General features: G+C 53.2%; 5 protein-coding genes across 5 annotated transcripts; 3 read left to right on the top strand and 2 right to left on the bottom strand.

Moving 5' to 3' along the window:
* Nucleotides 1-2,112: 2,112 nt before the first annotated feature.
* LOC144377464 (uncharacterized) lies at nt 2,113-2,862 on the bottom strand. Its single transcript, XM_078048869.1, has one exon. It carries the CDS (start codon nt 2,860-2,862, stop codon nt 2,113-2,115), a length of 750 nt encoding a protein of 249 aa, XP_077904995.1.
* An 11,438-nt stretch (nt 2,863-14,300) lies between these two features.
* LOC144376932 (uncharacterized) lies at nt 14,301-15,047 on the bottom strand. The gene has a single exon (XM_078045311.1). The coding sequence runs from the start codon at nt 15,045-15,047 to the stop codon at nt 14,301-14,303; it is 747 nt and encodes a 248-aa protein (XP_077901437.1).
* A 6,013-nt stretch (nt 15,048-21,060) lies between these two features.
* LOC144377435 (uncharacterized) lies at nt 21,061-21,954 on the top strand. Its single transcript, XM_078048851.1, has one exon. It carries the CDS (start codon nt 21,061-21,063, stop codon nt 21,952-21,954), a length of 894 nt encoding a protein of 297 aa, XP_077904977.1.
* Nucleotides 21,955-29,302: 7,348 nt separating this feature from the next.
* LOC144377434 (uncharacterized) lies at nt 29,303-30,511 on the top strand. Its single transcript, XM_078048850.1, has one exon. It carries the CDS (start codon nt 29,885-29,887, stop codon nt 30,509-30,511), a length of 627 nt encoding a protein of 208 aa, XP_077904976.1. The 5' UTR covers nt 29,303-29,884.
* Nucleotides 30,512-32,248: 1,737 nt separating this feature from the next.
* LOC144376922 (uncharacterized) lies at nt 32,249-59,124 on the top strand. Its single transcript, XM_078045198.1, has 3 exons — nt 32,249-32,343; nt 39,379-39,953; nt 59,063-59,124. Exons 1-3 carry the CDS (start codon nt 32,249-32,251, stop codon nt 59,122-59,124), a joined length of 732 nt encoding a protein of 243 aa, XP_077901324.1.
* Nucleotides 59,125-69,367: the final 10,243 nt, after the last annotated feature.

Raw genomic sequence — 69,367 nt, 5'->3', positions numbered from 1 at the left:
AAGAGGAAGAAGAGGAAGAGGAGGAGGAGGAAGAGGAGGAGAAGGAGGAGAAGAAAGAGGAGGAGTAGGAGGAGGAAGAAGAGGAAGAGGAGGAAGAGGAGGAGGAGGATCAAGAGGAGGAGGAGGACAAAGAGGAGGAGGAGAAAGAGGAGGAGGAGGAAGAGGAGGAGGAGGAGAAGAGCAGGAGGAGGAGGAAGAGGAGGAGGAGGAAGAGGAAGAAGAGGAAGAGGAGGAGGAGGAAGAGGAGGAAAAGGAGGAGAAAGAGGAGGAGTAGGAGGAGGAAGAAGAGGAAGAGGAGGAAGAGGAAGAGGAGGAAAGGAGGAGAAGAAAGAGGAGGAGTAGGAGGAGGAAGAGCAGGAAGAGGAGGAAGAGGAGGAGGAGGATGAAGAGGAGGAGGAGGACAAAGAGGAGGAGGAGAAAGAGGAGGAGGAGGAGGAAGAAGAAGAGGAGGAGGAGGAGAACAGGAAGAAAAGGAGGACAACAAGGAGGAGGAGGAGGAAGAGGAGGAGGAGGAGAAAGAGGGACAGGAAGGAAGAAGGAAAAGAGAGGGAGAAGGAGGAAGAGAGGAGGAGGAGGAGAAGAGCAGGAAGAAAGGAGGAGGAGGAAGAGGAAGAGGAGGAGGAAGAGGAAGAGGAGGAGGAAGAGGAGGAGGAGGAAGGAGAGAGGAGGAGGAGGAAGGAGAGGAGGAGGAGGAAGAAGAAGAGGAAGAGGAGGAAGAGGAGGAGGAGGAGGAGAAAGAGGAAGAGGAGGAGGAAAAGGAGCAGGAGGAAGAAGAGGAGGAGGAGGAGAACAGGAAGAAAAGGAGGACGACAAGGAGGAGAGGAGGAGGAGAAGGAAGAGGAAGAGGAGGAAGAGGAACAGGAAGGGAGGAAGGAAAAGAGAGGAGAAGGAGGAAGAGAGGAGGAGGAGGAGAAGAGCAGGAGGAGGAGGAAGAGGAAGAGGAGAGGGAGTAGGACAGGGAGGAGGGGTGGAGCCCAGGCCAGCTCTGGCAGGCGGCTCACTAGCTGGCTCCCAGGTGCTGGGTCTCTCACAGCACCACAGGGAGAGGAAGAGGAAGTGCGTCTGGACCCCAGCGCTCGGGCTGGTGACTCACATCACGTGACACTCCTTCCTCTTCCTTCCCAGGCATTGGTCCTGCTTCCTGGGCTGACCAAGGGTACGTGGGCCCTGGCCGATAAAGCCAGGACGGGTGGCCTCCTGTGAGCGGGGAGAAGCCAGGTGAGCCTGGAGCTGAAGCAGTGACCACATTGGACTGTCGTTTATTTGAGTTCACAGCACTGGTGGCCACAGGAGGCCACAAGGGTTGGCACAGGGAGGATGGCGACTTGCCTCAGCCTCCCCCATCAAGCCTGGAAAGGGACCCAGGGCAGGGAGATGCCCAGGCTCTCCTGAGTCTGGAGCTCTGGCCTGATTCATGGAGGAGCAGCGTGCCGGGAGCAGCACCCTGTGTTTCCGGAACTCTCCACAGCACAGCTGCCTTGACATCCCTACTGAGTTCTCAGTGACTTTTTAAAAACTCCTTTGTGTTGGTCCATTTCCAGCTCCCGAATGGCCTGAGACTACACCCTGATGGGACCCAGGGCAGGAGCTGGGAGGAGGATCCAGGAGAGCGGAAAGGGGCTAAAGAAATGAAGAACACCATGGAAACGGAGTGGGTGACAGACTTTATTTCAGGACATCGAGGGTACAGTTCACACCTCCACAGAGGAATCAGAGAAGTTGGCCAGAGAGGGAGGGCCCAGAGCCAGCCTGGGCTGGGCCACTGTCAGTGGACAAGGCGCTCACAGCTTGGGGGTGCCCAGGCTGCGGGGACTCCCATGTGTGCTGCATGTCCAGGTGAAGCCGGAGGCCATAGGGTCAGTGACTCAGAGGCTGGAGAACGTGGTGAGGGGGGAGAGGCATGATCCCTGGGCATTGGAAGAGGGACCTAGCCCACCAGTTAGTGGTGTCCTTCTTCCCTGGAGACCTGGGTCCTCCTTGGTCTGCAGATGCAGCTTCCAACAACTGGAAGATAAGAGCCAGGGGTGAGCCCCAGGGGCCTGGGGTGCAGCTCCTGCCTCTGTCTGGAGACTGAGGGTGCGCAGGGGCCACTGGAGTTCTGTGTCCAGAACCTCAGATCTTGCACTGACAGCAAATAGGGGCACAGCAGCTGGACTGGCAGCAGGAGGACCCACAGCCTGAGGAGCAGCAGGGCTTGCAGCAGCTGGACTGACAGCAACAGGGCTTGCAGCAGCTGTCCTGGCAGCAGCAGGGCTTGCAGCAGCTGGGCTTGCAACAGCTGTCCTGGCAGCAGCAGGGCTTGCAGCAGCTGGACTTGCAGCAGCTGTCCTGGCAGCAGCAGGGCTTGCAGCAGCTGGACTTGCAGCAGCTGTCCTGGCAGCAGCAGGGCTTGCAGCAGCTGGACTTGCAGCAGCTGTCCTGGCAGCAGCAGGGCTTGCAGCAGCTGGACTTGCAGCAGCTGTCCTGGCAGCAGCAGGGCTTGCAGCAGCTGGACTTGCAGCAGCTGTCCTGGCAGCAGCAGGGCTTGCAGCAGCTGGACTTGCAGCAGCTGTCCTGGCAGCAGCAGGGCTTGCAGCAGCTGGACTTGCAGCAGCTGGACTTGCAGCAGCTGTCCTGGCAGCAGCAGGGCTTGCAACAGCTGGACTTGCAGCAGCTGTCCTGGCAGCAGCAGGGCTTGCAGCAGCTGGACTGGCAGCAGCTGGACTTGCAACCCCCACAGGAGCCACAGCCCCCCTTGCAGCCCCCACAGGAGCCACAGCTGGAGCAGGAACAGGCTGGCACACAGCAGCACACGGGCTTGCAGCAGCACACGGGCTTGCAGCAGCTGGAGCCACAGCCCCCTGAGCAGCCACAGCAGGTCATGGTTCTGGAGGTGGAGGGTGGAGGTGAGAGGTTAGGATGGAGAGGGAGGAGTGAGGTGTGGGATCTCCTGAGCCCGGGCTTTAAGTACCTGACTGGGGTCCTGATGGCAGGCACAGTGTCTTCCTTATGTCTATTTCCACACTTTCCCTAGGGAAGTTGTGTGTTTACAACAACACAAACTGCTCCACCTGTGACACACCCACTCACCCATTGCCTTCTGTGCAGCTTCAGTGCCCGTCTCCTCTGGCTGGGGACTCTCAGAAGGAGGTGATTTGGGAATGTCTTGCCATGTCCAAATCTCCCTTCCTTCACTGCAGAGACCCAGTGGAGTGACCAATGTTTCCTTTTGTCCAAAATCATAAGAAATTCAGATTCTGGTGCAGGTGAGCCAGGTGCACCTTTAGACTCAAGACAGCTTGTTCTGTGGACTTTGCAGCTTCTACCTACCAGCCATGCAGGTTCCTATCCACACCCTTCCCCAGCTCTTTCTTTGAGGTTCAGAGTTCCCTGCAAAAGAAACTGCTTACTGTCATTGCATCGGTCCCCACGTACCTCCCCACCTTCGCCCTCTCACTGTGCAGGGTACCACTGGCTCCAGGGCTGCTGCACACTTCAGTTCTATCCCTGGGGCATAACCACGACTCTTCGTGACCTCGTGTTTAACCTCTTATTTGCCATTTCTGAAGTGCAAGAATAACATATTTAGCATAGAAAAATATCAAGAAATCCCCATAAGCTCAAACAGAACACCCACACCTGCGAATCCATCATCTTAGAGGCAAATTCTCGTTTTCCTCTCAGGATGTGTGACTGTCCAAACATTGGGAAGTGTACTCTTGTTGCTGTTTGCATTCATCCGTTATCTGTTACTGTGATGAAATATCTGAGGCTAGATACTTTATAAAGAAAACAGCGGCCGCTACCGCCCGGGAAAGCAAGGCAGTCATCGTCTTTTGGTCCGGGAGGTGAGTCCACCCTGCCTGTGGCCACAACAACCCGCAGAGCCTTTTCAGCGTGAGTCTTGTGGCCACCTGTCCGGCGATTTAACATGGAGAAGTCGAGGCCGCCGGGGGAGGCGGAGGGCAGAAGCGTGGATCCCCTGGGCCCTGCCCGCCTCCGGAGCCGCGCTCCTGCCTGTTTCCTGCTCTGGGAGGGCTGTAAGCCGGCAGGTCCAGCGGAGGAGCAGGTTAGATGAGGCTGGTCGCCTTTGCTGTCCACAGGGCTCTGCTTTGCAGCGTGTTTCACCTGGAAGCCGCGAGGAGAAATGGCTAGTCTCACCGCAGCCTTTCTCCCCCCTGAACCAGGCAGCCGGAGGGACTGTGCTGCCACTGAACTGAACCTGTCTTTGCTCCGTTGTCTCTCGCCTCAGCCTGGCTTCCTTCTCTCTGTAAATAATCGGGAGGAAAATGAGCAGATTCTGGTTGAGTACCTGAGTGTGTGTAGGACTCAGAAGTGAGTTTATTGATCCCATCCCTCCCTGACGTCCAGGCGTTCTCCTGTGGACCATGTGGACCTGTCTACAAGAGAAAGGGACTCCTGGTTCTCAGGACTTTCCATCTGTCCATTTAGTACTTGGAGCTGCTGTAAGAGACAGGCCTGTTCAGGAATCTGGCCTTCCCCGGAAGGAGCAGGAACAAACGACCAAGCTTCAGGAGCAGTGACATTCAACCATGTGGCTGGGGTCCTCACCACACAGGAGCTGGGGCTGCCAGACCTTACTCAGAGGAAGCTGGACCGAGATGTAATGGAGGAGAATTTCTAGAACCTAGTTGCTGTGGGGTAGCTTCCCTTCAAAGTGGATATGGTGTCTCAGTTGGAAGCAGAAGAGCTTTGGATGATGGAGACAGAAACCCAGAGAAGTAGGTATTTTGGCAGTACCAGTCAAAATGAGATGGAAACGCTTCAAAAATTTGCATTAAAATGCCTTTCACTGCAGAGTATCCTGCTGCCAATCTGGAAGCAGGTTGAAGTGAATAACCAGATGTCTTCAGAGGAAGGATCTCCAGTCACCACAAGGAGATCCATTCAGGTTTTTGAAAGTGAGAGCACACAAAGAACCATAAAGGAAATGGTTCCAGGTATGCTGAAAATGAAGAGTTTTCAACTTTAAGAACTCAGGACTCTTGCCAGAATGCATTCTGAGCAAGTCAGAGAATCTCAGTGGAAATAAGCTAATTGGTGTGAAAAACGTGTGTGCATTTGTGTGCAGACTTGACGAGGAGATCACCATCCAGTGAACATGTTAAAAATGAGACAGAGCAGAAGCCCTGCCGATGTGACACATGTGGCCGGAGCACTACTGATGGCTCCAACCTGCAGTCACCCTTTCAAGAGAGACCACATCCGCGTAGTTAGTGGTGGGAATGAGCTTCCATTACAGCTCAGGGCCTCACCTTCAGCAGAGGGCTCCCCCAGGGCAGAAGCCTTCAGCCAGAACACGCAGCTGCAAACCCGTCAGACTCGGCCCAGCAGGGACACTGGGCAAGGTCAGGGATCTGGCGATTGCTTCAGCCCTTTTTGTCCTCACCAGTGTAACCCAGAAGTCCTACAGCTGTGACAATGGTGGCGAGAGATCCCGTAGCAGCACAGGCTCATCACTCACTACAGGACTCACACTGGAGAGAAGCCTTACCAACGGAGGAGTGTGGCAGGGGTTCAGCCAGGCCATCAGAGAGTCCACCTGCAGAGAGACCATACTCCTGTGGTCTACGTGGTAAGGGCTGGGTCAGTGCCCGGGCCTCCAGTCCCATCCACACCGGGGAGAAGCCGGACAGAGGGCAGGTGTGAGGAAAGGTAGAGACAGTTCATGGTTCACGCCCGTCAGAGAGGACCCACTGGACAGACCTCACAGGGTGGAGTGTGGGAAGGGCTTGGGGGAGCTTGAGTCTTCGCCGTCACCAGAGGGTCCACACGGGAGAACCCCGTAAGTGTGAGGAGGGTGGTAAAGCCTTTAGCCTCCCCTCAGGTCTCGGAGCGCCTCGAGGGTTCACACCCGGGAACATGCGGAAAGGGGTCTGGTGAGAGCGCCCGCCTTCCAGCCCCCCACAGGGTCCACGCTGCAGAAAGACCTTACAGATGCAAAGTGTGTGGCAAGGACTTCAGTGCCCCGCCCGGCCTCCGTACCACCAGAAAGTGCACAGTGGCCAAAAGCTCAAGAAGTGAGGACTTTTGTCGACTTCTGCCAGAATGTACAACTCAAGCACTTTGCGTCTGTGCTGGTGACGAGACCCTGTAAAACTGCCGAGAGCGGAAGGGGTCTTCCTCAGACTCAGAACCTAACACACACCTTAGAATGATGATGCAGAACCAGAGTTACAGGACTAGGACTCCAATTCAGGGAAGAAATTGATACTCCGTCATGGTGGCAACATCCAGTTAATATAAATGACCATCTTCCTCCCCCCCCAAAATTTAGAAATTAAAAAAAAAAAAAACAGCATTGATTTATCTCACGTTTTTGGAGTCTGACGGTCTAAGCAGCAAGTGCTGGCTCTGGGGACGTCCCCTGGCCCCTGGCAGCATGGTGGGAAGGATCACATGGGGAGAAAAGAAGCCAGAGACTGGGAGGCACCAGACCCTTGAGCTCCACTGGCTTCCAGGAGAGCTCCCCCCATCCCTGTGGGGCCATGACCCCTTGGCCTCGCAGTGCCCCACTAGGCCCTGCCCCTCAAGGCCCCCCTTACCACCTCACCTCAGAGCCAGAACTGACCCCAGGAGACTGCACCCCCAGGGGGCAGAGGAACCGAGTGCTGCCCCCCACAGGCCCTCCCACCCCGTGCTTCCTTCTCCCAGGGGCAGCGACTGCTCTCCACCTGTGGCTGCTCCCTGGGGACGGCCCAGCTCTGACTGCACCCCAGCCCCGACTGCACCCCAGCCCTGACTGCACCCCAGCCCTGACTGCACCCCAGCTCTGACTGCACCCCAGCCCTGACTGCACCCCAGCTCTGACTGCACCCCAGCCCTGACTGCACCCCAGCTGACTGCACCCCAGCTCTGACTGCACCCCAGCCCTGACTGCACCCCAGCCCTGACTGCACCCCAGCCCCGACTGCACCCCAGCTCTGACTGCACCCCAGCTGACTGCACCCCAGCTCTGACTGCACCCCAGCCCTGAATGCACTCCAGCCCTGACTGCACCCCAGCCCTGACTGCACCCCAGCCATGACTGCACCCCAGCCCTGACTGCACCCCAGCCATGACTGCACCCCAGCCCTGACTGCACCCCAGCCCCGACTGCACCCCAGCCCCGACTGCACGCCAGCTCTGACTGCACCCCAGCTCTGACTGCACCCCAGCTCTGACTGCACCCCAGCCATGCCTGCACCCCAGCCCTGACTGCACCCCAGCCCTGACTGCACCCCAGCCCTGAAGCCTCCGCACAGCTCGGATCCCTGGGGCTGGGCTCCGCACTCCCGGAGGCCTTTCTGCTGGGTTGACCCCTGGTGGGAGGCCTGGGAACTGCAGCCTGTGGCTCTCCACGCACAGCACTGTCACTACTGTCACCTGGGCCACGTGGCCCTGCTCCAGGGTGGAAACCTTAGGACAGCGTGGAGGTCAGCTCACCATCTGCAGCAGGGCCATCTGCTGGCGGCTGGCGGGGCTGGGCACGTGCTCGCTGTGGCCAGGTGGAGGGCCAGGCAGGCTGGCTGCGGGGACCTGACCCACCCCTGAGGCTGGTCTGGGAGCTGGGCCCGTGGGGGTTGAACCCAGGTGCAGAGGGGCTAAGGTGTGAAGGGCAGGCGGGCGGGACGCCTCCCACACCAGGGTTGAGGAGCCGGGACCCTGCCCTGGGCTCAGAGGAGCCCTTGCCTAGGGCCAGCGCCTCCTGAACCCAGCCTTCCTCCCTCCCTGCGGTGGGGGGGTCAGGCCGGGAGCTAGGACGGGCCCCTGGCCTTCAGGAGGCTGCTCCTGGCACAGATAGAGCCAGGTTTAGGCCCTTAGTGCCCTCCAGGCTGCCCTGTGCCCCTCAAGGTAAATCTTCCTAAATCCCGTTTGCTGTCCACACCCAGGACCTGGGACCTGGCCCTCTACTGTCCCTTCAATCCCAGGCCCCCCTGGGACTCCATCACGTCTCTGTGGTGCTGAGGCTGGGACCCAGGGCCTCACACAGGCCAGGCAGGCGCTGACCACTGGGCACACCCAGCCTGGACCGCCAGTTTGGGGGTAGATCTTTCAGTGGGCAGTTCTGTGAGATTCTGTTGCCTATGAGGACTCAAGAGACCACTGCAATCGAGACGCTTAGCCCTTCCATCGTCCTGAAGAGTCCTCATCTGCCCCTCAGTCCCCTCTGACGGTCCTGGACCTGGGCTAGGACTGCCGTATGCGTGGAGGAACCGGCACGGGGTGCAACCTGCTGAGCTTGGCACTTGATAAACCTAACTGAGGTTGGGCCACGTAACAGTGCGTGTCCACAGACCACCTTCCACAGCCACATGGTGTTCCGTGGTGTGGACCCCTGGCAGTTTCTGTTTGTCCCCTGCCCCACAGAAACAGGAAGGACTGCCACTCAGAATAGAGTCTGGGTGTTGGATCAGTCTGTGCTCTGTTGCTATGACAAAACACTTGAGGCTGGATCACTGTATAAGGATAAGGGGGTTGTTTTGCTCACGGTTCTGGAGGTCCAAGAACACAGGGCTGGCATCTGCTCAGCCCTGGGGAGGACCACATGCGGATGGCATCCCAATGACGGTGTGTGTGTGTGAGAAGAGTGAGTGGTGCATGGGCTGGGAGGAGCCAGCTCCCTAACAGCCTGTTCTCACAGGAGCTGACCACCCTACAAGACCAGCATCGACCCCTTGGCTGGTGGAGCCCCAGACCTCGGCCTGCCTCTCACCCTTCCTCCTCCAGGCCCTGCACCTGGCCATCCCCATGCTGGGGATGCAGCCTGCAGCCAGGCTCTGGGAGTCGCTCACACCGTCTCCAGACGTGGTGGACATAGACTGACCATGCGGGGTGTGCGGCAGGTTCACGGCTCACATCTGGCTTCCTGGGAAAGACGCGGGTCCTGAAAATGGCTTGAAGGAGCAGGAAAGCAGGTACCAGATCCTGTGGGTGGTCGGGAGGAGGAGTGGCCTTCCTCACCGGTCATCAGAGCAGGGACAGAGGGGAGAGGGAGGTGCCCCTACACGCTGTGGCATCCACGCCAGGGTGAGCCGCGTGGCCGGCAGTCCCTTCCTCAGTGCACGGGCTGCACTCCGGCCGACCGGCCTCAGGGGGCATCAGGGGGCATCAACACCTCCAGGCGCCGAGTTTCGGGTCAGTACAGGTTTCGACTTCTCTGGGACAGACCCCACAGCGTGGCCACTGGGTCCTGTGGAGAGTGCCCGCTGAGCTTGGTGGGCCCAGGGGGTCGGGTTTCCCCAGAGGCTGGACCTCCTGTATTCCCACCAGCCCGGGTAAGAGCCGGTGGCTCCCCACCTCACCAGCACCTGGAATCTTCGGAATCTTAAAAGACCTTAGATGTTCTGATAGACGTGCAGCGACGTCCCATTGGCCTTTAATTCTGCCAATGAGATGAGGTGGGTGAGGTGGCCATACCGTCATCCCAGGCACTCAGGAGGCTGAGGCAGGAGGGTCACAAGTTCACGGCCAGCCTGGGCAGCTTAGCAAGACACTGTCTCTAAACAAAAAATGAAAAGGGCTGGGGGTGTGGCTCAGTGGTAGAGCACCCTGGGCTTGATCCCCAGACCACGTTAAAAATGAGTTTCACGGTTCCCTGGTGGCCCCTGTGCTGACCCCTATGCTGACCCCTGGTGCTGGCCCCTGTACTGACCCCTATGCTGACCCCTGGTGCTGGCCCCTGTACTGACCCCTGTACTGACCCCTGTGCTGATCCCTGTGCTGACCTCTGGTGCTTGCCTCTGTACTGACCCTAGTTGCTGTGCCATGTGCTGACCCCGGTGCTGACCCCTGGGGCTGGCCCCTATATTGACCCCTGTGCTGACCCCTGGTGCTGGCCCCTGTACTGACCCCTGTACTGACCCCTGTGCTGACCTCTGGTGCTTGCCTCTGTACTGACCCTAGTTGCTGTGCCATGTGCTGACCCCTGGGGCTGACCGGTGCTGACCGTTGTTTCATGGCCATCTCACCTCCGTCGTCCTCCTCTGTGAACTGACTCTTCAGGCCCTTCGCCCACGTTCCTGCTGGGCCATCTTCCTCACTGTGGAGTCTGGAGGGTTCTTGGCATATTTTGGGAGAAGTCGTGGGACGTGCCCCAGGTCTGGGCTTGCTGGCCCACCCCTTGCTGGAGTCTCGCTCTGGGCAAGACTTTCCAGTTCTGAGGAAGCCCGGCTTATCAGTGGTTTTCTTTTCGACGGCGTCTTTGGAGCCACGGGAGAGAGCTCCCACCTCCCTCTTGTCATGGAGATTTGCCTTCTGAATCTCTTCTGCCATCCGCTCGTGATCCGAGTTATAATAAACATGAGGTTTGGGTCAAGACAGATTTTCTCCCCCTACGAATGTCCAATTGTCCCAACTATTTGTTGACAAGAGACCGCCCTGTACCCTTGCCCCAGTGGCTGGGCTCGGTGGGAGAAACTGGGCTCGCTGCTCTGCTGGGTGGCTCTGCGAGTCTGTCCTCCCCCAACACCCCCTGTCCTGCCTTCCCCAGTGGCAAGTTTACCCTAAAGTCAGGGAGTGCTGTTCCTCTAGTCATGTTTGGTTTTTGCATTTCTTTGGTTATTCTGGTTCCTTTATCTTTCTATCTAAAGTTTTGAACAGGGTCTACATCTACAGTGTATCCTGGCAGGATTTTAATAGGAATATTTTTAAAATACAGGTTAATTTCAGAGAATTGGCATCTTAACACATGGAGCCTTGCAGTACGTGATATGGTCTGTCTCGGTTGATGTGGTCTCCTTGGATTTCTTGCATTAGCATTTCGTCGTTTTCAGCATCTACATTCTGTACTTCTTGTTAAGTTTATGCCGATATATTTGGGGAGTGATTGTGTATGATACTGTGATTCCATTTTGGTTTGTAATCCTACAGATGGGTGATGCATTTCTATGGGTCGACCTTGCAACCTGGGACCTTGCCAAACCCAGACTCATGTATTAGTTCCCAGAGGATCTTGTGTTTGTTTTCGTTTGGTTGGGTTTGGCTGGGTTTGGCTGGGTTTGGTTGGGTTTGGTTGGTTTTAGTTGGTTTTGGCTGGGTTTGGTTGGTTTTGGTTGGTTTTGATTGGTTTTGGCTGGGTTTGGTTGGTTTTGGTTGGTTTTGGCTGGGTTTGGTTGGTTTTGGTTGGTTTTGGCTGGGTTTGGTTGGTTTTGGTTGGTTTTGTCTGGGTTTGGTTGGCTTTGTCTGAGTTTGGTTGGGTTTGTCTGGGTTTGGTTGGCTTTGTCTGGGTTTGGTTGGTTTTGGTTGGTTTTGTTGGTTTTGGCTGGGTTTGGTTGAGTTTGGTTGGGTTTGGCTGGTTTTGGTTGGGTTTGGCTGAGTTTGGCTGGGATTGGCTGGGTTTGGCTGGGTTTGGCTGGGTTTGGTTGGGTTTGGTTGGGTTTGGCTGGGTTTGGCTGGGTTTATCTGGGTTTGGCTGGGTTTGGTTGGTTTTGGCTGGGTTTGGTTGGGTTTGGTTGGGTTTAGCTGGGTTTGGCTGGGTTTGGTTGGGTTTGGCTGGGTTTATCTGGGTTTGGCTGGGTTTGGTTGGGTTTGGCTGGGTTTGGCTGGGTTTGGCTGGGTTTAGCTGGGTTTGGCTGGGTTTGGTTGGGTTTGGTTGGGTTTGGTTGGGTTTGGCTGGGTTTATCTGGGTTTGGCTGGGTTTGGTTGGTTTTGGCTGGGTTTGGTTGGGATTGGTTGGGTTTGGCTGGGTTTGGCTGGGTTTGGCTGGGTTTGGCTGGGTTTGGTTGGGTTTGCCTGGGTTTGGTTGGGTTTGGTTGGGTTTGGCTGGGTTTGGCTGGGTTTGGTTGGGTTTGGCTGGGTTTGGCTGGGTTTGACTGGGTTTGGCTGGGTTTAGCTGGGTTTGGCTGGGTTTGGTTGGGTTTGGTTGGGTTTGCCTGGGTTTATCTGGGTTTGGCTGGGTTTGGTTGGGTTTGGCTGGGTTTGGCTGGGTTTGGTTGGGGTTGGTTGGGTTTGGCTGGGTTTATCTGGGTTTGGCTGGGTTTGGTTGGGTTTGGTTGGGTTTGCCTGGGTTTATCTGGGTTTGGTTGGGTTTGGCTGGGTTTGGCTGGGTTTGGTTGGTTTTGGTTGGTTTTGGTTGGGTTTGGCTGGGTTTGGCTGGGTTTGGCTGGGTTTGGTTGGGTTTGGCTGGGTTTGGCTGGGTTTGGCTGGGTTTGGTTGGGTTTGGCTGGATTTGGCTAGGTTTGGCTGGGTGGGTCTTGTAGATTCCTAGGGTCTTACATAGTCATGCCTTCGAGATGTAGAGAGTCTGGGGGTCAAGCCCTCCTGGGCTCCCAGGCCAGGCCCCTTGGGTCTCTTCACCTCCTCTCCTCCAGGTTCTGTGTTCCCAGATGTCCACCTTGGATCCCCTCTCTGTACCCCACAGTGAGTCTGATGTCATCTGACTCATTCTGTTCCATCATCCTGCTGCTCCTCCGAGCTGACAGATGCTGGGTGTGACTTCACGCTGGCCCCTCTCACCCCTCTCCTGGATACTTTCATCTGCATTCCCATGTAGGCTATGAGCATGGCCTGTCCCCGTCTCCCCAGACCTGTCTCTCCTTTTGTGACAGCGGAATTGTAGAACTAGCCCTCAAAGACCCTCTTCCTACATGGCCCTCTTGAGCATGGGAGGAGCCTGTGACTGGCAAGACTCACCCCTGTGACTGTGGGAAGTGGGCAGATGTGATTGGGGTCTGCCATGAGTTAAGCTGATCCAAAGTGAGAGACCCTGGATGGGCCAGGCCTAACCAGAGGAGCTCTGAGAAGGGGCGGGGCCTAGATGGAGAGATGCCCCTCTGCTGGCCAGGAAGGAAGCCAAAGCCTGCTAGGAATGGCCAGTGGCAGTGGTCCACCAGTTAAGGAAGCTCAAGTCACCAAAGATGGTCTCTGGATGACAACTCAAGCCTCTGATCAAAAGGAACTAACCCTTCAAGCCTCAGTGAGCATGGGCAAGGTCCCAGAGCTCCCGTAGAACCCCGCGTGGCCTGTCACCTCGACAATGGCTCCAGGACATCCTGAGGAGGGGCCCAGGTTCCCTCGGCCTGGGCTTTGGACCTACGGGAGCAGGTGAAGTATGGGTGTGGTTTTTAGCCTCTGAGTGTGCGATTTGTTATACTGCAGGAGACAGCAACACTCCTGCGGCCTCCCTCACCTCATGACCAGCAGCCTCCACCCAGTCAAACTGCACCTGGAGCTTCCTGAGCCTCACCTCCAGTGGCTTCCACCCTGAACAGGTGCTGGTCCTGTACAGCGACCAGCCATGGGACCCACGTGCTGTGCTGCACCTCTGCAGGGCCACCTTTGCAAGGGCACCCCAGTGTAGCCTCAAAACACCCAGACTCTGCAGGGCCCTGCCCGGCCTCCCCTGGTGCTCTTCAGGGTCCAGCCTGCAGCACAGCTCTGTCACACACACTCACGTGGCCCCATGAGCTGTGGCCCAGCAGTGCCCACACCCCCGCATGCCTTGTGTGTGTCCAGTGCGTGCCAGGCACTCTGCAAGATTCAGACATCTAGTCTCCATGACACGGTGGCAGATGACCTCCTTGGTGAGGAGACAGAGGTATCAAGAGGACAATTACTTGACAAACTATTAGCACAGTGTCTGGTCCTGACACCGAGCCAGAGCCCACCCACCCCCCACAAGCCCCAGCACAGCCTATGTCTGAGTCCTCTACTGTGTCCCCCCGTGGGGCCCCCACCTCAGCCAGGGCCCCATCTCCTCTCAGAGGCCACTGGTGGGTCCTGTCCCTTCCTGCCACTCTGCAGATACGGAGCCTCAAATCCCCTTCCCTCCAGAGTCAGCACCTGTCTTCCTCAGTGCCATCCCGTCTGCATGGGCCTGTCAGAGGTCACTGTCAGTGTATGGCTGCGAGAGTGGACCACAAACCCAGACGCAGGAGATGGTGACTTCACCTGTGAGCGGGGAGCTGGAAAATAGGCACCACAAGAACAGCTTTCTGAGTGGGAGAGTTATTTATTTAAGGATTCACGGTGCCCTCTTGGGGTCAGATATGTAAAGAGAAAAAGAGCGAGCATGAGGCCAGTGTTCGGTGTGGCTGAAGAGCTGAGGCGGCCAGTGGGCCACTAGCAGTGAGGGACTGAGGCTGAAGAGCTCCAAGAGGACTGTTTCAGCACAGAAGGAGGGAGAACCCAGGACGCCCCTCCAGGGCTTCCCATAAGGGACGGTGGGCACAAAGCCAGTACCTCCTCCATGGCCCAGCAATGAGTGACCAGCTCTGAAGACGGAGGAAGGGATACTTTAGAGCCTAGGATGAGGGCAGATCTGCAGAGTAGGAGGCCCACCAGACACATCTTCAGATGCTGATGGGATTTCCTGGGACTGGTCAGATCTTACACTGGCAGCACACAGGGACACAGCAGCTGGACTGGCAGCAGCAGGGTTTGCAGCAGCTGGACTGGCAGCAGCAGGGCTTGCAGCAGCTGGACTTGCAGCAGCTGTCCTGGCAGCAGCAGGGCTTGCAGCAGCTGGACTTGCAGCAGCTGTCCTGGCAGCAGCAGGGCTTGCAGCAGCTGGACTTGCAGCAGCTGGACTTGCAGCAGCTGTCCTGGCAGCAGCAGGGCTTGCAGCAGCTGGACTTGCAGCAGCTGTCCTGGCAGCAGCAGGGCTTGCAGCAGCTCGACTTGCAGCAGCTGTCCTGGCAGCAGCAGGGCTTGCAGCAGCTCGACTTGCAGCAGCTGTCTTGGCAGCAGCAGGGCTTGCAGCAGCTGGACTTGCAGCAGCTGTCCTGGCAGCAGCAGGGCTTGCAGCAGCTGGACTGGCAGCAGCAGGGCTTGCAGCAACTGTCCTGGCAGCAGCAGGGCTTGCAGCAGCTGGACTTGCAGCAGCTATCCTGGCAGCAGCAGGGCTTGCAACAGCTGGACTGGCAGCAGCAGGGCTTGCAGCAGCTGGACTTGCAGCCTCCACAGGAGCCACAGCCCCCCTTGCAGCCCCCACAGGAGCCACAGCTGGAGCAGGAACAGGCTGGCACACAGCAGCACACAGGCTTGCAGCAGCACAGGGGCTTGCAGCAGCTGGAGCCACAGCCCCCACAGCTGGAGCCACAGCCCCCTGAGCAGCCACAGCAGGTCATGGTTCTGGAGGTGGAGGGTGGAGGAGGTGAGAGCAGCAGGTGGAAAGGGAGGAGAGGAAGGTGGAGGCCTCTCCTCCGGCAGCCTTTATATACCTGCTTGCAGGTAGTCCAAGCAACACGCCCTTCCTTCTGTTTGTTTATGGTGTAGTGACAGGGAAGTCCTGTTTGCTGTCTACTTTCAAATACATGCCACAGCTCTGGCTCACCCTGGCTTCTGCCATTGCCCTCTGATCCCCTCCAGAACCTCTCTGGGTCAGAAACTGCACATTTGGGTCTGACCTGTGTCCCAACCCCCGACTCTTGGGCTCAGTTCTTTTTTTTAAGAGAGAGAGAGAGAGCGGGGGGAATTTTTAAATATTTATTTTCTAGCTTTCGGGGGACACAACATCTTTGTTTGTATGTGGTGCTGAGGATGGAACCCCGGGCCGCACACATGACAGGCGAGTGCACCACCGCTTAAGCCACATCCTCAGCCCTTGGGCTCAGTTCTGTTCAGAAACAAGCCCTTTCTGTCCCCTCCGCTGGAGCACCTGCCCTCTGTGTGATCCCACGCCTCAGTGGTCGGGGTCTACAATGCTTCTCAGAGTCTAAAGTACCCAGGGCCTCCTCAGTCGCCCCCTCCCTCCCTCCCTTCCAATTTTATTTTTGTCTGAGTCATACATAAACACCATCAAAAAATACAATAGCTCTACAAACAGGAAGAGAAAAGACCACCTACCACCCGACGCTTCCAAGTTTTTAAACTGGTATGTTTTGTCATTTACCTCAATAACTTTTCTTTAATTTTTTTTTTAAGAGAGAGCAAGAATTTTTTTTTGAGTTTTTTTTTTTAAGAGAGAGTGAGAGAGAGAGGGGGACAGGGAGAAAGAGAATTTTACATTTATTTACTTTTTCTTAGTTCTCGGCGGACACAACATCTTTGTTGGTATGTGGTGCTGAGGATCGAACCCGGGCCGCACGCATGCCAGGCGAGCGCGCTACCGCTTGAGCCACATCCCCAGCACCTCAATAACTTTTCTTTCACTTTTTTTTAATGCTATTTTGAGGAGCTGGGGTTGTGGCTCAGAGGTACAGCACTCGCCTAGCACATGTGAAGCCCTGGGTTCCATCCTCAGCACCACACAAAAATAAATTACAACTAAAAAATAAATATTTAAAAAAGTGCTGTTTTGATACCCATGGCCTCTCCAGGGTCACTGGGTGGTGATTTCAGCTCTGGGGTTGAGTCTCTGGTCCCTCCACCTAGGGCTGCTCCACCCCACCCTCACCCCGTGGGTCTCCTGGTGATTGGACGGTGGCCTCCTAGGGGCTCCTTGGGCTCCCGGGGGGGGGGGGGGGAGGTTCCTGTCCAGTTGCTCCCCACAGGTTCTTTGTCGGCCTCCGGTCCTCTGGGTCCCTGAGCAGGGTGCGCCCTCCTGGTCCTGATCCAGCTGGCCCGGGGAGCACATCTGCCGTGGTTTCCTGAGAAGCAAAGCACGGCAGACGCGCCTGTGGAGAGTCTGGGTCACAGGTCACAGGTCACTTCAGAAGGCTGAAGAAGGGGCGAAGGCGCATTCTGCCATCTTGCAGAACACAGTCCTGGCTGGCTGCCCTGGCTGCGTGCTGGGGCCAGGCCCGCGGTGGATGCTCTGCTTTCTCGACCCCAGTCCTCCCACCGCATGCTGGGTACCTCGCACTCCTCTGTGGGCCCCTCAGGTCTCTGCGGGCGTCCCCCGCTCAGCCAGGATCTGGGGCCAGCTCTCCCCGTGGGCTCTGCCCTCCCTCACCACGCCCCTGCCTTTCTTCTGAGTTCTGGGATCACTGTCAGTTCTCTCTTGCGGACTTCCGGTGGCCTCTTCACCCTGCCATCACCTTCTTAATTTGTAGAACCCTTTCTCACTCTTCCCTTCTCCACCCTGTGGGCCTTGTTGTGCTAATCTATGGGAAATGGTCTCCCATCTCTTGGGAAATGCTACTTACAAAATCTGAACTTTTCTTTGGTTCTCTGCAGAGGGTCCGCTGTTCCTGCAGAGTTCTTTTCCCTGGTCTTTATGTTTAGGAATTTCTGGAGTCTGGTCTGGCCGTGGGGCAGCCCCAGCAGGTACTGTGAGTGGCCTGTCACCCCACAGAGGCCATCGGCCAGGAGAGAGCAAGCCCCATTGAGGGTCCCTATGCCATTAACGAGACCCTTGGGGTCGCAGCTGCAAAGACCTGCAGCTCACAGCTGCACTCCCAGAGGGCCTGGCGGAAGGCTACCGTCACTGGCCCTCGAGCAGCCACCTCCTGCAAGGGCAGAGCCAGAAGAGAGCCTCGTGACAGCTCCTCACAGACTGCATGTCCCGGGGACCACAGGGCCTTCTGCCAGCACCTGGGCACAAGGCAGTTGAGTCTGGCCTGCTTGGGGCCCGAGAGACGTGCAGGGTGTCTGGGTCCCCTGACAGAGCTGCCCTCCTGTGTCACATGTCCTGGCTTGGACTCACGTTGGAAGCACTGAGGACTGCGCTGACCACCGGGATGCCCGCCCCCACATCAGGGCTGCGTGTCCTGGGGTATATGTGGGGTTCTCTCTCCAATTTCAGTCTGGCCCCCTTGGACTCTGCTGGACCTGGCACCCCGGAGTTTCTGCTGGCTCAGTGTCCTCCCGAGTGGGGAGCTGACCGGCGCCTCGCTCCTTATGGAGAATCGCATCCCTCTGCCTGACAGTATCTCCTGGGCCTGGTTGGGGAGGTGCCTGGGGTGGAGCTCCAGGCTCCACTGAAGCTGGGTGGGCTGGCTCCCTGCCTCCTGCCCAGGGGTCCCAGGGGCCCTTGTCACTCTGCAGGTGGCAGGACCCTGGCTGCCCTCTCATCCTCCTTCTCCTACTTGGGGGTTGTGCTCCTGGGTCACAGGTCACTTCAGAGGGCTGAAGAAGGGGGAAAGGTGCATTCTGTCATCTTGGGGTACGCCGGTCACCGCTCATCTTCCCTCCCAACTAGAGCCTCTGGCCGGCCAGGTGGTGCTCGCGGTTGAACAGAAGTTGGTGTGTAGGATGCGGAGGGTGTCTTCACAACCTGGGCTCTTCCTGTACGAGACCACGGCAGCGCTGACCTTTCGGCCAGTCTTTCGTCTCCACAGGAGGTTTTGTCTTCACTATTATTTTGACGTGACTTACGTACAGTGAAATTGAAGACGACTTTGACAAGTTTCAGCAAATCTGTCCCCCAATGACGGCACAGGTCTATCGTCCCAGAGGTCTCCTGGAGCCCCCTCCAGGGACGCCCACCACTCCTGGCCCACAGGTTTGGCTCTGCCTTGGGTCACTACAGACCTGTCTCTGCTAGACGGCTGAGTGGGTGGCATCAGACAGAGAGGCACTGGGACCAGTCCCTGCGAGTTCCAGCTGTCTCCCCAAGCACCACTTCCATCCACAGCTCAGCGAGGGCACTGCACGCAGGGCCCCTCTGCACGCAGGTCCCCTCTGCACGCAGGGCCCCTCTGCAGCACGCAGGGCCCCTCTGCAGCACGCAGGGCCCCTCTGCACGCAGGTCCCCTCTGCACGCAGGGCCCCTCTGCACGCAGGTCTCCTCTGCACGCAGGGCCCCTCTGCAGCACGCAGGGCCCCTCTGCAGCACGCAGGGCCCCTCTGCAGCACGCAGGGCCCCTCTGCAGCACGCAGGGCCCCTCTGCACGCAGGGCCCCTCTGCAGCACGCAGGGCCCCTCTGCACGCAGGGCCCCTCTGCACGCAGGGCCCCTCTGCACGCAGGGCCCCTCTGCACGCAGGTCTCCTCTGCACGCAGGTCCCCTCTGCCCTGCGGGCTGGACACGGGCTGCAGGCAGCCCTTCTCGTGCCGCGTGTTCTCAGACAACTGCAGGTCCGTCAAGGTGCCTGAGCTGCGCTGCCGGTCGGGGCTGGCTCCTGATCTTGGGCAGCACTGAGCCTGCCTGGTTTCTGCAGACTGGCCTTGACTCGTGGGTCACGCTATGGAACCACTCACATGTGGCCTTCCGACCGGCCTCTTCCTGAGGCGCCGTATGTTGAGGCACATGGTGTTGATGCACTATTAGAAGTCCCTCACTTCTGCTGGGCTGCCCTGTACCAGCTGATAGACATGCGGCTAGTGTGCGTCAGGCTACACCCGTGTCCCAGTCCTGCTCAGACACGCGTCCATTTCTCTCCAGCAAATGCAGGGGGCGGGCAGGAAGAGCGGATGGGTCCTCTGGAAACTCTGACCTAACTTCTTAGGAAAGCGTGACCTCCTCTCTCAGTGGGGCCACCAGCCATGCCCCGAGGCCCGTGTCTCTCCGTTCCCCGGGCCAACCCCTTTCTAGTGAGTGTCCAGGGGTATCTGGGTTTCCTTTGGAAGTGCTGGGATGGAGCCCTGGGCTGCTCACTAGGCAAGCCACGCCCAGGCCCTGGCGGTCACTTCCAGCAGTGTCTCCCCCTGTGGCCTTGGCCACCACGTTCCCCTCTGGGAGCGCCTGGGGGACTCCCTGGCTCCTGCTGGCTCCCACACTCCTTGGACTGCTTCCTGCTCTGCCTGCCTGGACAGCCGGCCTCCCGTGGACACAGCCTGCCGCTTGGCCCTTGCAGGACCCACTCCAGCTCTCCGCTCTGCTGCCTTCTGGGCCATGTCCATTTACCTATTCCTTCCTAATCTGTCTAAACAGCACTTTAATCTACATGTTGAGATTCTTAAAGTAAACTTCCCTTAAATGGCATCTGTCATGACACAGTTCGCGCCGTCAAGGTTACAGGATAACCAGTAGCGAGGAACCCCGGCCTTCCCTACGGACTAGCCTAGCCCAGAGCTCGGGCTCCGCCACCCGCCACCAACTGGCTGTTTGCTTTTTTGAGCGGCACTGTTCTTGAGAGCTGCGCCTTCCCCTAGAGAATTTCCACCGCACCCGTGACAGTGTAGGTCCTACCCTGACTCAGTGTGGGCACCCACAGGAAACCTGCTGTCCACCATACCACAGGGAGCTCATACACTGCAAGCAAAGGGGGTTCCCCCAGAGACAAGGAATCCAAATCACTGAGCTCAGAGAGGGAGGGGCCCTGCGCAGGAGAGAAGAGGCTACCGTCAGGCCTCCTGGGGAGAGACCCAGGCCGCCCTGGGCAGAGGTAGGGAGAGGCTGCTGACTGTGGGGGAGACCGTAGGGGTGCTGGACTGCTGGTCCGACAGACCAAGGTCCTAAGGTGCCCAATCCAGAGGACAGCGTGCAGCCCCTGGACCCTGCCCGTGGATCTGTGAAGAGCACGCCACACACTAGGGGTCTGTGAAGCTCCCTCGGGAGATGCATGTCAGGTGCCATCTCAGGATGTGGCAATCAGTGAGCAGAAGCAGCCCCTGGAAGCCTTCCAAGCCTTCAGGGTGACTGGGAGACACACAGAGCTGCAGGAGCAGGGGCAAGAGAGAAAGGGGAGACATCCCCAGCTCCCCAAGACCCTGGACACCCGAGACCATGACCCTCAAAAAATGACATGGACCAGTCAAGGTCACAGAGGCCACAGAAGCCAAGGGAACAAGGAGCCAGAGGAGCTGCACTCCTCAGAACATTGCCCGGCACAGAAAAATCTTTCTGGAACTTTCTCCTCCCAGACATGGTGGAGAACATGACCTTAGTCATGATAAACTTGGACCAAGAATCCAAAGAGCCCGGACATAAACATTGAACACAGAATATCAGAAAAGTTTCACAATGTCCCACCTTTGGGAGTAGCCATGGGCACCCAGCAGTAAAAGGCACTGTGCAGGGGTGGAGAAGCTCACCCCCGTCAAGGATCACCAGAGCCAGCAACAGCTGGACCCTGAGGTGTAGAAACGGAAAAGTGTAAGTAGGAAGCAAGTCACAGGGTGAAGTGGAGTTTGTGTTGCTTTACCACAGCACATGATCTCCTGGGAAAACAGAAACAGAGACAGGAAGTGACCAGTGTCCAGCTTCACACCTGACCCTGGCAGGGATATAAAGCCCTGGCTCCTCCGGAGGCCCCACACCTCACTCCTCCCTCTCCACCTGCTCCTCTCACCTCCTCCACCCTCTACCTCCAGAACCATGACCTGCTGTGGCTGCTCCGGGGGCTGTGGCTCCAGCTGTGGGGGCTGTGGCTCCAGCTGCTGCAAGCCTGTGTGCTGCTGCAAGCCCGTGTGCTGCTGTGTGCCAGCCTGTTCCTGCTCCAGCTGTGGCTCCTGTGGGGACTGCAAGGGGGGCTGTGGCTCCTGTGGGGGCTGCAAGTCCAGCTGCTGCAAGTCCAGCTGCTGCAAGCCCTGCTGCTGCCAGGACAGCTGCTGCAAGTCCAGCTGCTGCAAGCCCTGCTGCTGCCAGGACAGCTGCTGCCAGGACAGCTGCTGCAAGTCCAGCTGCTGCAAGCCCTGCTGCTGCCAGTCCAGCTGCTGCCAGGACAGCTGCTGCAAGTCCAGCTGCTGCAAGTCCAGCTGCTGCAAACCCTGCTGCTGCCAGGTCAGCTGCTGTAAACCCTGCTGCTGCCAGGACAGCTGCTGCAAGTCCAGCTGCTGCAAGCCCTGCTGCTGCCAGGACAGCTGCTGCAAGTCCAGCTGCTGCAAGCCCTGCTGCTGCCAGGCCAGCTGCTGCCAGGATAGCTGCTGCAAGTCCAGCTGCTGCAAACCCTGCTGCTGCCAGGTCAGCTGCTGTAAACCCTGCTGCTGCCAGGACAGCTGCTGCAAGTCCAGCTGTTGCAAGCCCTGCTGCTGCCAGGACAGCTGCTGCAAGCCCTGCTGCTGCCAGGACAGCTGCTGCAAGCCCTGCTGCTGCCAGTCCAGCTGCTGCAAACCCTGCTGCTCCTCAGGCTGTGGGTCTTCCTGCTGCCAGTCCAGCTGCTGCAAGCCCTGCTGCTGCCAGTCCAGCTGCTGCAAGCCCTGCTGCTGCCAGTCCAGCTGCTGCAAGCCCTGCTGCTGCCAGGCCAGCTGCTGCAAGCCCTGCTGCTCCTAGTCCAGCTGCTGAGCCCCTGTGTGCTGCTAGTGCAAGACCTAAGGCTCCAACTGTAGGCTTCCAGGGCTCCAGACACTCATTGGATCTGGTTTATTGGTGCCTTTTCATCACAGCTCCGTCTGGGAAGCAGAATGTGAGTAAGGGGATTACTGTAGCATTTTCAAGGGAGGAGATGGAATGAGAGCCGGGGATCACAATGGAGTGCTGGCAGAGAACCTGAGCTTTAAGCAGGTCCATCTGCCCAGCAGGGGCAGGGGCTGTGCCCAGGAAGCACCCTCTACAGTTCAGCCAGCCTACTCCTGGCCAGCTAGAGCTGGTCTTGGTCAGCACAGTGAGAAGGCGGAGGAGAGGGATGGCACATGGAAACCGGCTGGCCCCTGGGTCTGTCCCTCAAAGGCCCTCAGAGAGGCCTGACCATAACCATTCCACTCCCAGCCTTACACTCACTTCCCAAAGCTCAGGAGGACCCAGGTGGAAGGGCTGCTGTGAGCCTGGCTCCCCTGGCCCAGCCCATCTGCAGCTGGGCAGCGCCCAGCACCTGAGGCCTCTCTGCATCTGGTGTCCTCAGGCTGCAGGCCCAGGGACCCCGCTCCCTGGCTCTCTGTAGGACACACTCACCTTCCCGCTGGCTGCTCCCTCCTGGCCCCTGCACCCAGTCACAGTCTGAAAATCTGTCCTGACCCTCCCCGCCCCCACCTCACTCAACCCCGCCCTTCCCCCACCCCACTCAACCCCGCCCTTCCCCCACCCCACTCAACCCCGCCCTTCCCCCCACCCCACTCAACCCCGCCCTTCCCCCCACCCCACTCAACCCCGCCCTTCCCCCACCCCACTCAACCCTGCCCTTCCCCCACCCCACTCAACCCCACCCTTCCCCCACCCCACTCAACCCCGCCCTTCCCCCCACCCCACTCAACCCCGCCCTTCCCCCCACCCCACTCAACCCCGCCCTTTCCCCCACCCCACTCAACCCCACCCTTCCCCCACCCCACTCAACCCCACCCTTCCCCCACCCCACTCAACCCTGCCCTTTCCCCCACCCCACTCAACCCTGCCCTTTCCCCCACCCCACTCAACCCCGCCCTTCCCCCCACCCTACTCAAACCCACCCTTCCCTGCCCCCACCCCACTCAACCCTGCCCTTCCCTGCCCCCACCCCACACACCCTCTGCCCTCTCCCCTTCTCCCCAGGCCTCCCTCACTCCCTCCTCTTCCCCACCCCCTCCCTCATTCCCTCACTCCCTCACTTCCCCACCTCCTTCTGCCCTCCCCCTCCCTCCCTCCCCTTCCCCACCCCCACACTGCTGCCTTTGCAGCCCAAGGCTCCCACACCCCTACCTGGGCACTTCCCACAGGGCCTTCCTCTCTCCCCTGTTCCCAGTCTCCCTCCCTCTGCCATCTCTCATCACGGAGGCCCCTGAGGATTTGGGGTGTTTCTGCACCCCTCTGGGGACTCCTTAGGAATGCCTGAAACCACCTGCTTAAGGGACAGATCAGACTCCAGAGAATAAACCTCCTCACCCCAATCCTGCTCTCCTGTGGTTCTTTCCCTGAAAAGTCCCTCCCCACACTAAGGCTGCTCCGCTTTTCAGGACCCCCATTGAGTCTCACCCCTGGACCCTCGGTTGGTTCATTTAACACACACTGGGGCCCACTGAGGTGGCGGGCAGGGCCTGGGTGGCTGAGGGCAGCCCCGCAGGGTGGTCAGGCAGGCCTTGGGGGAGGCTGCAGGGAGGGAGGGAAGGGAGAGAGGTAGGTGAGGACAGAGGGTGCTTTAAAGGAGGTGGGCCTAATGGGGCGGAATGTGCCCCCAACATTCACCTGTTGAGCAGTCCCCCAGAAACTCAGACTGTGACTGCATTAGGAAGTGGATCTCGGCAGCAATCATTAACTTGGGAGATGAGCAACACGCAAGGTCAGATAGGTAGATCTAGCATGCAGACAAAAGAATGACCTTTGTAAAAATAGAAATTCTAGAAATAAAAACTGTAATGGAGATGCAGAATGCCTCAAGGTACCCTTCAGCAGAGTCTACACATGCAAATGGGTGGAAATGGGTCTCCATAACTTACCAAAGAAAGGCAAGAGGAAAAACAATGGGAGAGAAAACAGAAGAGTGCATCCAAGAGCTGTGGACAGAATAAAATGGACTAATATACATGCAGTTCCAAACCCAGAGAAGGAGGGGAAATGGAGGCAGAAGACACAGTTGAAGGAATCATGACCAGGCAGATATCAAAATTAGTGAAAGACATCAATTCACAGATCCAAAAATCTAGGACAACATCATACAGAATTATACTCAAAAGAAATACACTCTAACAAGGCACACTCAAATTACTGAAAACCAAAGTCAGAGAAAAGATCCACCTTAGGCCACACCAGTGGGTCAAGGTGTGATGACAGCAGATTTCTCATTGCACACCATGCGAGCAAGAAGACCACAGAATCTTAAAAGGGACAGCTGTTTGAACCCGTGGGTCCAGAATCCACACATGTGGAGGAGGGCTAACTGTTTAACCCAACCCACCAGTCATCCGTCTAAACAGAGGAGTTAAAAGGCAGATATTGTCACCTTGGATAAAAAGCCAGATCTAACTCCATGTAGTCTAAAACCCACTTTGACTTGTGTGTGTGTGTGTGTGTGTGTGTGTGTGTGTGTGTGTAAAAAGACATAGGTTGGCCAGGTGCACACACCCGCAGTCCCAGTGGCTCAGGAGCCTGAAGCAGGAGGAGCCTCAGCAACTTATCAAGGCCTTAAGCCACCAAAAGGGTTTTTGAAAGGATAAGCAAAATTGGTAAATCCTTAGCCAAACTAGACAAAGGGAAAAAAGAACTCAAAATTATCAAAATCTGAGATGAAAAAGGAAATTTCACCACAAACACTACTGAAATCCAAGTATCATCAGAAACGATCTTGAAAGTGTATACCCTGATAAGCTAGGAAATCTTGAGAATATGGACAAATTCCTAGAGACATAGGGCCAGGAGGGTACAGAAAACTTAAATAGATGAATTTCAAGTAATGAAATTGAAGCAGCTATAAAAAGCCTTCCAACAGAGAAAAGCCCAGGACCAGATGGATTTCCAATCACACTCTGCCAGACCTTTAAAGAAGAATGCCAATTCTTGTCAAATTATTCCATAAAAAACAAAAGGAGGGAATACAACCAAACTCATCCTATGAAGCCAGCGTCCCCCTGAAACCAAAACCAGAGGAAAGAGAATTTCAGATCAATACCCTTGATAATGACCCAGCTGTCCCACTCCTTGGTCTATACCCAAAGGACTTAAAATCAGCACACTATAATGACACAGCCACACCAATGTTTATAGCAGCTCAATTCACAAGAGCCAGACTATGGAACCAACCTAGGTGTCCCTCAATAGATGAATGAATAAGGAAACTGTGGTATACATACTCAATGGAATATTACTCAGCTTTAAAGAAGAGTGAAATTATGGCATTTGCTAGTAAATGGCTGGAGTTGGAGAATATCATGCTAAGTGAAATAAGCCAATCCACAAAACCCAAGGCTGAATGTATTCTCTAATAGGCAGATGCTGATTCACAGTAAGGCAGGGGCCACTAGGGAAGAACAGTGTGACCTTAGATTAGGTAGAGGGAAGTGATGGGAGGGAAGGGAGGGGATGTGGGAACAGGAAAGACAGTGGACTGAAGCAGACATGATTACTATATGTGTCTATGTGACTGCATGACCAATGTGATTCTGCCACCTGTACACTCAGAAAAGTAAGAAATTATATCCCATCTAGGTATGATATATCAAAGTGCATAAATGCATTCTACTGTCATACGTAACTCATTAAAACAAAAAAAAATTTAAAAAAGAATAGATACAAAAATTCTTAATAATATATTGTCAAGTCACATACAAAACACATTAAGAAGAGTGCACCATGATCAGGCGGGTTTCATCCCAGGGAAGCAATGTTGGTTCAACATACGGAAATCAATAAATGAAATTCATCACATAAACAGACTTATGGACTGATGACATGATTCTATATTCAGAAGACCCAAGAAAATGCCCCCAGAAGACTTCTAAAGCTGATGGATGAGTTCTGCAAAGTGTCAGGACACAAGATCAACACAGATAGATCAATTGCTTTCCTATACTCCAACGATGAATCTGCTGAAGTAGAGATTGGGAAAACTATCCCACTCAAAATAGCTTCAAAAAAATAAAATACTTGGGAATCAATCTGACCAAAGCGGCGAAGGACCTCTACAATGAATACTAGAGAATAGTAAAGAAAGTGAAGGAAGAAGGCCTTGGAGAATGGAAAGGTCTCCCATGTTCTTGGCCAGGCAAATCGCCACACTACCAAAACTGCTATACAGATTTAATGCCATTCCCATTAAAATTTCAATCACATCTTCATAGAAATAGAAAAAGCGGTCATGAAACTTATTTAGAAAAATAAGAGGCTCAGAATAGCCAAGGCAATCCTTAGCTAGAAAAGTGAAGCAGGAGGCGCCCCAATTCCAGGTGTTAAATTACACTACAGAGCTGCAGTGACAGAAATGACATGCATTGGCACCAAAACAGAACTGAAGACCCATGGAGCGGAGCAGAGGCCCAGAGACAAAGCCACGTTTACAGTCATCTCATACTAGACAAAGGTGCCGGAAACCTACACTGGAGAAAAGACAGCCCCATCACAAGTGCTGCTGGGAAAACTGGAGAGCCAGATGCAGTCGATGAAAATGGAAGCCCTCTATCTCACCCTGCGCGAGACTCAACTCTAAGTGGATCAGGGACTTTGGCATTGGACGGAGACCTTGAGCCCACTGGGAGAAAAAGCAGGCTGGTTCTCCATCATATCGGCTCAGCACCAGACGTCCTCCATCAGCCTCCTAAGGCACAAGAAGTAAAACCAAGAGTCAATCAATGGGATGGCATTGAACTAAAAAGCTTCTTCACAGCAAAGGAAACAACCCAGCACTGCACAGAAGAAGAAATACAAATGGTCAAAATGTGTATGGAAAAAATGTTCAAAATATCTAGCAATTTGGGAAATGCCAATTAAAATTGCACTGAGATTTCATCTCACTCCGGTCAGAATGGCAACTGTCAAGAATACAAGCAATAATGAATGTTGGTGAGGATGTAGGGGAAAGGTACACTCACACATTGCTGGTGGGACTGAAAATGGGGGCAACCACTCTGGAAAACAGTGTGGAGATTCCTCAGAAAACTTGGACTAGAACCACCATTTGACCCGGCTATCCCACTCCTCAATTTATACCCAAAGGTCTTAAAATCAGCACACCACAGAGACTCAGCCAGTCAATGTTTATAGCAACTCAACCCACAATAGCTAAGCCACTGAACCAACCGAGGTGCCCCTCAATAGAGGAATGGGTGAAGAAATTGTGGTACACAGACACAATGAAATACTACTCTGCCATAAAGAAGACTGAAGTTTTGGCATTTTCCAGTAATGGACACAACTGGACACTATGATGCTGAGTGAATAAGCCAATCCCCCCAAAAACCAAAGGTGGAATAACTTCTCTAATATGCAGAAGCCAATCCAAAATAGGAGTGGGGGGACTTAAAACAAGATAGAAGAAAGATCAGTGGAGTGGAGTGGAAAGGGGAAAGAAGGAAAGGGGGATGGGATAGGAAAGCAGTAGAAGGAATCTGACTGAGTCTTCTGGGTACATACAGTACACCACAGGAAATGTCACCATCACTGCATACACAGGACACTAACTAAAAAAACAAACCTGTAATTACACAGCATAAAAATCAGGACAGTGGAGGGAAGGGGTTGGGCGAGGGAGGAAGGGAATGGGAGACTGGGGACCAAGTTAGAACAAACTTACGTTCTGCGCTTTTATAAGAAGGTCAAAATGAATCCTATTGTCAAGTAGCGGAACCCTGCATGGGAATGGACCCCCGAGCAGATTTGCATCCCAGCCCCTGGCCCTGAGGCAGCCCCCACAGCGCCACCACCCCTTGGCTTGCAGACCTGTCACCCAAGCCCTGCTGGTCCTGAGGGTGAGGGTCAGAGGCGCCTGTCCTGGAGGGGCTTGGCCTGTGGATGTGTAAGGGATGTAGTGGGACCTGGGTGACTGACCTGGACCTCAGGGCAGACTCTGGGCAGCAGGTTGAGGGAGCAAAGGGCTCAGAATTGGTGAGGTTTGTGGCTAAAGCGTGGAGCCCAGCACCTTCACTAAAGGAGGGGAAGGCCAGAACCGCCTGGCGCGCTGCAGGGGACCACGGGAGGCTGGGACCTGAGCCTGGACTTGCTGCAGAGGCTGTCACCACTGGGGCCCAGGCACACCCCTCCCGCTGGGCCGGTGAGGCGGATCACCTGCTCTCGGGGCCCACCTGCTGTCCAACTGCCTGGGGTCTGCTGCTGTGACCCTGGGACTCCCAGACACAGTCGGAGGGACAGCAGAGGCCCAGTAGAGGCACCCCATCATCAAAGCCAGGGTGGGTGTGGCCCCTCGGAACGGGTCCTCTGGGAGGGAAAGCGCACGTGGGAGGGCGTGGTCCGCCGGAGGGCGCAGTCTGCCCCAGACTCAGCACGTGGCTCCCCAGGGAGATTCAGCGAGGTCCACAAGGAGGCCCAGCGTGGGAGGGCGCGGTCGGCCTGGAGGCCCAGCGTGGGGGGCGCCTTCCGCGCAGAGACACAGCACGTGGCTGCCCAGCGCTGTCACCTGGCTGAACCAACTCAAGACTCCAGGTTTGGCAAACGCAACTCTGACTTCAGTTCCCCCAAAACAGCCCAGAGCCTCGACCCATTTCCAGGCAGAAGCCCAAGTCCTGACCCAGGGAAGAACCAGGCCCTGAGGCACAGCACCACTGCACACACACAGGGCTTCGCTGGCCACTCCCCGAGGAGCGTGCTCAAGGGCCAGAAGATTGCAGCACAGGGGCAACAAAGCCTGGAGCCATCGCAGCACAAAGGCACCTAGTGTGGGTGGGGCGCCCCTACCACACCGCAGAGGGCACAGGCCTCTGCTCCCTGGCGGGGCCTTGGCTGCCAGATTCCCAGCCTGACATCGCAGGACACCTGCCCTGCCTTCCTTGGACCTGCTTGTCCTCCACTTGCATCAGATGCTCCTCCTGCTGCCCACTCTGCATCTGTGTCCTGTGGCTCCTGACTCTACAGAGGACATTCAGAGACCTGCAGGGCCAACACTGAAGTCAGATGGTGACAGGGGCCCTGGGTACGTGACAGAGAACTCCTTGGTAAGACAGGGAACACAAAGCAGCAAAAGCACTTCTCATAAACAGAAAAGGTGCTTACTGTGAAATTCCTACACATGGAATTTTCCTCCCAGCAGGTGACACAAACAGGGACCAGGACAAAGCCAAGAGTGGGTGTCAGAAAGAAAAGGAGCTTGGTCCAGTGGCTCTCAGCAGAGCTCTGATGTGCACCTCACCTGGGTCATCTCAGTCCCCAAGTCTCCCAACACGCTCTGCACAGCAAGGAAACCGCAGAACTGAGAGCTGGATCCAGGCCCCAGGACCCTCAAAAACGTCCCCTGGCCAGGGCTCCTGGGCACCATGGAGGCTCAGGGTGAAAGAGAGGCTTCTGAGAGCTGATGGAGCCATGTCCAGGAGAGCCCCAGGTCAGCCAGCCAGGCAGCACCTGGGCCCTGCTTCCTCTTGCTCCCGGGAGAAGTGGGGCCACCTGCTGACAGCGTCAGGGATTGCAGAGGAGACCTGACCACCTTCAGGAAAAGCTCAGTGAAAACAGTCATTAGAAAACACAGGGCCAGGAGATTCTCTGGACCCTGGCACAAACAGGAACCAGGAAGTGACCACATGTCCAGCCTCACCTGATCCTGGGCAGGTTCTTAAAGCCCTGGCTCAGGAGACCCCACACCTCACTCCTTCCTCTCCACCTGCTCCTCTCACCTCCTCCACCCTCCACCTCCAGAACCATGACCTGCTGTGGCTGCTCAGGGGGCTGTGGCTCCAGCTGTGGGGGCTGTGGCTCCAGCTGCTGCAAGCCCGTGTGCTGCTGCAAGCCTGTGTGCTGCTGTGTGCCAGTCTGTTCCTGCTCCAGCTGTGGCTCCTGTGGGGGCTGCAAGGGAGGCTGTGGCTCCTGTGGGGGCTGCAAGTCCAGCTGCTGCCAGTCCAGCTGCTGCAAGCCCTGCTGCTGCCAGGACAGCTGCTGCAAGTCCAGCTGCTGCAAGCCCTGCTGCTGCCAGGACAGCTGCTGCAAGTCCAGCTGCTGCAAGCCCTGCTGCTGCCAGGACAGCTGCTGCAAGTCCAGCTGCCGCAAGCCCTGCTGCTGCCAGGACAGCTGCTGCAAGTCCAGCTGCTGCAAGCCCTGCTGCTGCCAGGACAGCTGCTGCAAGTCCAGCTGCTGCAAGCCCTGCTGCTGCCAGGACAGCTGCTGTAAGTCCAGCTGCTGCAAGCCCTGCTGCTGCCAGGACAGCTGCTGCAAGTCTAGCTGCTGCAAGCCCTGCTGTTGCCAGTCCAGCTGCTGCAAGCCCTGCTGCTGCCAGGACAGCTGCTGCAAGCCCTGCTGCTCTGCCCCTATTTGCTGTCAGTGCAAGATCTGAGGTTTGGCTGCAGGTGGCAAGGGGTTGAATGTGACGAGCACCTCACACCCAAGCCATTCCTCACCATTCTGAGCCCCTCCTTTCAGAAGATGCAGTTCCAGTGATGTGGTCTCCAGATTCTGTAGGAGCAGGAGCTCTTTGTGCTGGCTCCTGCTACCCTAGAATCTCCAAACTCACTCACTTCAGGTGCATATCATGTCCCTCCAGTGCTCCCTCAGCCAACACAGTCCCAGAGCCCATCACTGCTTTTCACCAGCAGAACTTGGATGAGCCAAGTTTCTGAGTCAACCTGGGTCACTTTCTGAGTCCACTGCCTGTGCACATCCCACGATCGGCACATCACCAGCCCTCACACACGGCCCCTGCTACCAGCCCTGGAACCTGCCTGCACAGCAGCCACCTGCCAAGGGGTGCACTGCAGCTGCAACCACTCTAAGGAAACTTACTGCTAAAGAATTCATGAATCAATACAGGGGCTGGGATGCTGGCTCAGTGGTAGGGCGGGACCTGGGTTCCATCCTCAGCACCACCTAAAAATAAAGGCATTGTGTTGTGTCCATCTACACCTAAAAATAAATGTTAAAGCAAGCAATCAATCAATAAACAAACAAACACACACCCCCTACTGGACTCCTGACTCCACAGTGCTTTAACACTCAGTCCATTGGGGGAGCAAAACCATCTGGGCCTGCGCGGAGGGAGACTCCTCTGATGGGGTGGGTCTGGGCCACTTACTGCAATCTCAGCAGGGCCATTGCTACCTGCTTTGCCGCCGTGGTCCAGTGCAGTTAGGAAAGAGCATGGAACAACTGGTAATGGTTAGAAGGAGAGAGCAATCTCCTGTGAACAGATGGAATGGGGGGAGGCAACCCAACACAGTAGGAGCAAGTGCAGGGAGAGGCTCTGACCAACCAGCAGGCGCCACTCCCTGAGCAGCAACTGTGTGGAAAGCACTTCCCAAATCTAAGGGCCAGGGACTGCCCTGGGAGGAAGAGGGCTTGCCTAGCATGTTCCAAGCCTGGGCTCCTCCCCAGCACAGCAAAAGTTCTTGAAGACTGGGGAAATACAGGCTTTTGGATTGAACCTATGATACAACTATTTTTTTTAACCAAGGATTGAGCCCAGGGACACTTAATTATGCAGCCACATCCCCAGCCCACCCCCCACCAACTTTTTTTTTTTCCATTTTTATTTTGAGGTAGGAGCTACCTAACTTGCCCAGGCTGGTCTTGCAAGACTCATTAGGGAGACCCCCTGCATGGGTCCTGGATGGACTTCTGCACACCGACTGTGGGGTAACATCAGCACTAGTTAGTGTTTGCTGCTTGTGTTAAAGGGTTTTAGGGCTGGGGCTGGGGCTCAGCAGTAGAGCACTTGCCTAGCATGTGTGAGGCACTAGGTTTGATTCTCAGCACCACCTACAAATATATGAATAAGTAAAATCCCATCACAGAAAGGGTAGCTCCCTTTTTTGAGCTAGTGCAGTGTCCGCAGGTCTCCACTTCCTTCCTGTGCCCTGACTGCCCTGTGACCAGCCAGGTGCAGGTGTTCACAGCTTCAGTCTGAACCAAACCCTGGAGGTGCCCAGGCACTGGAAAAGGCGTTCATGTTGTTCCCAAATGCTGGAGGGAAAGGGACCCAGCTCTGAGAAAGGCCTGATGCCCCATAGGAGCTCCACACCTGACCCCGCTGGGGCCACCTGGGCAGAATGCCCCTTTTCTGGCCACCACCTCTAAGATGCAGCCTGTGTGTGAGCTCTGCTGCAAACTCCTGGCCACCCCTTCTCAGGAGGACTTGGGCCCCCAGGAGTATGCCCTGGGCAGATTTGGAGGGTACTCCATGCACAGTCAGCTGGACAGGTCAAGGAAAGTCCAGGCCTGGGGTCCCACAGGACTGAATCCCGGGGGGCCTCAGAGCATATTAATTGTCAAGGAAGGAAGATGCCCTCAGGGAGGGGCTGGCACTACAGCCACCTGGGAAGCCAGCCCCCAGAACACCTGCAGCCATTTCCTGCAGGGAAAAGGGGGTCCTGCGGGAATCCTGGGATTCCAAGGGTGGTTGGACACCGGCTTTAAACAGGTGCCGATCCCTGGGCCATACTCTGCACTTTGCCACCCAGAATCAGGGCCTGTACAAGTCAGGACCCGAATGGAGCCTTAGCTGTGGTATCCCTCAGCTCATGGGCTAGTGCACATCCCCAAAAGAAAGCCCCAGAAACACCCTCTATCTATCCATCCATCTATCTATCCCTCTGTCTGTCTGTCTATCACACATCTTATATACACTGAGGTGCCACAAGAAGTGAGTCAGCTGCTCAGAGGTGGGTGGGCAAGGCACAATTCTCCTGCAGAAGGGGGAGGCCCAGCACACACCTGGGGGAGGGAAGTCTGCCAATCTTTACCTCTAACAAGGTTATCTGCTCCTCGCTCCTGATAGGAAGAGGTCCGGGGCACAACCTACGGGGTTAGCTGATTTTAAAGGGGAGAAGGACACTGGAAAAGGCTACTGTTGTGACTGGATACCTGTTAGGGAATTTACAAATGGCCCCATTCCGACCACATTGTTCCCTAACTTAAGATGGCTCCAAGCTGACCTCATGGTTTTCAAACTTAAGTTGGCTCCATCCTGACCACATGGCACTTAAGTTATAGTGAACATGCTTGTGTTGCAAGACAGTTAAACTTTGATAGAAAGGAAAACCTGTCTTCCAATTTCCCCCTTTTTATGATCCATATAAATTCTTTTCTTCAAATTTAGATAACCTCTTCTGACCTTCATGTTCTTCTGTATCTACCTCAGGTGGATTATTTATTCATTTGTTTTTGGTGCCAGGGATTGAACCCATGGGTTCTCAACCACTATCCCACATCCCCAGCCCTTTATTTTGTTTTATTTAGAGACAGGGTCTTCCTAATTTGCTTAGAGCCTTGCTAAGTTGCTGAGGCTGGCTTTGAACTTGTGATCCTCCTGCCTCAGCCTCCCAAGCCACTGGGATAGCAGGACAGTGTCACCTGGCCCAGCCAAGAAGATTGTTTTGATATGAGACTGGGTTTTTTGGTGAGATCTGTCTCTGATATATCAGTCATTGAATAAAACCTCCCATTCATGGGATGGTACAACTGACTAATTGTAGTCACTACTCCCGATGGAACAATTAGAAGAAGAAGAATAGATGGGATTAGTTCTTTCTGTGTGATACCAGTAGCATCTAATTTTTCTGCAATGCCCTTGAGAGTATCTCTGGTATATTTAATGATCCTTTGTTGATTGTATAAATGTAGTTAATCCAGGTAAACTTTTATTTATCATAGACACTAAGAGAATTGACTAAAGATCTGCTGCTACCTGATTCCTGGCTTTGAACCCATTAAGAATCCCTCAAGAAATTCCAATGGAATCTATATGAATACAGCATTCAGATGACCCTGGGGAAGAGAGACCCCTCTCCTTCCTGGGGAACTGAGATTGATCTGGTCTGAGAAATACCAGGGAGAAAGGGCTAGCCAATTTAACCAAAGGGCAGTTCCACTATAATTGGTGGGTCAGGTCTCAAGTACTGGACTGCACTATACCACCTGACACCTGCTCGGGCTATAGCAAGTGTTGTTTGACTAGACATCTAAAAAGACCAGCTTTCATTGCATCCAGATATGTGTCCCAGAAGGTCAATGGCACGCTAGAGACATGAGGTGCACCTGGCTCCAAGTGAAGGAGGTCAAATGGTTTTGGGGGCTTTTGCCTTGGGCCCTTAGGTACCAGGAATAAATGATAGGGTCTTGCAAGACTCAATTCCCCAAGCTGTCTTCCTGAAAGAGGGATCTCAGAGAGCTCATGCCCATGGGTTTGAGGTCCACCAGGGGGCATCGGCCCTCCCGAGCCTCCAGTCGCCCTGTGGAGCAGCACAGTTGCCTTTATTTCATGAATTAAAAGAACACTTAACCCGATCCCCCCAGGCTTTTGACTCACCACGTCCAATTTCTGCTTTAACAGTTCCTGCTAAACCCTCTACGTTCATCACAGAACCACTGGTCACATCATTGGTAGATTCCAGGAGGACCTTGTGGGTACGAAACCACATTCACCCTTCCCCCACCATCACCTCATACCCCATCAGCTTTTCTTTGTTTTTCATTTTTATTTTGAGGTAGCAGCTACCAAACTTGCCCAGGCTGGTCCTGAACTTGTGATCCTCAGGCCTCAGCCTCCTGAGACACTGGGATCACAGACTTGCGCCATGCCACTCAGCTCTTCTTTTATCTCCTAGAGTTAGGATCAAAAAAAGTCAAATTCACAACAGCTCAAGTGGGATGTTGGGTACCAGGGATGGGGTGGGGGAGTTTAGGGAGATATCAGTCCAAAGATACAAGATTTCCATGAGGAGGAAACTGGCCAAGTGCTCCATTTACCACTCAGAGTGAAGATGGTTGGTAACAATGTGTCCTATGCTTGAAAATGACTGAGTCACTTCCCAGGGTTCTCACCAGGGAACTCAAAGTGAAGAACCATCCATTCAATGGCTCAAGTCCTAGGGACCTACTCAGAAGCAGGAACACCAAGCACCCTGCACACCAAGTCCTGGTCCATCCCAGCTACACACACACACACACACACACACACACACACACACACACCCCTAAGGAGCTCAGCTTGGCCACTCCACAGTGCATACATCTATGAGAACATCCTGTTATACATCACAAATGTGTCATTGTCATATGTCAGTACGAGTCACTGCAGCATGAAATAAAGAATTAAAAGGCACATCTCACAAGAAGAATAGAGGAGGACTGAGCAGGAGAAAATGAGAGGAAATTCCAGGCCATCATTCTGACATGGCACCTGCGGCACCAGTTGGGACAGTCCCAGTAGTAAAACTCCTAAGGAGGGAGAAACCTGAAACAGGGCCCCCCGCCCCTGAGCTGTCCGCTAATCCTGTCCATGTGTAATGGCGCCTCCTCGACACCATGGGGATGTGTAGGTGCGCATTGGTGAGCTGAGGTCAAACACCTCACAGGCAGAGGCGTGTCCCACAGGGTCGGCCTGGACAGGAGACTCACGGGTGGCCAGCGCAGGGCACGTGAGGAGAGACGCTGGACAGAAAGAAACGGGTGTCTCAGCCTTTAAGTGAACACTGGAAAGTTTCCCAGATGTGACCCAAAAGCCTAGAATTTGAGGTGGCCATACCTGAGCTAAAAGAAACGTTCAGAACTGCGCCCGCCGGGAGAGGGGGCACGTGAAGCAGCCCAGTAGGGCCAGAACTCAACCAGCCGTCTGTTTCCGCCATGAAAACGGACATATAGAATTGTCATCCCATCAAGAAGGAACCCAAGAGTCTGTGTGCACAGTCCAGCAGAAAACCCCACTCAGGGCCCAGGGTTCAGGCCAATGAATAGAGGCATGTCATTTTCTAGGTCAGAGCCTGCTGATGGCATCAGTCCACCTCTTCCAGTTTCTGATCTGTTGTAAGGTCTGCTGTCCTAAGTACCAACTGCAGTGCATACACCCCCCTCTTGAGATGGAAGGTCATCTTGAGGTCAGAGGGGTCAGCAGGGGCTGCGGGGAGCAGAGTCTGGTTACACAGAGCTCAGCTCAGAGCGACCACGGCACAGCGCCCCCCGGCGGCCCTCCTGAGAAACCCACACGGAGCAGCACCTGGGCCTTGGGAAGGTCTGCAGGGAAGGGTGCGGGCATGGCCTGCCACCTGGGGCTCTGCCAACAGACCCTGGCCACCTGCGGGATAAACAGGGCTCCCAGATGTCCTCCAAGTGGAGGTTCACAGCGGTTTCCTTCCTGTGAAAACAGCCTGGACCTGGGTGAGTGGAGAAAGGCAGCCTGGAGTATCCAGCAGGGAGCCCTGGGCAGGAGGCAGAGTACGCCCTGCGGTGCCGAGGGGAAGGCCCAGCTCGGGAGCATGCCTGCACCCTGTGCACACAACCACCTGAAATACCACGAGGGCCCAGGAACCCACCTTGACAGAGGCCGCCAGCAGAGCCACTTAGAGGGGCAAGGAGCTGAGCAGAAGCCCAGGTGACCAGCAGCCTGCTGTGGGCGGTCCACATCCTGCCCAGGAGGCGGTTCCACAGGTACAGACACCTGTGCAGAGCCCCAAACCCTGCACTTCCCACAGGGAGTCAGTCTCCTGTGTGCCCATCCTACCTTAGAGCTGATGAAGGGAAGACAGGTAGGGAGGGCGATGGTTGAGAGAGAATGCACCAGTGATAGATTAAGAGATGACAGGTGATTGGTAGATAGGGAGGAAGGGAGGGAGGGAGGAGGCAGACAGGCCTAGGAATGTGGCTCACACTCATTCACCTAGAGTGTGTGAGGCCCTAGGTTCCATTCCCAGCAAAACAAATACGTACATCTCTAAGGACACAGTGAGAAGAGCCAAATCACCAGAGTGAATAGAAAGTCAATGCAGTGACAAATTGGGTAAATTTAAATGAGTATTGGCTAAATCACAAAATAATGTCTTGTAGGTTTTAATGATAAATACATATGACTAAAAAACTTAAAACACGACTTTGAAATCCTGTTGGACGAAGGGTAAACAGAGATCAAGTTCTGAGCTCCCTGTGCTGTACATTTCTCTGGCAGAAAGATGTGCTTTCCTAGAAGGTCCCGGGCACTGGTTTTGGCCCTGGGGTCTAACATCTGTGGGTGCCATTAATCCTCCCACTATAGACCATCTGGTGGCCTCCAAATGCCCACACATCTGTCCCACAAGCAGAATACGCACACTCCACCAAAGTTCCCCTGAAGTCTTCCCCCACTACAGCATTAACCCAAGGCCCCAAACTCACAGAAACAGACTCCATTAGAAAGACCCAATTTCATCTAAATGAGGTGTGGTGCGTCTCAGGACATGACCCCTCACAGAAGTCCTCTGTACCTCGGACTTGGGGAACGACCACGCAAACTACAAATCACAGGCGGGTCAGGCATGAGACAAGGCCGACAGAAACCGCTCTTCCAGCAGGAACACAAGGGCTTTCCCAGACCAAGAAACCACGGAACCCAGCAGAGCTCCCTCTGGGATTGAGCTGCAGGTGCGCCTGTGGCCCGCATCCCAGGCGCTGCCTCCACAGCCTGCCGCACTCTGGGCCTGCCTCTCTGCCCACACAGCCCCTCTCTTTTCTTGACGGTGCCAACTGCTGCCCCCAGATCACTCGATCGCCCTGTCCACTGTAGAATTTTGGAAGTCCAACAGCATTTCTTCCTTCTGCCTGTCTCCATCCCTTTTGTCCCAAGTTGGCAGAGATTTTGCTGATAGAACTCTCAAAAGCCACGCGAGTCTTCCATGGTATGGAGGGACCTCACCCCAGACAAGAACCCCCAGATTGCTCCTGGGCCATATCATGCCCCACCTGCTTCTGGGACGTGGTTGTGTGGGTTTGGGAGATGCTGGACTCATCTCCTCAGCAACATGGTTGGCCAGACACCCCAGGTCTGTCCCAAGCTTTCCCAGCTGTTCCAATCCCCATCTAAGTCTCTGCAGTCTAGACGGGCTGAGACCCTCCCAGATCATCAGGTGCTGGCTCCTGGGCTGGGCAGTCCTTTCCCGGAGCATCCCGCTGCTCTCACATCCCAAGAACCAGGGGAACTCCAGGGTGTGCCCTGGGTCCGAGGTGTCCTCGGTCAGGTGCCCAACCCCTCACAGTTCTGCCTCCTGCACGCCCTGCAACCTGACTAAGCTGAGTGTGTTGCAAGCAGGTGACCAGGACAGCCTTGCCTGTCGTCTCCAGGAGCTGCTCCCCGTTTCCTGCTGAGTCCTCCCCTACGGCACCTCGAACCTCCAGACGTCTGCCCAAAGCTTGTTCCATACAACCCAGGATTTCTCTAGCTTGCACCTCAAAATCCCTGCGGCCCCTACCCAGCACCCAATCTCCAAACCATGCCCACATTTCTAGATCCTCCTCACAGCCAAGCTCCAAACACCAAAGCCAGCACCATCTCCTGTGGCTGCAGCTTCCCATCACAGAACCCACACAGGCCACTCTGTGCCACAAGTCCCACCTGGGTCTCAGGAGCAGAATGAGCTCAGCATGCTCCCCTTGCAGGCCCCGGGGAGGACCACTTGTGCGTGTGCGGCTGCTGGAGGGGACGGGGAATCAGCAACCCCTTGGTGAGGGATCAAGTCTCTCTGATCTTGGCATCTCCCATTCATCTCTCTCTTCTCTTTGCAGCCAATCTCCCTCTGTCTCCCCATAAGGACACACTGAGGGTCCATCTGTACTACACGAGATAAGGTCCCCAATCATATCTGCAGGGATTCTCCCAATAAGAGCATTCCCAGGTCACATGGACTAGGGCATCTTATCCTCGGTAAGGGCAGGATCATCCTAATGTAGCACGTGAACCCCAAATAGAAAAGAGTGGAAGTCCAGACACATGTGCGGGACACTGGGCATGCTGCCACCACCCACGGGCCACGGCAGGCAGCACGGGAGGCAGGTGGCCAGCACCCAGGAAGCCCAGTCAGTCAGCCTGAAATGGCATGGACAAGGAAAAGGCCAAATTTAGAAACCTACGGACATGGCTAGTACATGCAGTCAATGGGAAAGCAGGAAAAGAATACAGCAGGAGAGAACGCGCCCTGAGGAAACACCTTGCACACAGGAGGAAGTGACCAGGTGCCTGACCCCCGGCAGGTACATAAAGCCCTGGCTCAGGAGACCCCACACCTCACTCCTCCCTCTCCACCTGCTGCTCTCACCTCCTCCACCCTCCACCTCCAGAACCATGACCTGCTGTGGCTGCTCCGGGGGATGTGGCTCCAGCTGTGGGGGCTGTGGCTCCAGCTGCTGCAAGCCCGTGTGCTGCTGCAAGCCTGTGTGCTGCTGTGTGCCAGCCTGTTCCTGCTCCAGCTGTGGCTCCTGTGGGGGCTGCAAGTCCAGCTGCTGCAAGCCCTGCTGCTGCCAGGACAGCTGCTGCAAGTCCAGCTGCTGCAAGCCCTGCTGCTGCCAGGACAGCTGCTGCAAGTCCAGCTGCTGCAAGCCCTGCTGCTGCCAGGACAGCTGCTGCAAGTCCAGCTGCTGCAAGCCCTGCTGCTGCCAGGACAGCTGCTGTAAGTCCAGCTGCTGCAAGCCCTGCTGCTGCCAGGACAGCTGCTGCAAGTCTAGCTGCTGCAAGCCCTGCTGTTGCCAGTCCAGCTGCTGCAAGCCCTGCTGCTGCCAGGACAGCTGCTGCAAGTCCAGCTGCCGCAAGCCCTGCTGCTGCCAGGACAGCTGCTGCAAGTCCAGCTGCTGCAAGCCCTGCTGCTGCCAGGACAGCTGCTGCAAGTCCAGCTGCTGCAAGCCCTGCTGCTGCCAGGACAGCTGCTGCAAGCCCTGCTGCTGCCAGGACAGCTGCTGCAAGTCCAGCTGCTGCAAGCCCTGCTGCTGCCAGGACAGCTGCTGCAAGTCCAGCTGCTGCAAGCCCTGCTGCTGCCAGGACAGCTGCTGCAAGTCTAGCTGCTGCAAGCCCTGCTGTTGCCAGTCCAGCTGCTGCAAGCCCTGCTGCTGCCAGTCCAGCTGCTGCAAGCCCTGCTGCTGCCAGGACAGCTGCTGCAAGCCCTGCTGCTCTGCCCCTATTTGCTGTCAGTGCAAGATCTGAGGTTCTGGCTGCAGGTGGCAAGGGGTTGAATGTGACGAGCACCTCACACCAAAGCCATTCCTCACCATTCTGAGCCCCTCCTTTCAGAAGATGCAGTTCCAGTGATGTGGTTTCCAGATTCTGTAGCAGCAGGAGCTCTTTGTGCTGGCTCCTGCTACACTGGAATCTCCAAGCTCACTCACTTCAGGTGCAAATCATGTCCCTCCAGTGCTCCCTCAGCCAACACAGTCCCAGAGCCCATCACTGCTTTTCACTAGCAGATCTTGGATGAGCCAAGTTTCTGAGTCAACCTGGGTCACTTTCTGAGTCCACTGCCTGTGCACATCCCACGATCGGCACATCACCAGCCCTCACACACGGCCCCTGCTACCAGCCCTGGAACCTGCCTGCACAGCAGCCACCTGCCAAGGGGTGCACTGCAGCTGCAACCACTCTAAGGAAACTTACTGCTAAAGAATTCATGAATCAATACAGGGGCTGGGATGGTGGCTCAGCGGTAGGGCGGGACCTGGGTTCCATCCTCAGCACCACCTAAAAATAAAGGCATTGTGTTGTGTCCATCTACGCCTAAAAATAAATGTTAAAGCAATCAATAAACAAACAAACAAACACACACCCCCTACTGGACTCCTGACTCCACAGTGCTTTAACACTCAGTCCATTGGGGGAGCAAAACCATCTGGGCCTGCACAGAGGGAGCCTCCTCTGATGGGGTGGGTCTGGGCCACTTACTGCAATCTCAGCAGGGCCATTGCTACCTGCTTTGCCGCCGTGGTCCAGTGCAGTTAGGAAAGAGCATGGAACAACTGGTAATGGTTAGAAGGAGAGAGCAATCTCCTGTGAACAGATGGAATGGGGGGAGGCAACCCAACACAGTAGGAGCAAGTGCAGGGAGAGGGTCTGACCAACCAGCAGGCGCCACTCCCTGAGCAGCAACTGTGTAGAAAGCACTTCCCAAATCTAAGGGCCAGGGACTGCCCTGGGAGGAAGAGGGCTTGCCTAGCATGTTCCACCCTGGGCTCCTCCCCAGCACAGCAAAAGTTCTTGAAGACTGGGGAAATACAGGCTTTTGGATTGAACCTATGATACAACTTTTTTTTTTTTTCTTAAGCACGGATTGAGACCAGGGACACTTAATTATGAAGCCATATCCCCTGTCCCCACCCCATCACATCATCCCCCCACCATTACAAGACTCCCCCTCTCCTGCATTTGTATGTTGGAATACAACATTTTGTTTTAATAAATCATCTTTTATCAGTGCAAAACAGGCCGTGTGATCCTTTCTTTGCTGGTCTTCCATGTACTGGTGGACAAGCAAGCCCATTGTAAACAGCCCAGGGCAGACTGGGCAGCGGCAGACTGGGCCAGCCTGCCTGACTGCTCTTCTCACCCCCAGGCTTCCATCCACCTCCAGGCCTGGGGCTCCTCCCCCGTGTCACACAGAGCACACCAGGAGGCCCGCAAGAGGCTCTGAGTTGTGGGTTTGAGTCCTCCCTGACTGTCCCTTCTGTGCCGCGCCCAGTGTCCCTTGGTCCTCCTCCTAGTTCTCAGAGGCCGTGACATGTTCCCAGCACCTGGTGTCTGGTTTCAGGCGTGCTTGGGCTCAGCCACTCTGCCCTGGAGTCCTGGCCGCATGAGAGGTCCCGGGAAGGACCTTCAACAATCTCTCCTGGTCCTGGTGGTTGTGACCTGGGCTGCTGTCCTCCCTGAGGCCTTCTACATGATGTTCTGCCCCACCTTGGCCCCGAGTAGTGGTGTCAGCGCTCGGATAGCTGAGACCTCAGAAGCCATGAACCAAAGTCAACTCACCTCATCTAAATTTGGTCTTGTCCCGTCTTTTGGTCATTGCAATGAAAAAGCTGACTGTCACAATAAGAATGAGGACTGTCCCCATGGGAATGCCAAACCCTTCTGACCAGGCCTCCGGGGACCTGGCAGAGCAGGTCTCAGACCAAGCAATTGTTGTCATCTTCAGAGGGCGACTTGGTGTCTCGGGAAGCCCACATGGTGGCAAGTGGTCAGATGATCCCCAGCACTTGGAGGCCCTGCATGTTCTCTAGACACACCTCCCCAGTCCTCGCAGCCCTGGACTGCAGGTGGCCCTGTGTTCTGCCAAGGGGCCAAGCCACAGAAGAGAGACTTTCCATCCCAGCTCAGAGGCTGGAACCTCCCTGGCATGGCACGTCTGGGTCCCCGTACCCCCACCCCCACCTCAGTCTCAAGACGCTCTCAGCACAGCCTTGAGGGGCTCCCTGTGCCTCCTCCCCAGCAGGCTTCCCACCAAGAGGACGGCTAGGTGAGCCGTGCTGACCACACTGGAGAGGAGCCACAGCAGTCAGAGGCCAGGCTCAGATACTCTAATGGCAGGTACATAATGAGAGTGAGGGGCAGGCCTCAAAGAAGCAAGGTGACAGCCAAGACACAGATGTCACGGCACATCCTGGAACAGGACAATGCCAGGAGTGGCATATGCCAAGGACAGCCAAGGTCAGGCTGGACACGCACCTCCCAGAGCAAGTGAGTCACGGCTTCCAGAAGGATGCTCCCAGCAGTCCGAGGCCTCAGTCCCCACCAGCAGACAGAGGGCCAGAGTCCAGCCTAGTGAACTGACCATGGCAGAAGTGTGCCTGAGTGGTGCCATGTCCAGGTGGGAAAGAGGGTGCCCAGAAAGCTCTCGGTGCTCACGGCCACCAGGAGGCAGAGGCCCACTGTGTGTGAGAAGGAGGACGTGGGCTCCGGGGTGGCAGTACATGCCACACCCCCCTGGGTGCCACCCCTGAGTGTCCCAGCAAGGTCCAGCAAGGCAGGAGAGACCAATGACAAGGGCAACTGCCAGGCTGGGGACTAGGCCTCGGAGGGGCTGCTCTGGAGGGGAGGCAGAGAAGCCAGCAGACCGCAGAAGGCCACGGGCACCCTGAGGGGGAACCACACGCCCAGGACTGCTCCCCTCGTGTGCAGGGCTGTCTGTCCCATTGTGAAGATCCAGCACCCCAGGACACTGGCCTCCACAAGAGCCATCGTATCTCAGCGGCCTGTGATCTCCCACCCGTCTGACCCTTAATTGCTGTGTCCTCAACAATGGTTCCCCGAACGAAGAAGGACCTCAGAGAAGCTGCAGCCTCTGTGCCTGGGTCCACCTACCACCCCAGGCCCAGCTGGGCGCCACACTCAGGAAGCTCTGCCTGCACTTCTCCAGGGGGCTCCAGCGGCAGGGGCTCAGATGCACCATTTTGGCTCTGCAGTGCAAAGACGGGGCGCTCTCACCCTGTCCCAAAGCCCCCGGGCCACTGCACCTGGGGAGCGCTGCGGGGCTCCATGTGGGCTCAGGTCTGTGTGAGGCAGTGAAGTCCTTTCTCTTTTCTCCTACTCATTTCAACCCGTCAATGGCTGACCACAACTCATATCCATCAAGTCTCTCCCGGTCAGATGAGAAATTCAGGTGTGCCCGGGACATGCCATGGTGCGCCTCGCTCATGGGGACCTGGGGAGCACAGTGTGTCACTCCGCCCCCAGCTTGTGTGCCTTTTCCCCGGGGCCTAGATTGACTCCCCAAACTAGCAGCCGGGCACCATGGGCAGGACTGGTCTGGAGGCGTGGGAACATGAGGGACAACGCCCTCCTCGCTGCCCACGACCGAGGGCGGGCCCTGCCCCCTTCACCTCCCGGGCGCAGGACTGTGGATGGCTGGGGCAGTCCCCTCCTGGTAGCAGCCCGTGGGCGTGCCCTCGCACCTTCCTGAAGAGCGGGTGTGGGGTCCTGCGTCCTCCTCCGGGGGGCTGGAGGATCGCCATGAAGACCCGCGCTTTTCCCTGTGGGAGATCCTTAGTTACAGTTGGACTCTTCTCCTTCCAGGTAAGCTCCCATCTCCTGCTTCTTCTCCAGTTGGGTAAGACAAGACCCTCTGGGAGGCTTTCCCCTCCTCCAGCTCATCTGGCTCCTGAGCGGAAGGTCCTCTGGGTTTCCCTCCCACCCTCCCAGTCTGTAAAGCTGGTAGCTCTTCCTGTGTGGCCTCTGCTTGGAGCACCTGCAGTCCTGGGTCCCTCCCTGCAGCTGCCTTCAGACAGCCAACCTGGGGTCTCCCCTCCCTCTCCTGTGTCGACTTCACTTCCCCTTCACGCCCCTCATCACCTCCTTCCTTCTGCTTGCTTTCAGTGCAGCTTTCTCTTCTGCATCGCTTCTTATTTTATACTTGATGCCTGCTGATTCTGCAGAATAGTGGGTTGCATTAGGGCATATCTATACATGCTTACAACGGTGATCGGTTGGAGCTTTCTCTTTGCCGAGGTAGGCATCTGCTGCTGAGCTCCCTCTCAGCACTGCTTTTTCTCCATCTCAGAGCGTCGGTGTGTGGTGTTGTTGGTGTCCTCTGAAGCCAGTCATAACTTACCCTATGACTCAGGCACCCCCACCGAGGTGTTTCCTAAGAACACGTACAGAATCCAAGATGGTGGGCCAGAGGGAAGCAGCATTCTGTGTTGCTGTGACCCAGGTCTCACCGAGTGGGTATACTGCATCTCTGAGAGGGACAGAGAATGCCTATACAGCTGCTCTTGTGCAGAAATCACCACGATGTACCCTTCCTTGTGCAGGGATCCGGCCTCAGCGTTGGAGCAAGACATGACTCCTGACACTCAACTCTCAAAGTCCTAGACCATGCAGGGCTTGTGCATGCCCTGGCGCAATCACCTATCAGCACCCCTGAAGAACTCCCTGACATTGCTCAGCTCCCACGCAGGACACTCAGCAGCTACCCACTCTCAGCCCAACGCCATTGCCTGGCTCCTCCACACCTCGCAACACCCTGGTGCAGGAAGCAGACTGCCAACATCTTGGCTCACCTTCCTCGCCATAACTGGTGGGGGTAGCTCCTAGATCCAGCTGGCCAGGTACCTGGTTTCCACCTCCCCCTCTCCCCAGGGGTGGTGACCCAGCACAGCAGCTTCCCAACACAAAGCAGCTCTCAGTGAGACCAGAGTGCAGTGCCACCAGGGCGCTATCCATGGGAGTTCCGGGAAGAGAATTCCCTCATTTGGGAACTGCTAAGAGAGAAGACAATGGAGAAAACGTTTGGAAAGTTTAGAGACTAACAGAGAGACCAGGAACTGGGCAATCCTCAGGCAAGAGAGGGAGAGAGAACCAGGCACTCAAGTCATATGAGCGGACTGAAAAGGAAACTTTGAGGTACAGTCTCCCTGCAGGGACTGGTGGGTGCCACTCCTTGTTTCCAGGTGCGCTGCACCAGGACCAGCCTTCCCACCCTGGTTACCTCCACCATCCTGAGGGCAGAGATACTAGCTAACAACAGACAACCCACCTATTGGATGAGAAGAGAAGCAGGAAAGAGACAGATCTCTAAAACTAGCAACAATCCTGGTTTCTTCCTTTGAGAATATTTTTCCTCTTTTTTCTTTTCCCCCTCTATCCTCTGGCCCTCACATCCCCAACATGCATGAGACCAAGAACTTTGCATGAATTAGGATTTTGAGAACTGGGACATCTGTACAATATAATATAGAGGTGGTTGTATATGTCCCTTTTCCCTTCTTTTATTTTCCTTTTACCCTACATTTCTTACTATTTTAACATCCTTTATTTTTTCTAAATACATATGTGTGTTTGTTTTAGAAAAATATTGTCTTCCCATGTACATGTCTACCCAAAACTACTTCTCTATTCTCTTGCTACTAACCCTCTCCATAAGATTTCTCTTTCACACTTCTTAAAATTTATTAACTCTATATCCTCACATCCTACCTCCTCAGCATGTGATCCTACACCTCACCCCAAGTTCATTGTCCACCATCAGAAACTGTAAAATCGTTTTACAAAACTGCTGAGAGCCATTGCCAAGTAGGAATGACGCATCGTAATCCTTGCCAGCATACCCCATGTTAAATGGACTTGCCTTGGAAATTTGCTGTGACCTTGCTTGTGTGTTTGAGAAAGGTGACCCTGCTCAATGACCAGGGTGGATCCAGGATTAGGGTGTATCCTGCAGGAAGTATCCCTGTCCTTGAGTTTAGGGCGTGACAATAGGAGTTTTAGGGAAGTTTGAGGTTGAAGATTATTCCTGCTGGGAGTAGGGCATTCCTGCTGGGAGTAGGGCATGCCTGCTGCCTGAGTTCCCGCTGAGTTCTCATGGAGAGAAAGTATTTAGGATGTGAATTGTGCGGGGGATGGGGATTGCCCCTGAACCTGTGTGGAGGCGGTGTGAGATCAGGAATAAAGAATTGTTGTTTGAACCTACAAAGCTGTGTGGTGGCTCGTGATTCTGTGCCAAGCCGAGACATTGGCATTTGGCACAAAACTACTGATTATATTATAGATAATAATCGAATTCAACATTTCTGTACATTGTGACCACACTGTAAACATCTTAATAGCAACAAATTGTTCCTAGGTGGTGTGTTGTTGACATTAGGATCTGTTAACATTGTCCTTCCCCACAAAGGAGAGGCCTTGGAACCGTACAAGAGCACTACAAACCTATAGGGTAGAAAAATAACACCCTGAGCCCCCAGAGTGAGAAGGGAAGACACTCAAGCAACATGAAAAGTCAAGGGAAGAAAGTGCCCCAAACAAACCAAGACACACATTATTAGAATTCATGGCACCCACAGCAGAAGGAATTCAGGATGTACATGGTTAAAACGTTCTGTGAGCTGAAGGAAGATTAAAGAGAGCAAATACAGGCAGCAAAAGATTATTTCGACAAAGAGCTACATAAAAAAATATAGGAAGAAAAAAAAACCAGAAATCCTTGAAATGAAAGAAACAGTAAACCAAATTAAAAGTTCAATCGAACACATCACCAACAGAGTAGACCACTTAGAAGACAGGACATCAGACAACAAAACAAAATTTATAATCTTGAAAAGAATGTAGACTGACCACATAGTGAAAATGGTAAGAAACGATGAGCAGAAAACCCAAAAATATGGGATAGCATAAAAAGACCAAATTTAACAGTTATTGGGATAGAGGAAGGCATAGAGTTCCAAACCAAATGAATGAACAATCTATTCAATGAAATAATATCATAAAACTTTCCAAACATGAAGAATGAATTGGAAAACCAAATTCAAGAAGCCTACAGGATGCCAAATGTACAAAATCACAACAGACCCACATCAAGGCACATTATAATGAAAATGCCCAACATACAGAATAAGGAGAGAATATTAAAAGCCACGAGAGATAGGAATCAGGTTACATACAGGGGGAAACTCATTAGGATAATGGCAGATTTTTCAACACAGACCCTGAAAGCTAGAAGATCCTGGAACAACATATATCAAACTCCAAAAGAAAATAGATATCAACCAAGAATCTTGCATCCAGAAAAATTAAGCTTTAGATTTGATGATGAAATAAAAACCTTCCATGATAAACAAAAGATAAAAGAATTTACAGCTAGAAAACCAGCACTGCAGAACTTCCTTAGCAAAATGTTCCATGAAGAGGAAATGAAAAACAATAATGAAAAGCAGCAGAGAGAAGTAGGACACTAGAGGAAAAACTAAACAAAGAAGAAAACAAGTCAAGTTAAATAACAAAAACAAGCAAACATGGCTGGGAATACAAACCATGTCTCAATAATAAGCCTGAATGTTAATGGCCTAAACTCTCCATTCAAAAGACATAGGCTAGCAGATTGGATTTTTAAAAAGATGCAATGATATGCTGCCTCCTGGAGACTCATCTGATAGGAAAAGACATTCACAGTCTGAAGGTGAAAGGTTGGGAAACATCATACCATTCACAGGGACTGCGGAAGAAAGCAGGGGTTACCTCCTTCATATCAAATAAAGTAGACTTCAAGCCAAGGGTATCAAAAGGAATAAAGAAGGACATTTCATGCTGCTCCAGGGAACCACACACCAACAAGACATAACAATCTTAAATATATATGCTCCAAACAATGGAACAGCTGTGTTCATCAAACAAACTCTTGTCAAGTTCAAGAGTCAAATTGACCACAACACAATGATCTTGGGTGACTTTAACACAGCCCTCTCACCACTGAATAGATCTTCCAAACAAAAGTTGAATAAAGAAACTATAGAGCTCAATAATACAATCAATAACTTTGACATAACTGACTACATAGAATATTTCATCCTTCATCAATTGGATATACTTTCTTCTCAGCAGCATATGGATCCTTCTCTAAAATAGACCATATAATATGCCACAAAGCAACTCTTAGAAATATAAAAAAGTAGACATATCACTCTTCATTTTATCAGATCATAATGGAATGAAATTAGAAATCAATGAAAAAATAAAAAATAAAAGTTACTCCAATACCTGGAGACTAAACAATATGCAACTGAATGAACAATGGATTGCCAAAGACATCAAGGATGAGATTAAAAAATTCTTAGTGGTAAAAGAAAACACTGATACAACATGTAAAAATCTCTGGGACCCTATGAAGGCAGTACTAAGAGGAAAGTTCATTGCATTGAGTTCATTTCTTAAAAGAAGAAAACGTCAACAAATAAATGACCTAACATTACATCTCAAAGTGCTAGAAAACAATAAATAAACACCAAAAGTGGTGTTTATTTATTGAAAATAATTAAAATTAAATTTTAAATTAAAATTAAAATTAGAGCTGAAATCAATAAAATCAAAACAAAAGAAACAACTGAAAAAATTTACAAAACAAAAATATTGGTTCTTTGAAAAAAAAATAGGTAAGACTGACAGAGCCTTAGCTATGCTAATTGAAGAGAAGGAGAGAAAAACTCAAATTACTAACATACATGATGAAAAAGGTAACATCACAACAGACACTACAGAAGTACAGAGGATAACTAGAAATTATTTTGAAAACTTGTACTCCAATTAAATAGAAGATATTGACGGCATCAAAAATTTCTTAAGTCATATGATTTGCCCAAATTGAATCAGGAAGATAAACACAATTTAAACAGACCAATATCAAGTGATAAAACAGAAGACACCATCAGAAGTCTACCAACCAAGAAAATCTCAGGATGAGATGGATACACAGCCGAGTTCTACAAGGCCTTTAAAGACGAATTAATACCAATACTCTTCAATTTATGTCAGAAAATAGAAAAAGAGAGAGCACTTCCAAACTCATTCTATGAGGCCAATAGCACCCTGATTTCAAATCCAGGCAAAGACACATCAAAGAAAGAAAACTTCAGACCAATATGTCTAATGAATATAGATGCAAAAATTCTCATTAAAATTTTGGCAAATAGAATACAAAAACATATCAAAAAGATCATGTACTATGATCAGCTGGGATTCATCCCAGGCATGCAAGGTTGGTTCAGCATATGGAAATCAATAAATGTAATTTAATCACATCAGTTGATTTAAAGACAAGAATCATATGATCATCTCAATAGACTCAGAAAAGCATTTGACAAAATACAGCACCCCTCATGTTCAAAACACTAGAAAAATTATGGATAACAGAAACATATCTCATCATTGCAAAAGCTATCTATGCTAAGCCCCAACATCATTCTAACATCATTCGAAATGAAGAAAAAGTGAAAGCACTTCCTATAAAAACTGGAACAAGACAGGGATGCCCTCTTTCACCACTTCTATTTAATGTAGAAACACTGCCCAGAGCAATTAGACAGACAAAAGAAATTAAAGGGATACACACTGAAAAGAAGATCTTAAATCAGCACTATTTGCTGATGATGTGATTCTATACCTAGAACCCAAAAAGTTCCACCAGAAAACTTCTAGAATTAGTAAATAAATTCAGCAATGTAGCATGTTATAAAATCAACACCCATAAATCAAAGACATTCCTGTACATCAGTGGCAAATCCTCTGAAAGGGAAATGAGGAAAACTATCCCATTTATAATAGACCCCCCCAAAATACTTGGGAATCAAGTTAATGAAAGAGGTGAAAGATCTATACAGAACCCTAAAGAAAGAAATCAAATAAGACCTTAGAAGATGGGAAGATCTATCTTGCTCTTGGATAGGCAGAATTAATATTGTCAAAATGACCATACAACCAATAGCACTATACAGATTTAATGCAATTCTAATCAAAATCCCAGTGACATTCCTCATAGAAATAGAAAAAGCAATCATGAAATTCATCTGGAATAATAAGAGACCCAGAATAGCTAAAGCAATCCTTAGCAGGAAGAGTGAAATAGGTGGCATTGCTATACCAGACCTTAAACTATACTACAGAGCAATTGCCGCAGTCTGTCTGGGCACAATTCAGGAGCCACTTGTCAAAAGAAACTAACTTTATTTTTAGAACTACAAACGCCAAGCAAAACAGCTCCTCAGGAAAAAACCCTCAGAGCCCAACTGCCACCACCGGCTTCCCACAAGCCTCTCACCCCCACCCCAGCCTCTCCACCTCCCACAATCCTCCTGCTCTTGAGGCCGATTGGCTGGGTCACGTGGGCAGAGCCAAAGAAGTCCCCCAATGAGCAGCTCCGTGGTCTGAAAGGGCAGGGAAACAGCCCAATGAGCATCACCGCAGAGGAGCCAATCAGCTAGATGTTGCTGGGGCTGCGGTGAGCCAATCATCAGCCGGCAGCTGGAAGTTTGTTGGCAGCTGGAAGTTTGCTGGCAGCTGGAAGTTTGCTGGGGCCCCTTTGGCTGTGGCTCTCAACAGCAATAGTAACAAAAACAGCATGGTCATGGCATTGGCACCAAAACAGACTGATAGACCAATGGTACAGAATAGAGCACACAGAGACTAACCCACAAAATTACAATCATCTTATATTAGACAAAGGTGCAAAAACATACACTGGAGAAAAGATAGCCTCTTCAACAAATGGTGCTGGGAAAACCAGAAATCCATATGCAACAAAATGAAATTAAACCCCTATTTCTCACCATGCACAAAACTCAACTTAAAGTGGATCAAGGACCGAGGAATTAAACCAGGGATCCTGTGTCTACTAGAAGAAAAAGTAGGCCCTAATCTTCATCTTGTGGATTAGGCCCCAACTCCCTTAATAAGACTCCTGTAGCATAGAAGCCTGCACTGGGTGGCCAGCAACTGATCAGACAGGGACCCTGGAGGGCCTTTAAGAGGGAGGAAGTGTGGGCCTCTGGAGGGATGTCACAGACCTCAGTTCGCCAGGCCTTCTGTGCAGGCAGCTCGTCTTGGTGAGCCTTGCAGTAAGGAGAGGAGCTGCAGCCAGGCACTGCTCTGTCCCCACTCGCGTTCACTTGGTACCAGTCTAGACACTAATGATGAGGGCACTGTATGTCTGGGTATGCGGTGTCCCCAAAGCTCATGCTGGACAAGGCAGGAGGTTCAGGGTGCTCAGAGGTGAGATGATCAGATTCTGAGAGCTGCAGCCTAATTATCCATGTAGGAGACACTGGTGGACTGGGGGTAACTACCCACACGTGTGCACTGGGTGCATGACTGTGGGTTTACATTTTGTCTGTGGCTCCTCTCTCTCCGATTCCTGGTCAGAATGTCCTGAGCAGCTTCCTTCAACATGCCTTCCCTCCGGCAGAGAGCAAAAGAGTCAGCTGACCTCGGGTGGAGCCTCTGAAACCACAAGCCAAAACACACTTCTCCTCTTCTAAGCTGTCCTTGTCAGAGATTTTAGTCCCCAACAGAGTCTGGCTCACAGCGGCTTGGCCTGGGGAGAGGGTTTGGGGTGCTGGGGGGTGTCTTCAGCCCTCACTGTGTTCACTTTGAGTTTTGCAAATGTGGATGCAACTGTTTTATTACACAAGCAAAAACAAGAAAAAAGGAGGTGGGTAGACAACACAATGTCACCTTTATTACTGATGGATCTGGGGAAGAGTGAGTCATAGAGGATGTGAGGCCAGAAGTGAGCGGCCAGCTCCACCAAGGTGTCTGCATCCGTGGGGCTGCTTGCTCTGCTGTGCACCAGGAGAAGGGAGCTCATGGCCCTGCACTCCTGTGCTTCCTTCACGTGGCTCTTCCCACTGAAATGACTCCAAGTTTCAGGGACAGTCACCTGCTGTGACATACTGCACTCCATAATGCAGGAGGGCCTAAAGAGGGGGAAAGCAGGAGTGTCACTTCACAGGTGTCCTTTGTCATCTCACAGGAATGGGAGCAAGAAAATGAGAGCTCTCCTAGCATCCCCTCAGATTTTGTTCCTGAGCCAACTTGGTTTGAACATGAAGCCACTGAGAAGCCAGGAGTCTGTCCCCCGTGGGTGGCACTGGGGAAGCAGGGTTTCCTGCTCCCTGAAGTGGGAAGCTGCTTGTCCCCAGCCCATGGCAGCCTCCTTGGGGCCAGGGCTGACTGAAGCCATCATGCCCCACAGATCGTGTGAACTGGTCAGAACAAGAAATCTCTTAGAGAAACTTTGATGGAGGTTGGAAAGTTCTCTCTCCTTCCTCATCATGTTGGACTCACTTATGGTGCCCAACAGTAAATCAGATGGTCCACAAAGAGACCAATGATGATGAGATCATTAGCTTTCAGGGTAGGATTCAAGCAGCAGGAGTTTACAAAACCTAGAAAGAGCAGAGGGTGTGCAATGATCGGACTTTGAAGACCACCAGCAGGTGTGGAACCAAATACAGGGAGGAAGTTTCGAGAGAAGAGAGAACTTCTATGAGAGAACTTTGAAGTGCCCACTGCTTTTTCCTCTAGGACATTTGCAGATTCTGGGTAAAGAATAAGGACCAGAGCCTTTGCCGGGGAAAAGGAGAGAATGGGGCAGGCCTGCGAGGCTGAGGGGCACTCGGCAGCTGCAGAGGCACAGATTTGGTTTATGGAGCCCTGCTGGGTTCTGGGGCCTGTAGAAGGGGGCACCTGGGCAACAGCTGCTGTCCTGCTAACTCATGCGTGGGGAGGGTCCTGCTTCCAGCAACCACTGGTTGACAGCACCAGCAAACCCACCAGAAAGGCCGCATGGAGTGGTTCAAGTCAGGGCTAAAACTATGAAGGTCAAAGCCAGATGTCCTCAAGAGCACACCAGCCTCTCAGCCCAATTCTGGGATATTTATACTCAAAGAAGAGAGATAACCCAAAGACTCAGGACTGTCACTGAAATCACAAGCCAGCTGTCATGACAGGCAAAGGTGCAACTTATGCAGTCAAAGGGGAGAAATCAAGAATGGCAGTCATGTTTCTCACAACTAAAACACTAAGGGTCACTCTAGGTGAACTGGGCTGCACGAAATAATCACACAAGAGACTTGGGTCCTGAGATGGCCCCTCTGACCTTAAGGGTCTGGGGAGAGAGAGAGAGATAAAGAGAGAGAGAGAGAGAGAGAGAGAGAGAGAGAGAGAGAGAGAGAGAGAGCGCACATGCTGAACCCTTTTATTGGGGAGAAGCCATTCAAATGAGGCCAGGGGTCAGGTTTCAGGGGGCTGAGTCTAGCTTCCTGAAGTCTGCTGTCAGCAGATTCACTGACATCTAGGAAGGCCACACCCAAAGGCAGGGCAAGAGAAGGGGACACACAAAGGGAATTCCATGGAACATTCTATCCCAAACAGGGAAAGGGTAGGATTACAAAAGAAGAGGTGAGTGTAGCTCACCCCAGGGGTGTGCCCACTCAGAAGGCTGGCCTTGCTCTCCGAGCCAGGGAAAAGACCGAGTCACGAGTCATGGCACTACTGTGCCAGACTACAGTGACCTTTCAGATCCCCGTGGTCATCAGGAGAGGAAGGCGTGGTAACTCAGTGTGGCTCCCACAAATGTCCATGTGCTTCTGCCCTTTTCAATGTTTTATTCACTCAAATCACCTAATACAATTTCACTCTACAGGTTCTTAATCAAGGAATGACAATCGTTAATGCCGGGCAGTACAAACACAATAATTCAGACTGATAAAAAGCAATAAATACAACTAATTCAAAGCAAACAAATTCTAGGTTAACTCTAAGCACTGAAAACACTCCTCATCATGACAGACCTGTTTCAGACATCCCCACTGCATGCTAAGCCTTGAAGGCTCGTAGTAGGCCAGAAATAAGTGTGGAATAAATGACTGCTGTCCCTCTGGTGGTCAATAGCCCTCTTTCTTCCAAATGGCTGCAGGGAGATCAGGATATGGAAGATGTATTATATAGGGAGAGGGTTTTTCCCTCAACTAGCTCGCATGCCCTGTGGCAGCTCTGAGTTCAGCTTGTTGGTTGGAGGTATTGGGTGGGAGAGGTTTTGCCTCTATGATGGACGAGAGGGAAACGACAGCATACCCCTCACTTTAACCCCTTCATTTATAAAGGAGCTACCATCTGAGATCCAGATGAGATAGGGCAGGGGTCCCTCAGAAATGGTGGTAGGGCAGGGTGACATCGTCTCTAATACCTCCAGGCATTTGTGGACGGGATCTTGTGAGGGAGAAGATGGGAGGAGGGAGGCAGGTTTAATGGAGAGCAGGGCTGAAAAGAGATGGAGGGATTTTCAAGGGGAGACAAGGAGGGATAGGACCCTGGAAGGAGGAAGTGACTGTAGCCCCTTGTAAGTGAGGACATTCTTCAGATGGTGAGGAGACGAGATGGTTAGCGGGGAGCCAAAGGTAAGCTTGTGTGCTTCTTTCTGGAGGTCACGGGCTGCTGCTAGGGCTCTGAGGCATGGGGGCAGCCCCTGACGGTGGGGTCGAGCTGTTTGGATAGGTGGGCCACTGGTGCAAATGTGGGGCCATGTTCCTGACCAGAACACCCAGACTTTGTCCCTGTTTTTACATAGAGGGTGAAGGGTCGGGAGAGGTCGGGGAGAAGCAGGGCAGGTGCCCAGAGGAGGGCCTTTTTAAAGGGCTTCCCTACCCCTGAGAGTAGGGGTTCATCTTGGGGACCCTTGGCCAGATTATATAACAGCCTGGTGAGGAGGGAGAAATTTCAGGCCCTGAAGTACCCAGCCAAACCCAAGAAGGAGAGTATGTCACTTTGGTCTTTGGTGTAGGTATAGTCACAATAAGCTTGTTTTCTGTCCACCATAATGGCCTTTTTTCCTTGAGAGATAGAGAACCCTAGATATGTGACCTCTTTACATGCTATTTGGACCTTTTGTGGAGAGGCCTGATATCTATTTAAGGCCAAGAAATTAAGTGGGAGAACTGTGTCATCTGTTGAGCACCCTTTGGACAAGCTGCACAAGCCGATCCAGAAATTCCGATGGGGTCTCTTGTAATTTTTGGAAATTGAAGGCCTTACATGCTGCTTTTTTGAGCCCAGCAATAATACATGTGGAGAATTGGTCCCTACTCTGTATGCCAGCTTGTGTATTATAATCCCAGGTGGGAGTTTGATCTGGGGGAGCAAATGGCCCCAGAGGGTGATTGGGATTAACTCAGTGAGTTTCATCCACATGGGCTCTGGCAAGTTCCCAGACTCTGGTAGGTTCCTCAGGAAGGAGAGTATTAGCCAATAACATACATATATATTTATATATATATAAATCATGGTGAGTGAGGCTACAAGCCTGGAGGACCCACTGAAACTCCCTAATGTAAGTGGTGGGATCTGTGGGAATGAGCCCAACCTTCGCTCGAGTTGCATGAAGTCATTCATAGAGAACAGGACATGTACCTGGATAATGCCCTCAGGTCCAGCAACCTCTCTTAAGGGGGCCATGGTTTGTGGGACTAGGGGCAGGACCTAGTTTGGGGGAACTAAAGGTGTCGGCCGAGTCAGGGGGAGCACCTGAGGGGCTGGACAGAGCCGACGGGGGAGGTCGGTAGAGAGGGGCTTCATCTGCCAGATAGGTTGGGTGAGAACGAAGAAGAGAAAAAGCCTCAACATAGGGGATCTCCTTCCACTTTTTCGAGCACTCGCAGAACTTAAACAGATCTCTGAGAATTGCGGGATCTAGGGATCCTCCTGGGGCCATCGACTTTGATCGTCTAATTGATAGTAAGGCCAATCTTGTGTGCAGAATTTAATAAGGGGGAGTCTGCAGAGAGGGAAGAAGAGGCCCCCATAGGTCAGGAGAGGGACAAGGGTGGTTGAGAGAGAGGGAGAGAGGGAGAGAGGGGAGTGCCTGTTCTTCCACCCCCCAGTACCTCCTGCTCATGAACCAGGTTCCAGAGAGTCCACCGTGACCGTGAAGGTTGTGGTGGGGTGCGTTCTCTCCTCCAGATTGGGCGTCAGAGGTTGGCCAGACGATCACGGTCAGAGCCCCTGCGTAGCCCGTCTGAAGTTGGACACCCGATAGGGGAACTCACCTACTGAAGAGCCGGTGTTGTGCGAGTAGCAGCACTCGAAAGAGTGGACAAGGACAGCAAGCCTTGAGAGAGGGGGCCCTCGAGCATCAAGGCATTCCCCCTCGGGGGGGGGATGATAGAACGATCAAGGCTTGTTGTTGGAGAAAATGCCCGTTTATTGAGGAACAGCTCTGCATATTTATAGAGCTGGGGTGGTTTGACAGTTATGACAGTTTAAAGGTTGAAGGGTTTGACAGTTGGCATGGGGTGCTTTCTGATTGGTGGGTAAGGATCATGTGAGCCAGCAGGGCTAGTCTGATTGGTGGGTAAGGATCATGTGAGCCAGCAGGGCTAGTCTGATTGGTGGGTAAGGATCATGTGAGCCAGCAGAGCTCATCATTGGACGGCTCTTCTCAGGGGATGGGGAAGTTAGTTTTTGGAGCCGGGGTACTCCCAATAAGCCTAAGTGTTAGATTTAAGTCGTAGTCTTAAGTCCAGAAGATGCCCACTCACTCAGACCTCAGCAATAAGGTCAGGATCTGATGGAGGCTTCTCCTGGTGTGGAGGTGACCACTGGCTGAGGAGACATCGCATCCTTACCGGGGTCAAGAGGCTGCTGTAGGGTTTGAGAATGGTGAGAACGATGCAGAGGATCAGGCAGATGATAAGAAGAGGTGGGATGTCAGTCCAGGTTCTTAGCAGGCTCTCCAGCATGTGGGCATCAGTGTTGGCTGGCTGAATGTTCATTTGCTCCATTACTTATATTAAATTAGGGGGCTTCCGCACACCTTTTGGGTCCCTATCACTGTTACCAGGTTTCTTAGTAACATCTTACATCTTAGACTCAGGACCTACCCCTGATATTATCCTTCTGATTCTTATCAGGGTTAAGGCAAATGACATGTTCATGTCAAGTGACTTCACTCTGACTCTTATCGGGGTTATGGAAAGTCACTGCTGATTTAATCAGGCTATGCCTGGTGACATACTGGAGGGCTCTCTAGGCTTGCCTGTAAGATTGCAGGTTTATTTTAAAATGGAGTTTTAAATGCAGTTGCTTAGGTTAAGGCCATCCTTACACCAGCCTTGACCTGGTGGACGGAATTAAAGTCATCACATCAAACCTGTGGACCTCGAAGAAACTTCAGACATTATGCAAAGAGAAGACAGAATTGTTGACTCATGCTCTCCCTACCTTACCAAAGAAAAAGTGCTGGGCATCTGAAGAGAGAGTTTCTCCCTGAAAAGAGACAACTGGCAGAGCCCAGGCCACGTTCACAGTGATTTTATCAGCTCTTCACCACTGTGGCCAAAGACCCACACGAGGAAAAGTTTACTTTGGGGCTCACAGTTTCAGAGGTCTCAGTCCATATGTTGGAAATATGGGGGTCCTGGGAACCCCAGGAGCAAAATAAACACTCGGGACTAAGCAGCCCTGTCGGCAGGGCAGGAATCTTACTTCCAGCGCAGAAGGACACACGGCAATGAAACTAAAGCAGGCACGGGGAGCAGGCACCTGCTCAGCCTTTGTCCCTGATGCAAGGGCATGGGACCCTTGCTCACTGGCCAGGGCTGGCCACAGTCTTTGGCACAAAGAGCTGTTGAAGAAAGGGGGTGCTTGACCATGCTCACTGGTCAGGTGACCTCACCATTTCCTGTGGAGTTATTTGAAGGAGTACGTCTTCTAGTTGGCCCACCTCCCTCTATTCTCCTGTGGCAGGAAGGTCCCCTGGGTTGAGTATGTTGTGCCACATGAACTACTACTGAGGGAGTGAAGAGGGGTGCAGATTTTAGAGAGATGGACAGTTCTTGTAAGAAGATGGCAGTCAGGAAGTGAGGAGGACTTAAAAGAGAGTTTTTCTGGGCTTGTTTTTCTCCCACACACAGCCAACTCCATTCCCGGAGGCCTGACACGACACAGAGCATCAGGACAGAAGTGTGTGGCAGAGAAAAACAGCTTAGGACATGACACCAGGCAGCAGAGAGAGACTCCGTTCTCCAAGCACAAAATATAACCCTCAAAGGGCGCCTCCAAGGACGCAGCTCCTCAACCACACCCTATGTGGCCTCATCAGTACTGTTATCACGCAGTTAAATCCATCGGGGGGTTGACTCTCTGACTGGAGTAAGGCTCTCGTAACCCGGTTATTTCTCCTCTAAACCTTCTCACAGTGTCTCACACACAGCCTTTATGGGCACCTCATATCTAAACAATAACATTCCACCCTGACCCCTAAGGCTCATGTTCCTTTCACAACATTTCTAACAGTTCCCAGAGTCTCAACAGTTCCAAGGCTGCCCAGAATCCAAGTCCAGAGTTTCCTCTGAGACTCAAGACACACTCTCAACATGAGCTCCTATAAAAGTCAAAACCAACTTGCCCATGTTTAGTATATAAAGGTACAGAGAAATTTCCATTCCGCAAGGGAGAAATCGGGGCATAGATGGACAGAAACAAAGCAAGACGGAAATCCCGCTGGGCAACAAGTTCTGTAGTTTCACATCCCGCATCTGGGGCACAGGGCACCAGGATGTTCTCTCCAGAAACCTAGTGTAGCTCCACTCCGGTGGCCTTGCTGGTTGCAGGCCACATGGCTTCTCAGTTGGCTTGTCTCTGCTCAATTCCTCAGCTTTCCTCGGCAGATGCTCCATGCTGCTGGCATCTCTTAATCTCAGGACTCTCCCCTGCAGCTTCGGCTTCCTCCTCAGGGCTCCACACATTGCCACTCAGGGGCTACCTGCAGGGACTCCAACCCTGCTGCACTTTGCCAGGCCTCCCAGGTCTTCCTTTGAAATCTCAGTGGAAGCATCCATGACCCCTTAAATCCAGCACTCCTGCAGAACCAGCACTACGTGGGTGACACCAAGATCTGCCACCACCTCAAGCAGTAGCCCAGCCTCCAGGGAGCAAGGCTGCAGCAGCCTCTGGGTGTTTGGGCAGATGAACATGGTAAAACAACTCCCTATGCCTCCCTGTGCAGGCAGGGTGCCCCACTCGACTCTTCTCAGGGGAATTTTTACTGTTACTCCCTTAAGACTGAGATGGGTGTGATCTTGCCAATTTCTGAGATGCCCTCTAGCCGTTTTTCCTATTGTCTTTGAGCAAAGTCTTCAGCATTTCTTTAGTGTTTCCAATGTTAACAACCACCTATTCCTTAGCCCCAATTTTACTCACAGCTTTCTGGCTGAACTGCAGGTTTTTAAATCTTTCTGCCTTGATTTCTGCTCCAATTCTCACAATAAGCTTGGCTAAAACCCACCAGCAATATTCATGCCACTGCCTGAATACTATGCTGCCTAGAAATTTCTTTTCCCAGACTAAGAAGTCCATTGCCTTTAAATTCGGCCTCACAGAAAGTATTAGGACGTGGGAAAAATGCAGACAAATTCTTAGCCAGCGTGTATTATGGCTGACCTCTAATCCAAACTCCAGTAAAGTCCTCCTTCTCTTCTGAAACCTCGGGAGCCCAGTCTTTACTGTCTGCAGTCTTCTGAATTCCACCAGAATTGCCCGTTAAGCCCTGCTGACCACAATGTATAGCTTTTCCAGCTTGCAGCCCTAAACTTTCCAAAATTCTTCCCACAAATTCCAAAAAGTTCCAAAAGCTTCTGAACTACATGGTCAGTTTGGTCACAGAAATGACCTCACTTCTCTGTACTTGTTTTGGCCAGCTCCTTCATTGTTGTGACCAAAAGACCTGACAAAAACAACTTTAAGGAGGGAATGCTTATTTGGAGGCTCACAATTTCAGACGTCTTAGTCCATAGAGAATTGATTCCAGTCCTTGAGGTCTGATGTCGGTAGAACATCATTGTGGAAGAGTGTGGCCGGGGGAAAGCAGCTGGGAGTTTGGCAGCAGGAAGTGAGAGGGAGACTGCACTCTCCAGGGACAAAACATACACCTCTAAGGCAGCCCTGAGAGGTAATGTCCATGATGGGGTCAGGGGTGACATTTGTGGGATCTTTCTGGGTTCCATCCTCAGTTCCAAAGAGAAAGAAAAAATAAATAAAGGAAAAGACCTTGTTGAGTGGCTTCAGTGCAGACAAGGAAGATCACCACATGAGGCCTGTGGACCAGAGGACAAGCCCATGGGCAGCCCTTGCCCCCTGGAGCCTGCGTCTCTGCCCTGCTTCTTGGCAGCGGGGAGACTGAGCCACACCACTAAGCCAGTCCTTTCTCAGCCTCAGGTGGCATCTCCTCCTCACCTGTGCCTCTCTGCATCCTCCCTCAGACCCTTCCAGCCATCTCCACAGCCGAGGACAGTGCTGCGGTGGTTGAAGTCTGTTCCAGGGCTGCTCTTTGGCAAGGGCTCTGAGCAACCGGTGGTTGTTCCGAATTGTGCTCCTACTGCCTTGCTTTCCCTTTGCATGTCAGCTAGAAGAGGCCTCTGGACACACTGCAATCTCACTGGCCCTGTCCTGGAGCTGTCCCGTCTACTGACCGCCATTGGAGGCATTCTTCATTTCTGTAGTTCTTTTGATTTCTAGCCCTTTATTTTGATCCTTTCTTTGAATTTCCAGCCCTGTGCTTACATCACCCATCTGTTCTTCACAAGTGTTTCTTTGTCCAATTTTCCTACTGGCACCTGACACATTAACCATAGTTGACAGAGATTCCGCCTGGTGGTTCCAGCAACTGTGCCAAGCGGAGCCTGGTCCTGAGGCTTGCATTGACTTTATTTATTCATTCATTCATTTATTTATTTATTTATTTATTTATTTATGCATACTTGTAGGTGGACAGCATGGCTTTATTTTGTTTGTTTATCTTTATGGGGTGCTGAGGATCGAACCCATGTGCAAGGCAAAGAGCTCTGCCACTGAGCCTCAACCCCAGCCCTTTGCGTTGACTTTTTAGACTGCTTCTCTGTAAGGATGGCCTGAGGCCTGAACCTAAGCAACTCCATTTTAAAACTCCAGTTTGAAACCTGCAATCCACCAGGCACACCTAGGGAGCCCTCCAGTGTGGCCCTCACTTCTCCCCACCCTGACAAGCTCAGAGTGAAGTCTCTGTCATGTTGTCCTGACCCCATAAGAGGGAGAGGTGAGAAAATCAGGGTGGGGACCACCAGACCAGATGCTTTAACCTCAGGACGAATGACATCACTGAGAAATCCAGTGGCAGCTAATAAGGGTTCAAAGGACGGTCAGAAGCCCCAAAATTTAGTATAAATGATGGAGCAAGTGAACAGACATTCAGCAGCTGACACTGATGCCCACATGCTGCAGAGCCTGGTGAGGACTGGACCGACGCCCCAGCTCTTCTCATCATTTGCCTGGTCCTCTGTGTCTTCCCCACCACTCTCACACCCTACAGTCACATCTTGACCCTGGCGAGAGCCACAACTTCTCCCTACAACCCACTGCTCAATCGGCCGTCAGCTCCACCCCAGGAGAAGCCTGCCTTGGTCCCTGACCTGATCACCATGGTCCGAGTGAGTGGGCATCTGCTGGACTCAGAGCCTGAGGCTGGAAACTTTTGATCTGACATTTGAGCTTAGCACACAGAGGGAATGTCTGTCATGATTCAGTGTGTTTGCAGTGCTTAGAGCTAATCTAGAATTATTTGCTGTGAATTGATTATGTCTATTGTAGTGCCCAGCATTGTGGACTGTCAAATTCTTGATTAAGAACCTAAAGAGTGAAATTGCATTGAGTGATTTGAGTGAATAAAGCATTGAAAAGGGCAGAAGCGCGTGGACATCCTTTATTTCTCCCCTTTGACTGCATAAGTCGCACGTTGGCCATCGTGACATTCTCTCACCTCTCTGCGTCTCGTGGTCATCTGCTGAAAGCTGGACGTCTCTCAGGCAGGAAGAGCTGAAGTAACGGAGCCTTTAGTACAGGGCTGCATGCTGCTCTGGCTGTGAGTCAGGCAGCAGAAACTTGGTGTAGCTGTGGGTGACAGAGGCTTCAAGCACCCCTGGGGACTTTGTTTCGTCTGGCCCTTGATGTTGGGTTTCTGTCCCGATTGTCCCCCAGCATGCACTGCCGCTCCTTCTGCTGCGCTTCCCTGTTACTGCCATTGATGTGCTGGCAATGTGTGGGGAGAGGAGCTTTCTACCGTCTTGAGTAAACCTCAGTCTCCAAGGGTCCGCCCTCCCTGGACTGTGACCCTCACCAGCATTTCATAGCTCCCTGCAGGTACAGAGACATGCTAATGAGGGCAGATTGCAGGGTCTGGAGTGTCACCAAAGGCCCCTGTGTGCTGATCCCCAGCATGGAGATATTGGGCAGCAATGGTCCCTTCGAGAGTGGGAACCGGTGGGAGCTCCACGGGTCACTGGGATGTGCTCCCCAGGGGACTGTGGGATCCTGCCCCTGCTCCTCTCTTCTGCTTCCTGGTGATGAGGTGAGTTGGTTTCTCTGCCATGGGCCCCCACCATGAAGTGCCACCTGGCCCAAAGCAGCAGGACCAATGGATCCCGACCTGAAATCTGGCCAGTGATTAGCTGGAGTAAGCCTTGCCTGTCTGATCCCCTTATTGCAGGACCCTCAGCAGTAGGAGCAGCTTCCTGGGCAGGAGGCAATGCCTGTGTGCCTGTGACGCCATGCCCTCCGACAGCTGCAGCACCCAGTGGTCTTCTGTTAGGTCCCTGGCTGTGTCTCAGATGCAGCTGGTCCATCTGTCTTCCCCTCCTCCCCACCCCATGCCCTCCCTCTCTTTCTTGAATTCTCTGTGCTTCTTCTACTTTAAGTCCTTCACACCTTCTTCCTGTTTCTGGTCTCAACCCCCTCCATGAGGCGTTGAAACTTTCTAACAGAGGCTCCTGTGTTTCCCTGGGAGTTGGGTGTTGGTGTCATGGTGATGTTTCTTTAACTTGGGTCATGGGTGGACACAACTACTTTGGGTACTTACCCTTTGGGGGAGGGGAGTCTCCTTTCCTCTGCGTACCCTGTGGTTTCTCTCTAAGTTCTCTTTTCTCTGATTTTCATAGCCACTGGGCTGCATTCCACACGCCATGGAATCCAGCCTTCCGCGGTGCTCTCTGACGTTTCCATCCTCCCACTGTCAATGTCGGGACACTTCTATCCCCTGAAAAGAAGCCCCGTGCCTGGCCACACTCTCTCCACTCCCCTAGCCTCTCATCCCCACAGTCACCATCTGCCCATCTGCAGAGCCACCTGCTCTGGATCCCTAGTCCACAATGCATGGATCTCTCACCTGGAAGGGCATGTGCCCCTGCTTGGTCCCTGTGCATTGCCAAGGAACACCCCCCACCTGGATGGCCCACCTGGATGGACTTCGTGTGTTGTCAGCTCAGTGGACGGATGTTGGGCCCGGGGTTCCACAGCAGTGGCGGTGGCTCCAGCCCTCCACGCTCTTGCCTGCTCTGGTGATTGTTATCTCTTTACTTCAGCCTTTCCAGCAAGGGTGCAGTGCTACCTCACTATGGTCTGGTGGCTGACACCGATTGTTTATTCATGGCTTATTGGCTGACTGGTGTGTGCTCCTTGGAGAAGTACCCATTCAGGGGCGTTGCTCATTTTCGATTGGGCAGCTCATCTTTCAACTGTTGAATTGTGATATTGCAGATATGAGTTCCTTTCCCAATAGGATTTGCCAGTACTCCTCCTCTGCTGGGAGTGCCCTTCACCTTCCAGGTGGCACACTCGGAAGCACAGGGGTTCAGTTCCATGGTGTCTACCCATCTGTGTTCTCTCTTGTTCCTTTTGGCCATGAAGATGTGCTCCTATACTCCCTTCTAAAGGGTGGGAGCTTTCGCCCTTCAATCAGTCAGACTGTCCCAAGCCAGCAGGTGTGCAGGGTGGGAGGGGCAGCCACGTTCTCAGGGTGGATGTCCAGCTACACCACGCTGTTTGCTGAAGGCTCTTCTTCTCCCACAGAGTGATTTTGTTACCACTGTTTACTGGTGACGAGTCCTCGCTTCCCCAATGCTGAAGTATAACACCAGAGAAGCAGGCCGAGGCCCATGGAGAGTGGACAGTGGAAGCTTTATTAAAGGTCAGCAGAAGGGACTTCTCCCCGGAGGAAGAAGGGGACCCCAAAGGGGGAATCCGTGGAAGGGGAGGTATCCCTCTGTTACAGCCAAGGTCTTCTTTCAGCTCTCCCACCCTCCTGCCCCTTGTTCCCCGTTATCTCCCAGTGATGGAATGCAGGTGGGAAGGCCCAACAGGTGGGGACAGTGGGCTGGAGCAGGAATCTGGGCAGGAAGGCCTGGGGGCTTTTGGATTAGCCCCTCCCTGTTTGCTGGGAGCAGCTTCATGAACAGTTCCAATGGAGGGGCTTGGCCTTGGGGACATTGACATTTCAACTTCCCCAAGTGCTGCTCTGCTTTCCTGGATCCCCTTCTCCATAATGGCCTCCATTTTCTTTATCTTACTCCATATTAGACCCTGTTTACCTAACTACACTGACTACCTATCTGTAAATCTGGCTTCAGTGTCAGCACCATTTTGAGCATTGATTGTCTGTAATGTTAAAATTCATTTCTGGACTCAGTTCTGTGTCACTGATCTACATGTCTGTCCTTATGCCTGTACCATGGTGTAGCTGTGTGGTCAGCTTCTAAATCAGAGAATGGGAACCCAGCCTTGTTCTTCTTTCTCAAGTGTTCTGGCTCCTCCAGACCTCTTGACTTCCCGTGGGCTTAGCACTGGCCTGTCCACTTTCCGTCCCCTTCCTCCCCCTTCCATCCTCTCCCTCCCCCTTCCCTCCCTTCCTCTTCCTCTCCCTCCCCCTTCCCTCCCCTTCCTCTTCCTTTCCCTCCCTTCCCTCCCCTTCCTTCCTTTCCCTCCCCTTCCCTCCCTTCCTCTTCCTCTCCCTCCCCCTTCCCTCCCCTTCCTCTTCCTTCCCTCCTTCCCTCCCCTTCCTTCCTTTCCCTCCCCTCCCTCCCTTCCTCTTCCTCTCCCTCCCCCTTCCCTCCCCTTCCTCTTCCTTTCCCTCCCATTCCTCCCCCTTCCTCTTCCTTTCCCTTCCCCTCCTCCCCCTTCCTCTTCCTTTCCCTCCCACTTCCCTCCCCTTCCTCTTCCTTTCCCTCCCCCTTCCTCCCCCTTCCTCTCCTTTCCCTTCCCCTTCCTCCCCTTTCTCTTCCTTTCCTTCCCCTTCCTCCCCCTTCCTCTTCCTTCCCCTCCCCCTTCCCTCACCTTACTCTTGCTTTCCCTCCCCCTTCCTCCTCTTTCTCTTCCTTTCCCTCCCCCTTCCTCCTCCTTCCCCTCCCCCTTCTCTCCCCTTTGTCTTCCTTTCCCTCCCCCTTCCTCCCCCTTCCTCTCCTTTTCCTTCCCCTTCCTCCCCCTTCCTCTTCCTTTCCCTCCCACTTCCCTCTCCTTCCTCTTCCTTTCCCTCCCCCTTCCTCCCCATTTTTCTTCTTCCCCTACCCCTTCCTCTTCCTTTCCCTCCCCTTCCCTCACACTTCCTCTTTCTTCACCTCCCCTTCCTCCCCCTTCCTCTTCCTTTCCCTCCCCCTTCCCTCTCCTTCCTCTTTCTTTCCTGCCCCCTTCCTCCCCCTTCCTCTTCCTTCCCCTCCACCTTTTCTCCCCTTCCTCTTTCTTTCCCTCCCCCTTCCTCCCCCTTCCTCTCCTTTCCCTCCCCCTTCCTCCCCCTTCCTCTCCTTTCCCTCCCCCTTCCCTCTCCTTCCTCTTCCTTTCCCTCCCCTTCCTCCCCCTTCCTCTTCCTTGCCCTCCCCATTCCTCCCCTTCCTCTTCGTTCCCCTTCCCCTTCCCTCCCCTTCCTCTTCCTTTCCCTCCCCTTTCCTCTCCTTCCTCTTCCTTTTCCTTCCGCTTCCTCCCCTTCCTCTTCCTTTCCCTCCCCCTTCCCTCTCCTTCCTCTTCCTTTCCCACCCCCTTCCTCCCCCTTCCTCTTCCTTCCCCTCCACCTTTTCTCCCCTTCCTCTTTCTTTCCCTCCCCCTTCCTCCCTCTTCCTCTCCTTTCCCTCCCCCTTCCCTCTCCTTCCTCTTCCTTTCCCTCCCCCTTCCTCCCCCTTCCTCTTCCTTTCCCTCCCCATTCCTCCCCTTCCTCTTCGTTCCCCTTCCCCTTCCCTCCCCTTCCTCTTCCTTTCCCTCCCCCTTCCCTCTCCTTCCTCTTCCTTTTCCTTCCCCTTCCTCCCCCTTCCTCTTCCTTTCCCTCCCCCTTCCCTCTCCTTCCTCTTCCTTTCCCACCCCTTCCTCCCCCTTCCTCTTCCTTTCCCTCCACCTTTTCTCCCCTTCCTCTTTCTTTCCCTCCCCTTCCTCCCCCTTCCTCTCCTTTCCCTCCCCCTTCCTCCCCCTTCCTCTCCTTTCCCTCCCCCTTCCCTCTCCTTCCTCTTCCTTTCCCTACCCCTTCCTCCCCCTTCCTCTTCCTTTCCCTCCCCCTTCCCTCTCCTTCCTCTTCCTTTCCTGCCCCCTTCCTCCCCCTTCCTCTTCCTTGCCCTCCCCATTCCTCCCATTCTTCCAGCTATGCTAGGGATGAACCCAGGGTCTGCTGCACAATAGGCAAAGCAGGTGCTCTGCCACGGAGCTGCACCCCTGCCCCAGCTTGTAGACATCTGCCACAAAGCCAGCTGGGATTTCAGTAGGGACTGCGTTGGATCCATAGACCAGAGAAGAGTCTGGCCACTTTAAATGTTCAGGAACAGAGGATGCTTCCCATTTGTTCCTCTCTCTTAAAAACTCTTTTGTAATGTTTTCTAGTTCACAGCATATGAGTTTTGCACGTCTTTGTTAAACTTGTTCCTAAGTACTTTCTTACTTTTGATACTGATGTAAGTAGAATTGCTTTCTTCATTTCATTTTTGATTGTTCGCTGTTGGTGGATAGAAACACGATTCATTTTGCATATTTACCATATACCCTCTAAACTTGCCAAAGTTTATTATTTTCATAATTCATGTGTTGGTATTGTTATGACAGGAAAAATACAGCAAGCGGGTGCTGCACAATACCAACAAGTCACTCCTCTAGCACACAGGCCTCCATTTGAGGCACTCGGCCGGGTGGGTGGTGAAAGGGAAGTGACCACAACACTCAGAGTGATGAAGAGCTTTATTGCAGCAGTGCAACAGAGGAGAAGAGAGAGAAAGAGAAGGAGAGAGGGAGAGAGAGAGAAAGCCCACACAGGAGAGAGACAGAAAGCAAGAGAGCGAGCAAGAGAGAGGGGCCCGGCAGGAGGGAGATTTTATAGCCCAAATCTCAAGAGGTCTCTGGGTCTGCAAGCTGCCTTGTTGGCACAAGGGGGGTTACGTGTTTGGCCTGGAGCAGGGGGTTGAGTGTTCGGCCTTGAGTGGGGGCTGGGGCGTTTGGGCTTGAAGCAAATAGTTGATCAAGAACCAGACAGAGGGTTTGAGAGGCCAGGTCACCCTGCAGCTAACTTTGTTTGGCCTGCCCTGCAGACAGCTTACTCAGCCTGTCCTGCACCTAACATTCCTCCCTTTTTGTTTTTCTAAGTGACATGGGGGATAGCGTAAAGTCCTCTGGCTACTTCCTGCTTAATGGTGGGCAGCATTGGACCTAGAAGGGGAAATCGAGGAATGTTCAGGGGACAGATCTGAGAACACCAGGGCAGCCAGAAATAAAACCCAGTGGCTACAGACAACTACTGTGGTAGGGGTAAAGTCCATAAAAGTTTCTTAAAGCCACAAGTCATCGATGTCATCAAACCAGCCCTGGCCGGAGGAGATTCTTGGTATCAGCCATTAGTTCTGTAGCAGGGATTCTAGGAAGTATTGGAGGTGGCTTGGTTGAATCCAGTAATGTTAAGGATGACAGCCCAATTGCAGCCAGTGGAAGGGCAATCGCATTGACCCATAAACTGAGAGTGGGTGGTGTCATCCTGATGCCATGTCGCTTGGAATGTAGAAGCGGCATCTGTGGTTTGAGATAAAAACTTGAGAGAGAATAATGATTAGTAAAAGAAGAAAAGGGTTGGTGAGACATTTTGAGTTTGGTGGGCGTGGTGGAAATCCAGGACTGGACATTTGGAAAAGGTGCCTTTTTAAGGCGGGAGACATGGTACCAGTGAGTGTCTAAAAGCTTGGTCACCACTGGGGTAGTAGGTATGACTGTATGGGGTCCCGTCCATTGAGGTTCCAATGATTGAGAATGCAGTTCCTGAAGTAAGACTGAGTCACCCAGTTGAAGAGAGTCCAATTCAGTTTGTGATTGTGCTGGGATTGAGGCAATGATTGGTGCAGGAAGGCACTGGTCTGCATGTTCCCTTAGGAGTTTGCGTAAAAGTGTGAGATAGGACAGGTAGGACACGGGGAGGAGGAGTGATGGGAAAGCTTTGGGTGGTTAAGAAAGGGCATCCATAGAATTGCTCAAAGGGGCTAAGGCCTGAGGGGGCCCTTGGGGCTGCCTGAATTCAGGTGAGGGCCAACGGTAGGAGATTGGGCCAGAAGAGCCTGAGTTCAATAACAAGTTTAGTGAGATGATCCTGGAGAATGCCGTTAGGCCTCTCAGCCTGACCCAAGGATTGGGGTTGTTATGGGATGTGGAGCCTCCAAGTGATGTTGAGGCCTTTGGAGATATTGAACAACCTGAGAAGTGAAGGCCAGACTGTTGTCTGACTGGATGGAGGTGGGAAGTCTGAACCTGGGAATGATCTGCTGGATGAGGATGGAGGCAACAGTGTCAGCAGTTTTCCTGGAGGTAGGGAAGGCTTCTATCCAACCTGAAAAAGTATCAACCAAAGTAAGTAGGTAGCAAAGCTTTTTGTGCCTAGGCACATGAGTGAAGTTGATCTACTAGTCCTCGCCTGGCTGGTGGCTCCTCATCTGAGGTGTGGGGAGTGTAGGTTTGATGCTTCCTTGTGGGATGCTGTAGAGCAGTCAGAACAAGCAGGTGGACCTGCTGGAGAGTAGTTCTCATTCCTAGGAAGTGAAAGAGGGGTTGTAAAATCTGGAAAAGGGGTTAGAGAGGGTTTTAGGTGGGGGCAGAGTCTCTGCAGCTAGAGGAGTTGGTCATGAGTCGTAGGCCTCTGTCTTGGGCATCAGGGGCTGGTAGTCTTAAAGAAGTCATTGATTTACTGGTTGGTAAATTTGTGTATCTGATCTTGCAGGAACTTCTGTAGGCAATTTAATAGACATGGTCCTATTAGGAGAAACATAAAGGGGACTAATAGGGGTCCTGTGATGGGGAGAAGCCAAGGCCATACTTGACTGAACATTCCCCATGGAGCCTGTTAGCTAGTTGCTGTCT

The sequence above is a fragment of the Ictidomys tridecemlineatus genome, chromosome 4, assembly GCF_052094955.1.
Source record: "Ictidomys tridecemlineatus isolate mIctTri1 chromosome 4, mIctTri1.hap1, whole genome shotgun sequence".
NCBI lineage: Eukaryota > Metazoa > Chordata > Mammalia > Rodentia > Sciuridae > Ictidomys > Ictidomys tridecemlineatus.
Note: the sequence above shows the minus strand (reverse complement) of the source record. Positions and strands in the feature narration are given on the sequence as shown.

Coding starts and splice junctions, on each gene's coding strand:
- LOC144377464 (XM_078048869.1), bottom strand. CDS start 2,862: ATGACCTGCTGTGGCTGCTCAGGGGGCTGTGGCTCCAGCTGCTGCAAG.
- LOC144377434 (XM_078048850.1), top strand. CDS start 29,885: ATGACCTGCTGTGGCTGCTCAGGGGGCTGTGGCTCCAGCTGTGGGGGC.
- LOC144376932 (XM_078045311.1), bottom strand. CDS start 15,047: ATGACCTGCTGTGGCTGCTCAGGGGGCTGTGGCTCCAGCTGTGGGGGC.
- LOC144376922 (XM_078045198.1), top strand. CDS start 32,249: ATGCAGCCTGTGTGTGAGCTCTGCTGCAAACTCCTGGCCACCCCTTCT. Junction 32,344..39,378: donor GCCCTGGGCAGATTTGGAGG/GTACTCCATGCA, acceptor TTCCTGCTCCAG/CTGTGGCTCCTGTGGGGGCT. Junction 39,954..59,062: donor CTGCTGCCAGGACAGCTGCT/GCAAGTCTAGCT, acceptor CCTTAAATCCAG/CACTCCTGCAGAACCAGCAC.
- LOC144377435 (XM_078048851.1), top strand. CDS start 21,061: ATGACCTGCTGTGGCTGCTCCGGGGGCTGTGGCTCCAGCTGTGGGGGC.